The 72,089-nt window shown below is 36.9% G+C and overlaps 3 protein-coding genes and 1 long non-coding RNA gene across 4 annotated transcripts in view; 1 reads left to right on the plus strand and 3 right to left on the minus strand.

Moving 5' to 3' along the window:
• The first annotated feature begins 23,740 nt into the window (after positions 1 to 23,740).
• On the plus strand, positions 23,741 to 24,437 carry LOC131659311 (uncharacterized). Its single transcript, XM_058928520.1, has 3 exons — positions 23,741 to 23,968; positions 24,181 to 24,322; positions 24,409 to 24,437. Exons 1-3 carry the CDS (start codon positions 23,741 to 23,743, stop codon positions 24,435 to 24,437), a joined length of 399 nt encoding a protein of 132 aa, XP_058784503.1.
• Positions 24,438 to 47,405: 22,968 nt separating this feature from the next.
• Positions 47,406 to 51,642, minus strand: LOC131662563 (uncharacterized). The gene is made up of 10 exons (XM_058932378.1): positions 51,284 to 51,642; positions 50,882 to 51,048; positions 50,751 to 50,815; positions 49,199 to 49,239; positions 49,027 to 49,115; positions 48,835 to 48,948; positions 48,412 to 48,489; positions 48,113 to 48,178; positions 47,882 to 47,962; positions 47,406 to 47,745 (listed from the first exon to the last, which is right to left on the minus strand). The coding sequence occupies exons 1-10, from the start codon at positions 51,426 to 51,428 to the stop codon at positions 47,635 to 47,637; spliced, it is 957 nt and encodes a 318-aa protein (XP_058788361.1). The 5' UTR covers positions 51,429 to 51,642; the 3' UTR covers positions 47,406 to 47,634.
• Positions 51,643 to 66,824: 15,182 nt separating this feature from the next.
• Positions 66,825 to 67,545, minus strand: LOC131656867 (uncharacterized). Its single transcript, XR_009300344.1, has 2 exons — positions 67,420 to 67,545; positions 66,825 to 67,161 (listed from the first exon to the last, which is right to left on the minus strand). It is a non-coding gene; the product is annotated as an uncharacterized LOC131656867 (long non-coding RNA).
• A 3,920-nt stretch (positions 67,546 to 71,465) lies between these two features.
• Positions 71,466 to 72,089, minus strand: part of LOC131656868 (1-aminocyclopropane-1-carboxylate oxidase 1-like) — a 1,492-nt gene continuing 868 nt past the window's right edge. Inside the window, exon 3 of the mRNA XM_058926450.1 lies at positions 71,466 to 71,912. Coding sequence (XP_058782433.1) covers positions 71,643 to 71,912 — 270 coding nt within the window. The 3' untranslated portion in view covers positions 71,466 to 71,642. The remainder of the gene's footprint in view (positions 71,913 to 72,089) is intronic.

Raw genomic sequence — 72,089 nt, forward strand, 5'->3', positions numbered from 1 at the left:
GGATTCATTGGAAAGAGGGCATAGCAAGGAATACCTTAGTACCAATTTTGCACAAGACGGAGACCTATGGAAGATGGAAATTGATCTTAGATTTCACCCACCATGTGTTTGTAGGAATGCCTTGCGCATGCCGTAAGTCCTGACTTGGCCAGATGCACACTATTGGCTTTGTGAGGCAGTGACTTTGGAGGCTCATAATCTCTTAAATATTTGTCCAATTGACTTGACTCTTGTCTCATTGTGTAGAGGGTATGGCAAGGAGCATATGCATAGCAAGTTTGCATTTGTGGGGTTCCTGGATCGCCCTAGAATTGGCTTCAAAGTTGGCACGCCACGTGCTCGGTGAAATGTGTCACGTATGACCAGAAATGTGCCCAGCTGAATGACTTGAACAAGTGTATTTCTTCTAACTTCAAACCTCAATATCTCTTGATCCAAGCTTCAAATGAAAAAAACTCCCAACTAGAGAATTATAGAATGCCATGATCTGAACATTTTTTATGTTGGAAATTTTCTGAAATAAGGCCTTGTGACACGTGTAAATCAGGGCTGAAGTGGGCTGTTCATCAAACTTTTAAGAGCCAAAATATTTTCTAAGTATGAAACTTTCCATTTTTGATTTTTTCTATTTTGGCAACTTTTGTCAAACTCCCGATTTTATTCATCCTTTGACTTTTCTTGATTGATTTTCCACCAAAAGTCAATATTTGAGTGCTTGATCTGATTTCGACCCAAAAGTCAACTGTTCTGATTTTCTCTGATTATTGGTGGAATTCTTGATTAAATCTCCTCCAGTCAAATCCAGTCAAATGAATACATCCACATAGTCAATGTGAAAGCTTCTCACTCATAAAATCCATTCCTAATTAAGTGTTGACCAGAAAGTCAACTGGTTGACTTTGGTCAAGGAAACCCTGATTAAGAGGATCAGATAACTTCTAAGCTTGTACATTCTTGCCAATGCTATGAACTGGATGAAAACCCTGATTTCAAGAGGTCTTGGGCAAGATGATGACACCCCTCATTAGGCTTCAAGTCTCTCCTTCTGACCAAGGACCAATGATACAGATGCATGCAATGATATGACCTAAATGGATATATGTTTATGAGTTGCAAGCCAGATAAATAAGGGTAGGACAAATTTGGGGTATGACAGCTGCCCCTATTTAATCGTCTTATACCTGAGGGTGAGATAGGCGCTAGCCTTTCGAACATTCAAGGTAGAAGAAGATTAAATATCAAGACCTGAAATTTGTCCTGAAATGATGGTGGAAGTGTTATTCTTATTTTTGTTTTGATATCTGCTAGGGAAAGAGAATTTTTGTTTTTTCTGGTGGAAGAATTTACGGTGAGTAATGGATTTGAATGGTGGTAGTAACATAGCCGAGGTGCCAATACAGGTTTTCAAAGAGAATGGTTATATGAGACAATGACTGAAAGGAGAAGATCTCGTGCGATCTACGACTCAACATCGGGAGAAGACCTCGTACGATCTTCAAGACTGAAAGGAAAAGATCTCGTGCGATCTATGACTCAACATCGACTCGACAACAGGAGAGGATCTCGTACGATCTTCAGAACAGAAAGGAAAAGATCTCGTGCGATCTATGACTTAACATCGACTCGACAACAAGAGAGGATCTCGTACGATCTTCAGGACAGAAAGGAAAAGATCTCGTGCGATTTATGACTCAACATCGACTCGACAACAGGAGAGGATCTCGTACGATCTTCAGGACTGAAAGGGAAAAGATCTCGTGCGATCTATGACTCAACATCGACTCGACAACAGGAGAGGATCTCGTACGATCTTCAGGAGTGGAAGGGAAAAGATCTCATGCGATCTATGACTCAACATCGGGAGAAGACCTCGTACGATCTTCAGGACTGAAAGGGAAAAGATCTCGTGCGATCTATGACTCAACATCGGGAGAAGACCTCGTACGATCTTCAGGACAGAAAGGGAATAGATCTCGTGCGATCTACGACTCAACATCGGGAGAAAATCTCGTACGATCTTCAAGACTGGAAGGAAAAGATCTCGTGCGATCTATGACTCAACATCGGGAGAAGACCTCGTACGATCTTCAGGACAGAAAGGGAATAGATCTAGTGCGATCTACGACTCAACATCGGGAGAAAATCTCGTACGATCTTCAAGACTGGAAGGAAAAGATCTCGTGTGATCTATGACTCAACATCGGGAGAAGACCTCGTACGATCTTCAGGACTGAAAGGGAAAAGATCTCGTGCGATCTATGACTCAACATCGAGGTTTGGAGAAGGAAATTGGTTCTGAAAGGGTTTGCCAGGTTGGGAACTGGGCTTTGAAAGGGTTTGCCAGGTTGGGAACTGGGCTTTGAAAGGGTTCGAAGGTCGGAAGGCAAAGGATTCACAACACGGGGGTTGGACCTGAAAAGTTTTCCCATACAAGGGAAGGGACCACGGAGACTAGTGACGACTAGACTCGATCAAAAGACATAATCACGAAGATGTTGATGCTTGCGAAGCATAAGAATTAAATTAATCCCTCAGGCCAAAGGCGGGGTGTAACTCTTCAAGAGTGGCAATCGTTCGAATTACCACACACCAAGTATGGTTATTCAAACGATTGAAAAATGAGATGGGTTGAATGCCCACCCTCATTCGCACTCTAATTTGCACGCAGCACACGGGAAATAACCACGACAAGACTAGTAACAACTAGACTCGACAAGAAGATGATAGTAACCATTGGAGATCACGGAGATATCGATGCTTACGAAGCATAAGAATTACATTAATCCCTCAGGCCAAAGGCGGGGTGTAACTCTTCAAGAGCGACAATCGTTTGAATTGCCACACACCAAGTACGGTTATTCAAACGATTGAAAAATGAGATGGGTTGAATGCCCACCCTCATTCACGCTCTAATCTGCATGCAGCATACGGGAAATAACCTCGGAGACAACGATTCTGATGAAGAAAGACATTGTGTTCGATCCATACTGGAGAGAAAAAACGAGACTTCTTTTGGGGATTAAGGATACCAGGTATCGGCACCGTGGCTTGAGGAGATTTGTAATGTATTAGCAGATATCAATCGGAGTTTGTAAGGACAAAATTTTTTATGTGGGGGAGTATCGTTGTCTTGATTGAGCGTTGATTTGTCTTATCTGGCTTATGCATTGTATGCATGTTTGAATTTTTCTATGGCGTAATGATCCATTTTGATGGATATGCTACGCTTTTGAGGATGCAATGTTATATGCAATGGATACTATATGCAGAGTGCCAAATAAAGGCATTAGTGAGGTAAACACCAGGGAGAATCCCCTTAGTGTTAAGGACCATGTGAAGGTGCCAATAGATATTGGACTTTGATTTGTAAGATGCACCTTCTTTGACTTGAAGAATAATTTCTGACTTCTCACCATGTGCCACTGCTTGGAGGATTTTCAGCTTGAGGAGATTCCCTCGATTCACGATGTTGGGGATGAGAGATCCAGATAAGAAGCCCAGATGGGGGAAGTAGAGCAACTCCTAGGAGAAATAAACTCCTATGCTTGAGGGACGGAACAAACTCTCAGGAGAAATAAACTCCGTGCTTGGGGAGAGACCATGTTTCCAGGAGAAATAAACTCCTATGATTGGGGAGAGAACGAAATAACTCAAGAGATTGTGCCCCAAGCTTCACGACCCATGAAGGAATTTGCACTAAAGAATCCTTGGAGAGATTTGTCGAATCTCGACGTAACTGCCCCAGATTGGTCGAACTCAAGAGATATTCCTCGACATGACTGCCCCAGATTCTTCAAAGCTTGAAGAGATTTATCGACATGATTTCCCCAGATATGTTGAATTTGAGAGGTCAAACCTCGACTCAACTGCCCCTGATTAGGTACATCTTACTAGAATCCTCGAGCTTTCATGGTTTTGAAGTCAAACAAATATGGAAACAACTTTACCACGCCCAACGAAGTCTTCAAACTCTTCCCTTCAAGGTAATCAAGGAAAGCATTAACTGTTCATGCCCAACGGAGTTCTTTGGATAACTTGCCCCTTGATGGTCAACATTTGAGATGATTAGCTTTTCCTCCTCGGAGTTCTCAAGTCTCTTGTACTTTGACATGATCAAGTTACTCACTGACTCTCATCCTGAATTTTTTTTGATGTTTAAGCAGATGTTTTGTATGCAAAAGAATTTTAATTCTAAGAATGATAATTCAAATGCAAAGCCTATGTTAGTCTTGAAGTTGTAAAACTCTTTTTTGTGAAATGAGGTTGCGACCTCTTGTGAATGGATAACCAGTTGACACAACCTCGATTTTTGCATGTGGAAGATAAAGCAAATGTACGATAGCAACATAAATATGTATCACACTTCATTGGGAGTCAGTTAAACGCTATCTCATCGGAGTGCGCTTTTCGAAATAAACGCTACTTCAATTAGGACTTTTAAGGGTTGTAGCTTGGCCGGGTTAACGGTTTTGGAAACAAAGGATTTTTAGGCTCAAAATTATTTGTACCCACCCCCTTCATGATGTTCTCCAGTCCTATGTTCAGTTAACTCAACATGAGCGTTCATCCCTCACAAGGAATTTTGAGACGGTTGAAGAATCAATGAGCTTCTTTGGACATGACAGTCACCTTATCTTTCATTTTTGGTGTCTGATCACACGACTTTGTTCTTATAATCCTCGTTTTTCGCTTCTGCTTTGCCTTTCTTTTTTGTTTCCCTAACTTTTGCCTGGACAAATTCTTTTGAATTTTATTTTGGAGTCCAGCGGGATGCCCTAACTTTTGCCTAAGTCACTTATTTTCGTGTTGTTGACTTAGCGGGCTCTCTTTTTTCGTTTGTTTTTTTTTTGTTTTTTTTTGAACAAGTCGTGTGATGTTGCGTTGCTTTCGATTTGTTTGAAAGATTGTGGCTGCCTCATTCCTTTGATTTGATGAAGGATTACCATTGTGGTACCGTCATCTCTAGATCTCTTGATGGAATTAGGATAATCATTGCGGTTTTGACATTCCTCAACCTTTGGAAGGATAACCATTGTTGTATCCTTAGATGCATACCCTTTTGGTGAGTTTTGAACACTCGATCAAGTTAAATGAACACTACCCTGCCCCAAGGTTAAAATAAGGGTTTTTGTGATTAGAAAAGAAACTCCTACTTCAAGGCTCAAAGGGGTTAACGAGGGTCTATCTCCCTTATATCTCTGGTGTTTGGGGATTTGAAACAATGCCTGTACATCTTCAGTAGGGTTTTTTATTCAAAAACACATGATTAGAGATTTTGCATTTTTTTTTTATTTTTCATCATTCTCCCTCAGCTTTTTGCCCAAGCAAACAATTAGTAAAGTTGGTATCGTAATGCCAAAAACATTTTATGAGTGGAAACGAATGGGTTTCTTCAAGACAAACATAAACAATGTATTATGATTTTCATTCAGAAATTAACAAGTTTTTACATGCTAGCAATGCTTAAACATCCAATGAAATGTTACAAATGAGAATGCAATAACGAAACTAAATGAATGCCATTGTTGAGGAGACTTGACTCCGTCTGGACTTATTGAGCTTGAATACTTTCTGCAGTTCCTTCCAAATACTTCAGATTACTTCAAAATAAAACTCCAACGAAGTCACCCAAGAGTTGTAAACTTTTGCCTTGCTTTAGGGATTCGAGCAATGCGAGTGATGCAATGCTCAAGATAAGAGTACGTCTTGCTTATCCCTCGTGCGGGAGCCCCAAGCATATTCATTGAAGAAGTATTTGCCATCAAACATGGAGGAACCTTGCATGGTCACCAAACTTAGAGAAGCTACTTGTTGCAAGGAGAGCTCAAACACCAACTGAAACACCAACCTCCACGGATACAACTGAGCACAAGAACCTTGAGAATGAGAGATGCTTCTACAAAACATTCTTGATTACTTTTTGAAAAAGATTCTGACAAAGTTGCTCGAGAATTTGTGGTGTTTTCATTATTATCATACCAACGAGTTCAAACAAGGAAGTAGCCTTCTACAAAATAGGAAATACTGAAATGAGAATACGGAAATGAAATGATGATTGCCATAGTTGAGGAGCCTTGACTCCATTTGGGCTTATTATTATTATTATTATTATTATTTTTTTTGGTGATACTTTATGGAATACGGACATTCACTTATGCATGAACTCTTCGTTTTATGTGCAGGCCATTTAGAGTGAATGATATTGCTTTGGAGTCAATGAGATCTTGGACTTTGTGTTTCAAAATATTACAATCCTCAATTGAATGTCCAGACGTCCCAGAATGGTACTCACACCTTGCATTTAAGTCATATCCTTGAGGAATCGGTGTTGGAGGGGGCTTAAACTCCCTTAGTTGGACCAAAGAATCCTTGAGTAAATGAGAAAGTAGTCGACTATAGGTCATAGGAATTGGGTCAATTCTTCTTGGTGGTCTCTTCGGCATTTGTGGACCCTGTTGCTGGTGATGATTCAAATATCCAATTTGTTTAGGTGTCTTGCCTTTTTGATTTGGCTGGGAAACAATCAAAGACTGATAAAGTGGAAGATCCGGAATCCAAGACGGTGCATTGTGCTTCTGATTTGAAGTAGGTCCGACATAGAAGTATGAATCAACCTTTTCTTCCACCACAGATGGAACCCTATTTCCTTGAACACTCATGCCCTCGGAGGTGATCAAAATCACTTTTGAGTCAATGAGATCTTGAATTTGATGCTTCAGAGCCCTACAATTCTCAATATCATAGCCAGGTGCCCCAGAATGGAACTCGCATCGAGCATTGGCATCAAAATTGGGGGTAAGCTTTTCAGGCATGGATAAATCGCGTAGCTCAACCAACCGAAGTTCCATCAAGCGGGGAAGTAACTGAGCATAAGGCATGGGGATCGGATCAAGAACCCTCTGAGGCATCTTAGGTTTTTGCCCACACATTCAGCCCCCTTGATTCATTCTAGGGACATGAACAGATTGACGTGGCGTTAATGGCATTTGAAGTTGAGGGAGAGCTCCCCGAGGTACCCCATGGGTGGAAAGAGATCCTATTGAAGAGAAGGAGTCAACAATTTCTGTTGCAGCAGCAGGGACAACGTCACCTTCCTTCCTTAGTACCGTTTTCAGAACTTCCATGACCAGGCTCAATTGAGTCTTCAACTGACTGTTTTCCTCCTTTAGTGCATCCTGATTATGGATCAAATCTTGCATTTCCAGCATAAGATGACCCATATGTTCCTTCATCTCATCCATTTCCTCACGGAGTTGTTCCATAGTTGATCTTGGAGTCGTGGCGGTGAGAAGTCAAATCTGTTGTTGATCTTGAAATTTGAATAGAAAGGGTCCCATAAGTCTCTGAGAGAACCATGAAATGCATGATAGTATGAATGCATGTTTCATTTATGAGAGATCCTAAAGTCTTTTTACACTTTCCTTTTCTTTTTTCTTTTGGAATCCAAGCTTTGTTTTATATGGAGTATATTTTCTTTTCTTTTTTCTGCTTTTCTATTTCCTTTTTTCTTTTTGTTTTTTTTTCTTCTTGGAAATAGGCTTTAGGATCCCCCCATAAATGAAGTGGATAAAGCAATGATGTTATGCAATGCAAAAGCACGGAATCGAGGTCCATATAATCTTAGTAGCATATGTACAATCCTCTGAATGACTGATATAAAACCTCCTTGCAGGCCAAATGTCTCAGGATCAAAGGTTCGACGCCTTTTTGAATACCAGAATATCAAGCACCATGAGAACAGACCAAATAAAGGTCCGACCTCAAATATGAAGAAGCAATGGTATGTAGGAGTCAAGATTTCCTGTCCCACCCCAATCTCACGGGTATGAAGTCTAGACACGGACAAGTGGTCCCTAATGGTCACTAGGGTCTACAGTTCCCATGGGGTACAAAGTGTTTGAGGCAGCAAGCGTGCCAGACACAGTGTTCCATGAAAGAACCTCACCCAGTTGTGGTACCCCATGTCAAGCTCGGTCATAGCAAGCGCTACGGGAGTCAACATGAGCATCCACGCTAATCCTATCTGTCACTGGCCTGGGTAGTGGGCCTTTTACCTCACAAAAACCCCCCACCTGCAAAACAAAGCAGAAAAATATGTGGCCCCCACGGGGACCCATAATATAGTCCAGATGCATGCGGAAAGTAAACATGATATGCAAGCATATATACAAGATGTAAACATATAAACAGAACAAAGAAACACCCAATATAAGAAACAAACAAAGTCTAGGATCGACACGCTAAGTATGGACCCGCAATAGGTCTAACTTCCCCAACAGAGTCGCCAGCTGTCGCACGCTTGCGAAAAATGAACAGAGTCGCCACCAATATATTTATCCCATAAGGGAAAGGAATATCAGAAAACCTAACAAAGGAAGGAACAGAGTCTTTGTTGAATGCATTATAGGGCAAGCAACAAAAAAGATTGGGAAATATTGATCCGGGAATTATCGTCCACAGAGATGGAGAGATGCCATTCAATAGTTTCTATGGTTTCGAGCTCGGGATTGAATGAACGAAAGGTAAACAAAGATATGGACAAGAAAAGAATAAACACATTCTTAGAAGAGAAATAACTTATCAGGAATGTAAATATATTCACTCTTCACAAACATACACTTACCAACCCGTTGTACTCAACCTACGATACTCATCTATGTTATCACGTATCTCTCACATAAGTGTCCATCTCTGGAGCACCTACGAGATCATCTCACAACTAAGGTTATCTCTAACGCGAAGTCACGAGAACATCCGTGTTCTCGCGTCGGCAATCTCTCGCGCGCCGCTCAAACACGAAAGCATTACCTACAGATACAAACGGTGAATGCTAGCTCTAAATCTATCTCTAGAGTTCAGAACTAACAGATTATCATCCTAGATAAGGATTCAAGAAGTTTATCTCTAAAGCAACCCAAATCCCCAGCATAGAGCAAAAATCCAGGACAATATCAACACAGATTTATAAAGCAAGTTAAATATAACATTATAATCGGTAAATATACATAAGATTCGAGTAACTATACAAACAAACCCAACACAAAGAAATACACAGAGAATAGAGAAGATAAACCAAACATCTCGCGGGTTGTCAGCTCCGGTTGATGAGAAATCCACCTCCGATCTTCCAAGTGCATGACCCGGTGTTGTTTTCTAAGCTAATCTTGATCTAAGAATGAAAATGATGGAGTTGGAACCAAAAACTCTCCAAAACCATACCCTAGAAATGTCACAAATGAAGAAATATAAACACAATTTCTGCTACGGCCGCTTAGCGGCCAAACCTCGCTGAGCGGACTACACGTATTACAAAAATATCTAGAACAGTAAACAGGGCTCCGCTTAGCGGCCAGAGCTGCCGCTTAGCGGCCAGGAAAATTGGTTCGCCACTGGAAAGCGCGCTTAGACGCCGCTAAGCGGACCTCTCTGCACAAATCTTGCTTATTTGATCTAAAATCGCGTAATCGGAGCCGTGCCTTCAACACTTTATTCCTCGAGGCTCCAATAAGCATGAATACCTATAAAAACAAAGGAAAAACTATTAAACGGTATATAAAACATATGAAAACTAAATAATGTGAATATATACACAAAAGTGGGGTTTTTATTACAAAAACGGAATGAATAGAATCGATAAGTGCCACAATTATATACTCAAAATAACAACATTTTGGCACTTATCAAATTCTCCCCAACTTAAAACTTTGTTTGTCCTCAAACAATGTCAAATAAATCAAAGAATCAAAAGTAATAAACCAAAGAATTGTGAATCAACAAGTTTTGAAAACCAAAAACAAATGTATGGCTCAATACAAAAACGTATAAACAAAGTAAATATTTACCACTATCCTACAACGACAACATGTAAATGAAACTAATCCTAAGTACAAAAATCATGCAAAACATTCTAACACAATACATGCTCACTTCATGAATCACACCTAGCAAAAATTCATCAATGGATGAATAACACACAAAGTGAAGGACTTTTAACACTCATCCAACAATCTTGCAAACAAAAGATTAAATTATGCATTCATCCAAAAATCACATTGAAGATACAAAAGCAAGAATCACAAGGACTTTTCAAGGTTGTAATGTGGCTTGGTTAACAAACAAGGGATATGTCCTAAGGCTAATCGAAACAAAAACTTGCCTAAACATAAGGGAGTGATCAATCCACCAAAGATTCAAACAACAAAATCTCGATTAAACTTCTTCCTTAACCACAGGTTTCTCAAACCAATCACAATACTTATTAGCACAATTATTCACTTCTCTTTTCTTTTTGTTTTTCAAAACTTTTTCATTTTTTTTTCTTTTCTTTTCACATTTTTTTCTTTTTTTTTCTTCTCTTTTTTCAACCTCATAGCAACAACCAAATAAGTAGCAACCATTTCTCTCCCCAACTTGAATTCAACCACACCATCATATGAATACTCCCTACTTTCTAAGGCAAGGTAAAAATTCATACCAAAAATCATGGTTGAGGGTTCAAGAAAACAAAGAATCAATCATCCATGCAAAAATGAGAACTAAACACTCAAAGATAAGCATTTAGAAAAAACAACATGGACATTGACAAAAAGGCTCAAAAGGGTTAACAAATGATCACACACTCACAAGGTGAATTGACTATTTGGTTTTGGTGGTTGTGCTCAAAATGAAACAAAATGCCTTGATCCTTTTCATGCTTTCATAAAATCAACATAAACAAAATATTAAGCATAATAAAATCCAGTTAAAACAAAGATTGTGGCCTCCAGCATATATGAACAATGGAAAGCTTCCTCACAGTTATGGTTTGGGAACTAAAGTGATTCATTCAACAAGCAAGTAATGCAAAAGAATGAATGGTATGGTAATTATACAAATGAAAAGTTTCCTAAACATGCTATGCTATAGAAAGTGATAAATGAGTATATTGAATTATACACTTCAAAAACAATATCCTACCATACATCCGCAAGTTGAAACACTCAAGCTTTGGAGAATCACCTAAAAAATCTTCGAATTACCGAACAAAATTTGAGTACAAACAACCAACAAAAGAATTAGAAAAACAAAACTAGTATCTATTACTAAATAGCCTTGGTGAAAGTGGGAAAAATGAGTGAACCAAGTGGAATGGGAACCCCACTGGTATAGAGCAGAAAAACAAAATTCTACTGTCATCGCTTAGCGGATGACAGAAAAACTAGAAAAATCAGAACAGAATTAGGTGTTCCAGCCCTCTCCACTTCACCTAAACACCTCATAAACATAAAAATAACCAAAACTTTACAACCGTTGGGGTGCCTCCCAACAAGCGCTTGTTTTACGTCGTTAGCTCGATGCCTTTATTGTTTCGGTGTTTGGAAAGTAGCCTCCTCTCGTCATGCCATGGTGACGTCTCACCGCACAAGCTTAAAGAAAGTGTCCTAACCAACCACTCAACAAACGTTACGGGTACAAATATATACAATGATTAAACGAACATAAAAACGAAAGTATACAACTATATACACAAATAAACACGTATATACAAGTATGAACACATACATGTATTATTATACAAAAAGAGAAAAGTTGGTGAATGTTGGATACGCAAGTCGAAAAGTGAAGATTTGTAATTAAAGAGCTAATCCGAGATCAACATGTTTCACCAACATTCACCAACAAAAGTATACTTGTATGTAACATATACAAGTAAAACTATATGGTGAACATAAACAAGTAAACATGTACAAGTAAGTATATATACAAGTGAATTATACAATATATACGATATATACAAAGCTAAAAACCACGAAAACTATTGCGATGCAATCAAAACCATCCCCGGCAACGGCGCCATTTTGTTGAATGCAGTATAGGGCAAGCAACAAAAAAGATTGGGAAATATTGATCCGGGAATTATCGTCCACAGAGATGGAGAGATGCCATTCAATAGTTTCTATGGTTTCGAGCTCGGGATTGAATGAACGAAAGGTAAACAAAGATATGGACAAGAAAAGAATAAACACATTCTTAGAAGAGAAATAACTTATCAGGAATGTAAATATATTCACTCTTCACAAACATACACTTACCAACCCGTTATACTCAACCTACGATACTCATCTATGTTATCACGTATCTCTCACATAAGTGTCCATCTCTGGAGCACCTACGAGATCATCTCACAACTAAGGTTATCTCTAACGCGAAGTCACGAGAACATCCGTGTTCTCGCGTCGGCAATCTCTCGCGCGCCGCTCAAACACGAAAGCATTACCTACAGATACAAACGGTGAATGCTAGCTCTAAATCTATCTCTAGAGTTCAGAACTAACAGATTATCATCCTAGATAAGGATTCAAGAAGTTTATCTCTAAAGCAACCCAAATCCCCAGCATAGAGCAAAAATCCAGGACAATATCAACACAAATTTATAAAGCAAGTTAAATATAACATTATAATCGGTAAATATACATAAGATTCGAGTAACTATACAAACAAACCCAACACAAAGAAATACACAGAGAATAGAGAAGATAAACCAAACATCTCGCGGGTTGTCAGCTCCGGTTGATGAGAAATCCACCTCCGATCTTCCAAGTGCATGACCCGGTGTTGTTTTCTAAGCTAATCTTGATCTAAGAATGAAAATGATGGAGTTGGAACCAAAAACTCTCCAAAACCATACCCTAGAAATGTCACAAATGAAGAAATATAAACACAATTTCTGCTACGGCCGCTTAGCGGCCAAACCTCGCTGAGCGGACTACACGTATTACAAAAATATCTAGAACAGTAAACAGGGCTCCGCTTAGCGGCCAGAGCTGCCGCTTAGCGGCCAGGAAAATTGGTTCGCCACTGGAAAGCGCGCTTAGACGCCGCTAAGCGGACCTCTCTGCACAAATCTTGCTTATTTGATCCAAAATTGCGCAATCGGAGCCGTGCCTTCAACACTTTATTCCTCGAGGCTCCAATAAGCATGAATACCTATAAAAACAAAGGAAAAACTATTAAACGGTATATAAAACATATGAAAACTAAATAATGTGAATATATACACAAAAGTGGGGATTTTATTACAAAAACGGAATGAATAGAATCGATAAGTGCCACAATTATATACTCAAAATAACAACATTTTGGCACTTATCAGTCTTGCGACCAGAGAATCAAGGTACGGGAGTCGGTTACGCAAGGGGAAGGTATTAGCACCCCTCGCGCCCATCGTACTCGATGGTATCTACCTATGTTTGTTTATATCTAATGAGTGTTATCTATGTCTAAGCCTATATGCGAATGAATGCAAAATGTAGGGAAAAGAAAGAATTGTACTCGCACGGGCCCTACCCCACTGCCTACGTATCCTTTTCAGGAATCAGAGTTACCGTAGCTCGGCTCAAGATTTTCTGTTTGTTTTTGTGTTTTTTAGTTGGGCGGAGTTAACGCTCGCGCTCTTGCAAAAGGGGACAGCCTAGGATGCAATAGAGCGGAGATAACAATGCCCTTAAGAAAGGAGAGAAGAGAGAGAGTTTGAGTGTTTTGAGGAAATCCCTAAGGCAAGGGAAACTCGAGTTACTCTTTGGTTTGTGTCTTTTAGAATTTGGGAACTTACGCCCCGAATGGTTCCCTAAAGCAAGGGAGATTCAAGCACTCGAATGATTCCCTAAAGCAAGGGAGATTCAAGCTTCCATTCCCTTTTTAATGATTTTCACTTTTTTATTAATGTTTTTTAAGTGTTTTCTTTGTATTTTTTAAAGGGATTTTATTTGGATATTTGTTAAGATGTTTTAGTGTTGAAAAAGAGAAAGAATGAAAGGGGGGAGACTAACCTATTTTCTAGCCTAATTGTTATTCTAATCTAAGTCTAAACTATGCTAAGCAGGTCTAAATATACACAAACAATATCAATTGATTAAAATCTAAACTACACATGGAAATACTCACAAGCAATTTGCATTTTTATTCATGTCAAAGCTAGTTTAGAATTAAAACTAAAAAAACTAAGTATTTTTTATGGTTTACCAATCAAAATTCAAAGAAATCACCAATTGAAATTCTAACAAAAAAGGAAACAATATTTCAAAAATTTCTAATTGGGTAAAAAAACATTTTTATCAATTTATTTAAAAGAAAGAGACTCAATTAATTGCGAAAAAGAATTAAAAGAAAATCAATTTTTATTATTTGTTTTTTTACTAACAGCATGGGGGGTGTAAAAGCGATTAACAACTGAACTAAAAACAGTTACAAAGCGAAAACTGGGCTCAAACAGGGGGTGTTAAAAGCGTGGGCGCTCAGGCCCAGTCCAATAGCAGGTGGCGTGCGTTAGCAAGAACGGGGGTGTAATCCAGAAAAGTGATAAGGCCCAGGATTCGTGGCCCAATGCCGTCTCTTATTCCATTATTCCATTTTTGTTTCATTTCTGTTTTTATTCATTATCATGCAATTATTATTCTGTATGACTTATTATGCAGCATTAAAATGTGACATGGAAAACCATATGTGGTAATACGTATCAATGGGTCACGCTAGACTTAAGTGACTAAAGACAAAAGCCTGGCTAAGCCAATCAGAACGTAACACCTCACCAACCAATGATCTAGTCATGTGAAACAAAAATCCAAAAGGAGAAACCGTCAACCAATAGCAAGACGCCACGCAGGCCACCGGCATCTAAACAAACACAATCAACCCCTGCCGTCGGAAACCTTCCGATCATCTTCTCCGACGGTTTCGCCGGAGCTCGCAGCAGAATGTGTCCAGAAATTAACAAACCACATACAGTCCTGCTCGATTTTTCACGTGGATTATGTGTCACGTATGACCAGAAATGTGCCCAGCTGAATGACTTGAACAAGTGTATTTCTTCTAACTTCAAACCTCAATATCTCTTGATCCAAGCTTCAAATGAAAAAAACTCCCAACTAGAGAATTATAGAATGCCATGATCTGAACATTTTTTATGTTGGAAATTTTCTGAAATAAGGCCTTGTGACACGTGTAAATCAGGGCTGAAGTGGACTGTTCATCAAACTTTTAAGAGCCAAAATATTTTCTATGTATGAAACTTTCCATTTTTGATTTTTTCTATTTTGGCAACTTTTGTCAAACTCCCGATTTTATTCATCCTTTGACTTTTCTTGACTGATTTTCCACCAAAAGTCAATATTTGAGTGCTTGACCTGATTTCGACCCAAAAGTCAACTGTTCTGATTTTCTCTGATTATTGGTGGAATTCTTGATTAAATCTCCTCCAGTCAAATCCAGTCAAATGAATACATCCACATAGTCAATGTGAAAGCTTCTCACTCATAAAATCCATTCCTGATTAAGTGTTGACCAGAAAGTCAACTGGTTGACTTTTGTCATGGAAACCCTGATTAAGAGGATCAGATAACTTCTAAGCTTGTACATTCTTGCCAATGCTATGAACTGGATGAAAACCCTGATTTCAAGAGGTCTTGGGCAAGATGATGACACCCCTCATTAGGCTTCAAGTCTCTCCTTCTGACCAAGGACCAATGATACAGATGCATGCAATGATATGACCTAAATGGATGTATGTTTATGAGTTGCAAGCCAGATAAATAAGGGTAGGACAAATTTGGGGTATGACAGCAACACCTACTCTGGGGGCTACCAAGCCAGGGATAAGTCCACTAAATAGTATCAATTCATAGACCCTTAGCAAACAACTATTTTATGATTTAATCACTTAATCACTACCCGTGCTATACTTCTACCTAAGACTCACCTAGGTATGAGGCCTCCTCAAATACCTTTCAATCACAACCTATGATAAACAACACACTTAAGCAAACGTAGAAGACACTCTTCAAAAACACCCAACCATCTCTTGCTTAAAAGCTTATGGATGATTAACAAAATATAACTCAACTAAAATACTCTAAATCTAATTTAAAACCAATATTATAGTAGATTACAATTCACAACAGACTCAAAAATAAACACAATGAACACACACAATCCTTAAAGGTTGAGTTACCAGCACAATTAGGATTATGCAGACTTTATAAAGCAGCAGCAGCACCGAACTTGGACTTGGGCCAAGGGAAAATCAGGTTTTAGATTTCCCATACTCCAATATTATTGGAACAGCTTGTGTAAAACTCCTCCTAAGTTAGCGCAGAAATAACAGCAAATAAATACTTGATATAAAACAAACCCTAAAACATAAACTAACCCACAGTTAAGTTTCAGTAGACAATGATAAGACATCTGCTTTGACATCTTATACAACCTGCATTGTTTTGCTCACATGTCAAAACATTCTAAATGACATTATGTTTTACCAAAATTGCTGCCAACACAGAACCAATAAACATAAGTTGTCACAGACATTTCAAAACAACATAACATAAACACTTCAAAATAACATAACACCAACCTTGTTCTTAAAATATAAACTACATAAATCTAAATCTGTTTCTTTGTGTTGTTTCTTTTTGTTGGAGTGGTCCTCCTAGGTTTAGGTCCTACTGTATTTTGTGATGCACTTAGTCTGGTGGTTGGTCCCTTTGAAATAGAAGCCATTGTAACAGATGCTTATTTTGGTTTCTTAAAAGGTAACTTTTGTGGCCTTGCTTGTGCCGGTGTTGCCTTTGGCTGAATTGTTTGAGTTGAGGTTGCCCTTAGCTGAGTTCCTTGAGTTGGTGTTGCCCTTGTCTGACTTGCTTGAGTTGATGTTAGTGTTGCCTTTGTCTGAGTTCCTTGAGTTGGTGTTGGTGTTGTCATTGATTGAGTTCCTTGAGTTGGCGTTGGTGTTGCCCTTGGCTGATTTATGTAAGTTGGTGTGGGAGTTGCCCTTGGCTAAGTTCCTTCTGTTAGTGGTTGAGTCCTTATCCATTATAGGAAGAAGACCCAGCAAAATTAAACTAAATGATGGTGACTACATAGATTTCTACCTAAGACAGGAAAACACAATATTACATACAAGAAAACATAACATAATAGCAAATTTTAAAAAGGGAAAAAAACCCTAGATACCTAATCAAATCAAGAAAACACAACATTTACACACATTCATAGTAGACAAGGACATGTAAACTAACCTTCGTCTATATTGCGTCTTCGTCTTCTTCAACGCATTCTCCGTTCTCTCTTCGTGCTCTTCGTCGTTCTCAGTTGCTTCTTCTCACTTCTTTGTCTGTTAGGACTTGATATTTCAACATATGTATTAATCAATCAATTAAAATGACAAATCAACTAATATTATGCTACTTCAGATGACACCTCAGCAAGGCCAATACTCATCATATCACATTCATTACACCTCACTAATAACTTAACACGTCAGCCAGGTTTTTTATAATAATCTAACGTTTCTAACAGTCAGGACAAACGTGGTACTATTTTAATAACGTAAGGGATCAACTTGAAACTCTTAAAAGGAAGAGGAGCAAGATGGACCTCGAGGCATAGGTACATGACCATAAAGGATATTAAGCCTAAAAATTAATATTTACTTGAATAGACTAGAGTGATAGTTCAAAAGGTTTTTGGACGTGACTTAAAATCTGATAATGTTATCTTACTAAGGTTTTGAATTAGCTATGGTTGGAGGGGAAATAATAGAAAGAGGAGGGTAATGCGGGGAAAGGAGGGCAATGTGGAACTTAGTTCACAATTCATTTGAAAGATTTGGAAGAAGAGAATTGGAGAATATATTTTAACAACTCTAAGTTTCGATTTGAAATTAGTCAACTCAAGTGCTAAAATATTGTATAAACATTTGATATAATGTAACACATTCAAATTTACAGTTTTCATTTTTTCTGTACCTAGTGTTTAAGTTTCGTCTCTATATTGTAAAATAAAAAAATAATAATTGAAGGAAAGTAAATATGAATTTTAAATACTTGATGTTTATTGTTAGGGTGCAAAGTGCTAAACCCCAACAAAACTAGAGAAAAACTATAAAACTAAGATAAAGATAAAACTAAACTATAAAAATTAAACTTCATTTCTTTTCATTGATACCCTAAAATGTGTCAAAGACACTACATATATAATGCTCCTAATGGATAAATAACTAAAAGCCCAAAAGCTATTAGAAATATTCTAGAAAATATAATAACATCTAATACATCAAAATACTAATAAAACTAATAATAAATTATTCTAGTAAACTCTCTATCATTGCCGACGGGTTCACTTGAACCTTGTCCTCAGGGTTCTAAAATTAAAATTAGACAAACTAAAAATTAAATTTAATTCTTGTTGTAGAGTGGTTTTAGACCGGGAAAAAATATTTGCCAGCTTGCACTATTCATGTATAGTTAATGCCATAAATCCACAACTCCACCAAATATGTTGCGCCCATTCGATAACCTCATAGAGGATTACAGCTGGCACACGATAGAGACAGAGAGCAAATACTTTTTCCAATTTTTTTTTCATTTCTTTTCTCTTTCTTTTTTTCTTCTTCTTACGTTTCTTCTTCTTCTCTTTCCCTTTTCTTTCTTCTTCTTTCTCCATTTTCTTCATTATTTCTTCTTCATTTTTTTTCTCTTCTTTTTTTTAAAACAAAATAAGTAGAAACAATAAGAAATATTAAAATTATGAAAATATAAATTTGGTGGTTCCGGTGGTGGTTTCGGCGGTGGTCTGCGGTGGCTGATAAATGGTGTTTGTGGTGAGAGCGGCGGTGGCAGTTCCGGTGGCTTTGGTGGCGGCGCCGACACCGGAAGTTTAAAACGTATCTTTGTTTTGTTATCAAGCAGTGATTTCAAATGTAAAGCTCTCACCTTTATACATCTAATAGTAGATCGAAACATATTCAGTTGTTTTGATAGATCTGAACTTAACTTTGGTTGAGTAAGATGTGGATTTGGAAACAGACCTTTGATATGTATTTCTTGTGAAGTTGTTTCCTTTTTGACAGATTTTTGTAGGAAAACAATATCTTCAACCTTTGATTCTTCTTCTGTTTCTTTGAATTTTTCTGCATATTTCCTGAACACATATTTTTCTTTCAAAAATTTTTGTGACTTTTTGAATGAATCAGAAAGATTTTTGATTTGTTCTTTCAACTCTTCTCTATATTTGTTTGATAACTCATGAGTTTCAACCAAATATTGTTTGAGAGTTTCTAATTGTTGACGCGTTTCTGGTTGTGAGAAGAAACTTTGAGGTTGAGGTGGAGAAGAATCTATGGGTTGTTGTTGGTGTGGAGTGAAAGTTGAAAATGGAGGATTTGAGATTTGAGAATGAATAGTAACATGGAGGGTATGAGTTTATGGATGGTAGATAAGGGTTAGATGATATAGGTGGTGTGGTTGTAACTGTGGAATAATAAGGAGAAATGGAGGAATGATAAAATTGTGATGGAGGAATGAAAGTATGAGAATATGAATATGCCATGGAAGGATTGAGATTCATAGATGAAAGCACCAATTGTTAGGGTGCAAAGTGCTAAACCCCAACAAAACTAGAGAAAAACTATAAAACTAAGATAAAGATAAAACTAAACTATAAAAATTAAACTTCATTTCTTTTCATTGATACCCTAAAATGTGTCAACGACACTACATATATAATGCTCCTAATGGATAAATAACTAAAAGCCCAAAAGCTATTAGAAATATTCTAGAAAATATAATAACATCTAATACATCAAAATACTAATAAAACTAATAATAAATTATTCTAGTAAGCTCTCTATCATTCCAACTTCATCTTCTTCATTCTTTCTCATTCATCTTATTTTAATTTGTATAAAAATCATTAACATACCCAAATTTTTTTCAATATCAAAGATTTTTAGCAGTGTTTTAATTTCAAACAATCAAAGTTTAGGACTTTTGAGTATGTACTTAGAAGATATCAGAGGAGAGAGTGTTTTTGCTAAGAAGAATGTGTTTTTTATACTGTGACAAACATGAACAATTAGGAAAATAATTGGACTTGTTGAAATTACATAAATCACATGGATAAAGATAGTAATTTCTTCAAGTGGTTAAATGATGAAATTATTGATGAAAGAGATATGAAGATTGAAAGGCAAAAGATTTTTTTTCTTTTTCAAATTGAAGAATGAGGTTGTCTACGTTAAAAATCTCAATGGTGCATGGGGTTTTTTAGTTTAAGGCTGAATCTAGTCATATTAACAATGTATTTTAAATAGGGTTAGTTTAAGGGTGATTATGTGTTAGATTATTTTGTAAATTACGTATTTGAAGTTAATGAAATGATGTAAAAATTGTGTTGGCTTATTGTCATGAGTAAATTATGTATTTGAATTTAATGAAATTCTGTTATTAAAGTTGTGCCAGATTAAACCTATTAAAACATGTTACAGAAATTTTGCTATAATGAAGTTAATTTTGCTATAATGAAGTTGTGTTAGACCGGTCCCTTTTAAAAAATCAAAATAAAGGTTATTTTTTATGAAATCAAAGTTAAACCGCGGAAGCAAAAGAACAGCTGATGGATTCAAAAACTATGTGTTTCCTCATCATCAAAAGAATAGAGATTCAATCAATATAATAAACAACTAGAAAACTTAAAGTTGCTTTGACAAGCAATCTAAATCATACAATTTAGAGACAATCTACTCTCAATTTAGGCAATGCATGTTCAATGAATCGAATTCATGATAAACCTACACTTATATGATAAATACGATAAGCAAGATCTAATTCTAGATGACATTCTAATTATGAATATCTAACATATATGATAACATGCTGAAAAGATAAAAGGGATATGGAGAGAGAAAGTGTTCATAGGATATATAGTGGTTTAACTATTGTCCTCGCTAACTTTAATCCACTCTTCGATGATTTCATATCAAAATCGGTAACGTCTTCCATTATCTTTAATGTTAAAGCCACAAGTATTTTGGTACAACGAATTACCATGAACCCGAATACTAACAACTTAATACTTTAACTCAACTGCTAACATTCAAGATCTTCAATGATTTTGATCCGACAAAATTGATAGCCTAAATGACCAACTTCAAGCTTCAATTATGCAACACCCTTTACACGGAACTAGCGAAGACTTATATGAACGGTTTTTCTACCAACAAATGAGGACAACTCTCAACTTTGTTCTGCGACAACCTTTACTCGAATCCACCAAAGTATTTCTTGGAGTATGAAAAAAACTCACCACTTACTTGTTAAGCATTGTTCCATTTGGAAACCATAAATGGATGCTCAAGCTCCACGAAGGAACTGGAAATGAAAACAACTGGATAATAGTGATCTTGAACCGTGGCTCCGATCTCCTTTACAGTGGCACGAGATGAATTTGCATGGTTAGCACTCTAATGCCTAAATCAGTTCAAGATTCAAGATGAGTATAGTGAAATTAATGATCACAGATTGTGTACCTTCTCATAGTGTGTGAAATGCTTTTATATTTTGGGTAGAATAAAGTAGGATTTTGAAGGATTGGAACTTAGTCGATTGTACCTTTTGGAGGTCCAGAACAAACGCCAATCAACAGTGTGAACAAAAAAGTCTTTTATCGTGACACAAACAACAAGACTTCACACAAAAATATTAGATTCCCTAATATACCTTAATCTACCTCTCAAGATCAACCTTTAGAGTTGAGCACCACAACAATTGTTTCTTGGTCTAAGGTTAAAGATAATGAATAATATCTAAAGGATCTCGCACAACACAACTGTATGATTCTCTCACTCTCAACATTCTATGAAGTTTCTCACAAGGTTGAATTTTAGAAATAGAGGGTTTGTGAATGAAGAGATATTTTCATGGTTTCTCTCAAGATTCTTGACAAAGAAAGATTTGGCTCTTGCTGAATTTTTTGGATACACAAAACATAAAGATTCAATAGCTTATCAAAAAGTCTTTCTTAATTGTTATCACCACATGTGATCAACAACTTTTATTTTGAGAGTAGACAAAAGATTAAATAGGTGTTAGAGATAAGACACAAAAAGGATGGTAACAAGACACAATGATATTTTTGGTCAAAATACGAGTTTTGTGATTTGAATAAAAAAGAATGATAATGAATCAAATGTAATAAAGTGGGGAGTTAGTTATTTTTGTGATAAGAATCACGTCTGGATGTATGATTCGAATCACACCTTATTTTAAAGAAAAATGGATTTTCATGATTTAATTCAAAGAGTAATGTGTTTTGAATCACATACTTATCTGATTCGAATTACACAGACAAGAACAAAACTTTCACTTCCAAGCATGTTTTGTATTTGAATCACAGCTTGTCTGATTTGAATCAATTCATACAAAAATCTTGATTTAAGACTTCTAACTTGTGATTCAAGCTACACTCAATATTTTGAATTATATCAAATTGCAAAAGGTTAAAAAATATTTATATGGGTTCAATTCTAATTGAATAAATGGAGAGGTGTCTCAAAACACGTTTATCAAATGAATGATAAAATTATTAAAAAAATTACATACAATACCAACTACAATGAAATTTCAAGTTGTTCAAGCTACAATAAAATTATGCTATGTTACTAAACAAATTAAAATTCTGCTCTAATTTTGGTGTATAAAACATGTCAAAAAACATGTTTGTATTAAACCGTGTTAGATTAAACTAGTTTATTAAATTTGTTAAAATCTCTGTTCAAATGCCTACATAACCTGTTATTAAGGTTGACAAAATCAAAATGGAATCAAACAGTATTTCATTCATGACAAAACTATAATGTAAACCTTGTGTTAATAATAAGATACTAAACCGGTTTGAAACTTGAATGGAATCAATCAGAATTACATTCATGTTATCAAATAGAAACCTGTTACCTAGAAAATAAACATAATAAAAAAAATGTCTATATATTATTAATAAATAATTTGATATAAGTATTAACTTTTAATAATTTTTTTTAACTTTTAAGACTTATACCAATAAAATCTTTGGATTATCTAAGGGAATTACGAAACACTTCAAAACACATTGGATTTGTTTGATTTATATAGTGAGATGAAGAGAGATCGAGAAATACTTGAGTAAAAAAAAGGAGATATTCTTATAAACTTGGATGATTATTTTCTTGTAACTCATTGTAATTTCTTGTAAAAACTCTCAAAATATAGTGAATCAGAGAGTGATTCTCTTCTACATTTTAGATCATTTTGATAGAACTGGGTAAACAAATCTTGTGTGTACTCGTCACTTTATTTCTTCTTATTCGAGTGATTTACGCACACTGCTTAGCAAGTCGAGTATTTTGGTTTGAAGCCATTTATTTTGGTCGTTGGTATTTTTTGTCTCACACGTCCAAGTTCTTGGTGTAGACAAACTTTTTAATTTTACAATATGTTCACTATGGAGAAAAGAGGTAAAGCTTACAAGTAAGGGTGAGAATAGGCTGGGCCGAGTTAGGCTTTGCTAAGCCTGGACATGGCCTGCTAAAAATATAAGGTCTAAGCCTGGCCTATGGCCTATCATAGGCTTATTTTTTAGCCTGAGTCTGATCTTTTCTAATCCTTAAGCTATTGTGTCCAGAATATTCAAAGCAAGGTACTTTCCGAGAACTTCTTTCTTTGATGTAACTCTTGGTTATTACCCTAAATTTGTTTGGAGAGGTATTTGGAAGGCTCGGGAGGTTCTAACATTGGGATGCATGTGGAGTCTTGGCGACAGGAGTAATATAAAAGTCATGAATGAACCTTGGCTCCGAGGTAATCGTGAGGGTTGTTTGATTGGTCCGCAAGTGTGCGGTGCATACAATATTATAGTTAAGGATTTGTTGCTGCCTAATGTTAAATAGTGGAATATGAGGGTTATTCGTGAATTGTTTGATTTTACAGTTACAAAAGACATCTTACAAGTACCTTTGGTAGAGGATGTTATGGTTGACCGACTAGTTTGGAAGAAAGAACAACATGGATCTTATAGTGTCAGGTCGGGGTATCACATTTGGAGGAAGGCGAGGAAAAGAAATGGAGGGGTGGCCGTGAATGGTAATTGGAATAGCTTATGGAAGATATCGGCACCGGCTAGAGTAAAACATCTCCTTTGGATAATTTGTAGGGAATGTCTCCCAACGAGTGTGCGACTCCGTCAGCATCATGTTTCATGTGTTCCTAATTGTTCGTCTTGTGATAACAGTTATGAAGATGATTGACATGTTTTTTTGGGTGTTTGGAAGCAATTTCCTCTTGGCGGGCAGCTGGTTTATTTAATGTTATATCTCCCTATATCCACTCTTTTCAGGATGCTAAATCTGTTATTATTGATATATGTTGCAAGGAAGGTAGTAATATTGTTGGTAGAGTAACGGTAATGATAGAGGGCTTGTGGAGAAATAGAAATGATTGGGTTTGGAATAAAGAGAAGGAAGAAGCTACTAAACTTGGTATGCTAGCCTTGCACAAGTGGCAAGAATGATTTTCTGCTCAACAAGTTCGTCACTCTGAAGGTAATAATGGGAATTTGTTACAGTGGAGTCCTCCGCCGAGTGGTCTCTTTAAGTGTAATATGGATGCAAGTTTTAACCGCCATTTAGGTACAACAAAGCGTGGTTGGTGTCTTCACGATGATCATGGGATTTTGTTGTTGTCGGAACTGCTTGGGATGGTGGTACGTTATCCATTCTAGAAGCGGAGGCCTTAACCCTCAAAGAAGCTATGTTTTGTTTGAAAGTGATTCCCAGTTGGTAGTCCATAGACTACGGTCAAACTTAAGTGGTAACTCAGATTTTAATTTTATTATTTCTTCTATTAAGTTGTTGTTACTAGATGTTCCCCACTTTGAGGTAAAATTTGTAAAGCGTCAAGCGAACTTGGCTGCCCAAACATTAGCTAAGGCGGCCAATTCTTGGACTCGACGCATGTTGCTTAACGAGATTCCTCCTTGTATTTCCTCTTATTTGAATAATGAAAGAAGTTAAGTTTGTTTTTATCAAAAAAAAAGTAAATAAGAAATTAAACTAATGTTTAACTAGACTAGAGAATCAAAAGTACAATGAAACTGAATGTTTATTTGCATTGACTTATGCGAGCATATCTAGTAGCATAAATTTTGTGAGATGATTTGTTTGAAAGAACTTATGAAAACACCATATAACATTATCCATAGGATTTTTTAAACTTATTTTCATAAGTTCTTCAAGATAACTAAGTTTTACATTTGTATTTTAATATAAAGTATAAAGTATAACATAAAAACAATAAATTCATTCATATTTATTAAAATAGGACGACCTGATAGACTTATAAGGTTTTTTGTATGGCCTTTGGCCTAGCCTATTTAACTAAATAGGCTTATAAAAAAGCCTAGGCTTTTTCTATTTAAAAAAAGAGAATTTCTTATTAGACCCCCTAGTCTTCTTGGTCACCCGCGCTGAAATCCCCAAAATGCCCCTTTATTTCGGAAATGCATTTCCGAAGTCAACTATTTATGAAAAAAGGTGGTTTCGGAGATGCACTTCCGAAAACACATTTTTTTTTTTGTAAAAAAAAGGTGTTTTCGGAAGTGCATCTCCGAAGTCACCCCCCTTGGAAGAATTCAGATATGTACTTCCGAAATCTTCTCTGATACATAAACTATGAAACAAACAACAACGCTTCAATTTATTATAAAACATGAAAATTACAAACATCACATAACATAAAATTAAAGTTACATATTGTTAAACACGGGTAGGTGAGGATGAGTCAATATTTTGATAACGTCGGCCCCCGATCTTTGAAGTTCCGCATCCAACTTGATCAGACCCTTCGAAGAAAATTGGTCAAAAGTTGTCCACAGAACCTCTAAATCTTCATCGTTCTTGACTTCAAATGGGGTGAACTCAATGTCTCCCTTGTCGTTAAGCGAAGGCGAGTGGTACTCAAGCTTGACAACCTTCCGATTTTCCGGATATTGCAAGAGAGTGTTGAGCAACGTTATCAATTCCGCGAACAGCGTGTCGCGCGAGAAGCAAAATTGGAACGGCGTCGGGTAGCCACTACTGACGTAGACAAACGCAAGGTGGGGGTAGGTTTGTGTCATTGTTGTTTTGAAGCTTGATGTTGATGAAAAGGATTGGAGTAGTATTTATAGACTTATTGGAGCAATAATGACCCAACAAACCTTATCTTGCTTTCAGTGGATGTTTCGGAAATGTACTTCCGAAAACAGCCCAAATCTCATCAAATTTCGGAAATATACTTCCGAATTAAGCAGAAACAGACCTGAAATTTAAGTTTTGAGTTGTGCAGTCTATTTTGACAAATAACTACAAATTGAACCAAGCATAAGCATAACATAAATAATGACAACATAAAATATAGGCATATTATATATGTATTGAATCGGTTTGATTTTACATTCTAAACGATAATACATACAAAAAATGACACACACCGGTCATTACAAACAAAAACGGTCCGGTAAAAACTAAAATCCACCGAACCAATCGGTGGCGCTTAAATCTAAAACCGATATGTTCTTCGATCGCTCTCTATTTTTCTCACGCTCTTGCTTCATCATTTCTTTAAACTATGCCATTCTTTCAACAAAAGGATCCGGCCAAGTCTCCGCCTCATTTGTATGATGTGTCATCCACTGACAAGAAGTAGCCGGTATAGGACACCCCGATTTCAAAAAAAACTTGCACAAAGTGGCATGACCTTAGATACCCGATACATATGAGGCAGCTCGACGCGTCCAAAGGCGGTCGACTTTGAAGTGAAAAAAAATGTCTCACATAATCCAAATCTCGTCAAATCGACACATACCTGATCGTACGCACTTGCTATGAGATGACCCATATCGGGGAATGACATCCACTTCGAAATTGGGGAGTGGCCGCTTAGTGATGGAACAAGGGAATCATGAAGTTTATCAAAGTTTTCTTGATTTTCATAGAGTCGGCCGTAGATGTCCCTATGCGAAGTCAACTCCGAAATAAGTGCCCGTCGAATAAGAGTGTGATTTTCTTCTCCTTTTCAGAGCAAACCGACAACGGCCTGATATCCACAATTGTCGTCGGTGCTAACATAAACTATGTTATCAATATATTTGTGCATAAAAAGCGGCATCTCATCAATGTAGATCATTAGAGATTTTTTGATCGGAGGTGTGCGCGGCGGCTTCGAAATACAGGCTCTTTTGTTAGTACTATACTTGGAATTTGGTGTTGGTGAATCTGGGATCAATGCATCAACATGTTCAAAGTAGGAAGGAGATCGTTTGGTTTATGTGTCTTCTTGGGTACTTTTTCGGTTTTTTTGGCGCACCTTTGGTTTTAACTGGTTGAGATGGCGGTTTCAAATCGGTGGTTTCTGGAAATGCAATTTTTTGCAATTGTTCTTTTATGTGCATTTTCATGGTTTCATCCGCTTTAGCAAACTTATCCATTATCACTTCCAACTCGTCGGAGATGGTGATTTTGGAATCATTTTCTTTCGGCGGCTCGAAATCATCCAAACGGAACTTTTTCCAATGGTCAATTACTTCATCCATGCGTATCGGTGAATTCAACTTCATCTTTTTAAAAAGTATACAAGCACATGGAAGCCCATAGGTTTTTCTAATTGTGCACCCGCATTTAAAACTATCCGGCCCCGTTGTCTCCGCCCACCTCGCCTCATGAAAAATAAAATTCAATCCAGAACGGGATATGTTGTAAATCAATTGCGAGAATATATGGCCCTTAAACCGCTGTTCCATAACCGTCTTGCTCCGACCAAAAGATGTTTGAATTTTATTATGTTGATTTTGGAGCATTTGGTTCACGGTGTCCCATCCCCGACAGAAATCTCCCTTGCTATCACCCAACCATTTCTTTAATGCAGCATGTGCGGATTCAACTCGGTTGGTTGTAGTGCAACCAAGATGTCTTACTCGATCCGTCCAAGCAAAAACTACTTTTTCTTTTACTTTTTCAATGATGGTACTCTCGACGTAATGATAAAAAGTACTCAAAGAAACACACAAAGTCCGGAATTGTACCACTTTTTCGGTGTACAACTCTTCGGAACGTGCATCTAAAATCTCCTTCCATGCGACCATAATCTTGTCCACCATAACACTGGCTTTGATGATGTTACCATTGTCATCCTTTCTTTCTTTCGTGCCAACCGCGGATTTGAGCTTACTTCTCACATTGCAAGTTATGTGATACCGGCAAAGTAATACGGTCGATGTCGAGAAGACGGTATCGACCGCATTTATCAAAGCATTATCTCGGTCGGTAACAATGACACTTGGCATAGTCTTTTGATCGACCAACAAAGACTTACATATTCCCAAAGCCCATGTAAAGTTATCTTCTTTCTCACATTCCAAAAAAGCAAATCCAACTGAAAATGTCTTGTCTGTCGACGTCACACCGACAATCTCGAGAAGCGGAAGCCTATACTTGTTGGTCTTGTACGTCGAATCCATTACAAGAACGGTTGGAAATGTGTTGAACAACTTGATACTTTCGGGATGAGTCCAAAATATGTCACACACCGTAACTTTGTCCTCACACGTTCGGAAGCTTGAAACGTATTGGTTATCGCCCAAAAGTTTCAAAAGTTGTTGCATTTCCGACCTCGTGCCCATTTTGAAGTGTCATACCCCAAAATTTGCCCACACTATTTCTCCTATTCAAATTCAAATCAAAGTACAAAGCTCAAAGACACCCTCTCCTAAACAAGGCTCAAAGATTTAGGGTTTTGTTGTTCTGAAAGAAAATCAATGAACCAAAGGCTCCGAAGCATCCCATATGGTCTAAGATACTCCACATTATCTCCATGACAAATTTCAGGTCTCAATTCAAAAGATTGGTCACTCAATTGCTCAGAAAAGTCAATAATTGACTGGTCGACCTAAAAGTCAACTGTGGTCAAAATACAATTAAAACTTCTGATTTTTGGGTCAATATCAATATTTCAGTGTTAGACGCATCATTTGATCAAAGGTTGATCATGATCCATCAAGAAAATATCAGAAATCCACAAAAGGACAAGTCGGCTCAAATTTTGAAAAAATACACAAATGTCAATTCAAAGAATTTAGAGATTATTCACTAATGGGCCTACCATTTGAATACTAAATTGACCCATGATCTTAAAGAAGGCCCATAACCCAAATATTATTTTTCTTGATTTTATTTCATTTTTATTTGCTTTTGTTAATTTAAATGCAAATTAAATCAAATAATATCATAAATTGGTAATAAAGGTCATATATTTTATTTGATTGGTTAATATTTAAATCAATTAAAAATATATAAAAATAAATCATTGAGAAGGAGCAGCAAAACGTGGAAAAGGAGATTTGGACCAAAAGAGAAGGATTCCATTTGAAGAACTTCAATCAAATATTCACCATCAAAGCACATGATTTGATTGGATTGTTAACCTAAACTTATTCTGCATATATATAAACCTAATGTTAATCAGTGGGAAAAAAGGATTCGGACAAGGATTGCAGCCCCAAGAGCTCTCACGAAAGACTCAAAATATCAAAGAAAAAGGGAATTCGGTTTCGGAGATTTGATAAAATTCAAAGGATTTTGAAGATCGAATCGTGTTCCTGGGCCATCTCTGCAGCTTCTCCAATCATCACAAACGTTCCAGGCATTAAGAATCGTTCTCAGAAAGTCACGCGAACAATAAATGGCCCAGCGGTTGGAAGGAAGCGTTTGAGTCTTGAGCAAAAGGGGACCGGTTCGATCCTTGGCATCGACAGGTATTTTTACTACTTTATTTGGAATAACTCGCTGCAAGATCCAGCACACTTCAACTTTGCATACCCACGGTATACCCTCAACAATAACCAATGGATTAGCGCTGGGATTAGATCCAGAGGAGTACAGCGTGCATATCCATCATAGACACTCAGCAACCACCACACATGATCCAAGCTGAGTTCTTTTTTCTATTTTATTTATTTTGTCATTACATAAATGTTTTTATCTATTTTTTGTTTACCTTTTTTTAATCAATTATTTGTTTAGTTATTTTTATTTATTCAATAGTTTAGTTTTATAATAATTTCATAATTGTTTATATTTTATCGAAAGTTCAATTTTTCACAATTTTGTTAATAATGGTTGTTTTTTTCATTTAAAATTCAATTTTATTTTCAAATAATTTTTTATCAATTAAATAATTAGGATTACATCCAATAATTATTTAATTGATACATTGATTCGAACTCTCGATTTTTCTCCGTTAACTTTGGTATTATTTCGTTTAGTTTATTATTTTATTAACCATGGTTAACTTGTGCCCTAAATTAGGGTTTGCGAGGTTTGTCGTCCGATCATGCATACACTAAAAATTATTTCTTTGTGTATTTTATTTTCAAGGTTATTATCCGACGATTCCCGATTACGCGCCTCGCCTTCTACGAAGCTAAGTCCCGGCTCTAATTGTTTTTTTTATTATCAGTTGCCTTATAAAATTACTATTAGGGTTAAACCCTCAAAAGTCAATGAACTATTCTACGCTCACATGTTTGCCTCTTTTGCCATTTTTCAGGGTTAACCTCGGGGCTACCCCCTACTACAAACTATATCAGATCAAATAAAAAAGCTAAGTATTTTTCTTATTTATTTTATTTTATTTGCTTTTTGCTTTTTTTCTTTTATTTATGTAATTAGGGTTAACCCTAATTGTCAATGAATCGATAATACACTCACCCCTGTTTTCTGTTTAATTCTCCGTTTTCCAATTTTCAGGGTTTGCCAACCGCCAAAGCACGAATAGCCGGTAACCCTAGAATTTAACCTCTTTTGTTTTCTATTTAGTTATTACTTATGTCAACCCCGCTGGTTTCATTCTCCCTTTCCCCCGCTGGTTTCTTTTTCCCCTTCCCCATATTGCTTTAATTATATTGTTTATATTAATTGATGTGGATAGTAATCCTAGGGAGTGACAATCATTTAATTGAATTAGAATCACCTAATTACAAGATAATATAATCGAATCTGATCACGTGATTGTTGCACCCACGCACACTTTTTGGTAACCCCTCCTGTTGCCTGTTGCCTGTTGCCTTGTGTTTTTTGCAGAATAGCCATGTCCCTCGAATACGAGGATACCTCAGTCATGTTGCCTCGATTATGCAAAGGTCATAAGACCCTAATGATGCTGCCTTCGATACACCAATATGACCTCGACCCTCGGAAGTTTCCTGCGAAAACGGTGAGGTATCCTCTGGTTGCCTACGAAAGGCTATTCTGATCCTTCCCTTAGACTACCTGCCTCTCTATGGCATGGGACAGTCTTATGGCCAACGAACTCTCGATGACCCTTCAACCTCCAAATGAAAGGCTTCCTGCCCTCTTATGGCATGGATAGACCCTTTCACCCTGAAAGGCTGAAAGAACTGATTTTCTACATTATTAAGGTAATTGCCCCTAATTGCCTTGCTCTGGCTAAAAAACATTTTCATATTCTTTCTCATAAACCTTCAATATGACTACGCTCATTTACGAGCTAAAGTCCGTATTCACTTCTTCTACATTTCTGAACGAAAAAGAGTAAAGCAATTAAGAGCCCATGGAAAACCATGGATGCAAAGGGTGCCTTTTAAACCTTCCCTTTGCATAATTACCCCCCGAACTCAGTTTTCTTTAAAAAGGTTTTTTCCTGTTCTTTTAGCCTTTCTGAATATTTGGATAAAATAAAAGTCGGTGGCGACTCTTGCTATCCGCGACATTTCTTTAATAAAGTCAGTTCACCGTATTACAGAACTGGCGACTCTGCTGGGGATTTCGATTAAAAAGAGGGGTTACCTTAAAAGTTTAGGAATCACTTAAATGTTTTCTATTGTTTGCTTTGTTTGCTTTATTTTTGCAGGGCTGTTTTGGTTATTTTGCTGTGTGAAAGATCCTAACCCGGATCTGAGTACCTTAGGTAAATGGAATGAGATCAAGGAGACTGCACAGCGTATACTGATGTGGTTGATCTGATGGCCATCGTTAGTGTGACACATTGGTTTGTCCTGGTGTTCCTTGGGATCCGACCTAAGGAAATGCTTGGCTGCCGCGTGGTGTCGTTAAGCACTAATTTGCCCTTAGAACCTTAGTCGAACTTGAGTTTGGCCTATTAGAAAGTAGCGAGATGGTTGGCTTTAGTTCCGACCGAAGTTGGTTGATACTCGAAGCTACACTCATATGGACTGGACTTTCAGGACCTTTTCGGTTGGCGATTCGATTACCGAACTGAGATTAGCGCCTTCGAGAAAGGTTAATGATATGAGCTCCTTAGAACCCGATCTTTATATAGAACAGGTTTGAACCCACTAAACTTCAGGGGGAGGGTATGCACCTCTGTACCACATGCAAGCCTAACCTTAAGGCAAAATTGTGTGATTTGTTTGTGTTTGTTATCTACTTGACATCATGACATCATAAGCATCATAACATCATGACTAACCATTCGAGGACCAAAGAATTCATCTTTGTTCTGTTTTGTAGGTCATGGAGACTAGAAACACCATTCGAGTTAACTTTGTGAAGATACCTTCCGAGCTGAAAGAGTTGGTATTAGAGATTCCTGGAGGTTCCCGATTCACTGAAAGACATGGTCTCTTGCCCAGTTTGGTTACTTCAGGTTTTGACGAAGAGATGATGAGTGTACTATTTCAATTCTTCGACCCCGAGCATCATTGTTTTACTTTCCCATATTATCAGTTGGTACCTACTATGGAGGAGTTTTCTGACATACTTGGACTCTCTATCCGAGATCAGATCCCGTTCACTGGTTTGGAAGAAATTCCAAAATTGGAAGTTATCGCTTCCGCTTTACATCTTAAGAAGTCTGATATTGAAGGTCATTGGGAAACCAGAAGTGGAGTCAAGGGATTCCTCGCTAAGTTCTTATTCGGAAAAGCTCACATGTTTTTGAAGTCCATGGGTTATCAAGCCTTCAAAGACATATTAGCTTTACTCAATAATGGTTTAGTATTATTCCCTAATCCTGATCAGTTTATTGATGTGCATGCCATAAAGATATTTCTGACAGGCAACCCAGTTCCTACTTTGCTTGGAGACATCCTACACTCTCTTCACACTCGTACTATGAAGAAACGAGGGACTCTTATGTGTTGCATACCTTTGCTATCTAAGTGGTTTATTTCTCACTTTTCTCGCTCAGTAATAAGGAATGACCAAGGGCTGAAATGGCATAAGAGGATAATGTCACTTTCTCACTCTGATATCCGTTGGCTTTCCTTATCCAAAGAGGATGTTACTATCATCGACCATTGTGGACAATATCCTAATGTGCCTTTACTTGGCATACGAGGGGGTATTACTTATAATCCTTGCTTAGCTTTACGTCAGTTTGGTTATGCTCGAAGAGATGGTCCTCATCAAATGCTTATACAAGGGGTTGTGTTTGATTATGAAGATGATGCTCAGAATCACCGCTGGAAATTTATACGAGCATGGGATATGGTGAACAGAATTGACAGCAAGAGCTTGGGGCAAAGGAACTCCATTCCTTTAGGACCTTACCTCAGATGGGTGCGCACTCGTGATCAACGCCTCATCATGCCTTATCCATATGTCCTACCTGTGATAGTGGAGCCTGATTGCGATGAAAAAGTTCCTCAAGTTATTGCTCATCCAGACATGCCAACTGACATCGAAGAATTAAAGAGATCTTGAATTCAACTAAAGGAAGAAAGAGATACTTTTGAAGCTCAGTTTCGCGCTAAAGAAAAGAAAGTATTAGAGCTCACAAAGCTACTTCAAGCGGAGCAAGGCATCAACAACTTCATTGATTCAAAAAGGAAGCGTCCATGGGAGACTTGAAGACTTTTTATCTTTATTATTATTTTATTTTATTCCTGGTTTTATGACTTTATTTTATTTCGGGTCTTAAGCTCTATTGTAAAAGGGAATAATAAAACAATTTACAATTTTTTTAAGCATTATTAATAAAGTTTCTTTTGTTTGGTTTTAAACAAACTTGAATTCCAAAGTCCTCGAAAACATTGCATATGCATAATCATATCATTCATAAACATCGCATCACAGGTTTCATAAAAGCAAATGCCTCATTTTTCCGCTGTTTATTTCAGTGAGAAAAAAATGGATCTCGAACAAACTGTCAAGAATCTCCAAACTCAAAATGCTGAATTTCAAGCCTTGATCTTGAACTTGTCCAAGGGGCAAGATGAACTGAAAGCTCTCCTGGCTAAGAAGACAAAGACTAAGAAACCCAAACAATCTTTCGCTCCGTTGCACATGCCGTTATCTCAAGTTCTCCAACAACTGCTCAATCAGAACCTGATAACTCTATTACCTCCATATTCAATTCCTACAAACCCTGCTCTTGGGTACAAGTATCATGCGAGATGTGCCTATCATTCGAATAGTCCTGGTCACGATACAGAGGATTGTGGACCGTTGAAGCATAAGATCCAAGATTTAATTGACGACAAGATCATTGACTTCAACTCACTTAAGGAACCTCACCTGACTAATGCTGTGTACAATCGGAAAGGTCGCAATGAACACAACCAATCTGTGGGGACAATTCTGATCTCTACACCAGTTCCACAACAAAGACACAAGTCAGATGCACCTAGGCGCCAGTTCACAAAGATCAACATGTCACTGGCTCAGGCATTACAACATCTACTGAAAGCAAACTTGATTACTATGAGGGATCCTCCTGTGAAACCCAACACTTCCGCTCCTAGCTATAAGCCCAATGCGAGGTGCGCATATCACTCTAATAGCCCTGGTCATGATACAAATAGCTGCTGGGCATTGAAGAACAAGATTCAAGACTTGATCGACGCTGGTGGAATTGAATTCAACCATCCAAAAACTCCTGTAATAATCACTGCTCCTATGCCTAATCACGACAAGATCGATTAAATGTCTGAGTGGATGAACTTTTAATCATAAGCTTTACTTTCATTTGCAATTTCTATTTTGTTTGTGTAAACATTCGACTTATGATAGACATTATCTGTTTTAATAATCATCATCAGTGTATTGCATATGCTTGTCTTGAATTAATTATTTCGCTATCACTCATTTTAAATTATGTCTTTACTTTGCATGTGTTTTGTGATATTCAACTCCTGCTAAGCTGTAAGCCTTTTAGAGGAGGATGACAAAAACGATACCGCAACCTCATACAGTATGCTTTTAAACGGACTATGCTGACGATGTACAGGCATTGTTTCAATTCCTAAACAGTGGAGATATAAGGATGTTAATCCCCCGTCAACCCCTTTGCACCCACGCACACTTTTTGGTAACCCCTCCTGTTGCCTGTTGCCTGTTGCCTTGTATTTTTTGCAGAATAGCCATGTCCCTCGAATACGAGGATACCTCAGCCATGTTGCCTCGATTATGCAAAGGTCATAAGACCCTAATGATGCTGCCTTCGATACACCAATATGACCTCGACCCTCGGAAGTTGCCTGCGAAAAGGCTGAGGTATCCCCTGGTTGCCTACGAAAGGCTATTCTGATCCTTCCCTTAGACTACCTGCCTCTTTATGGCATGGGACAGTCTTATGGCCAACGAACTCTCGATGACCCTTCAACCTCCAAATGAAAGGCTTCCTGCCCTCTTATGGCATGGATAGACCCTTTCACCCTGAAAGGCTGAAAGAACTGATTTTCTACATTATTAAGGTAATTGCCCCTAATTGCCTTGCTCTGGCTAAAAAACATTTTCATATTCTTTCTCATAAACCTTCAATATGGCTACGCTCATTTACGAGCTAAAGTCCGTATTCACTTCTTCTACATTTCTGAACGAAAAATTAAAGAGCAAAGCAATTAAGAGCCCATGGAAAACCATGGATGCAAAGGGTGCCTTTTAAACCTTCCCTTTGCATAATTACCCCCCGAACTCAGTTTTCTTTAAAAAGGTTTTTTCCGGTTCTTTTAGCCTTTCTGAATATTTGGATAAAATAAAAGTCGGTGGCGACTCTTGCTATCCGCGACATTTCTTTAATAAAGTCAGTTCACCGTATTACATCAAGACTTTGAGATTGTGCCGTTCATTGTATACTTGCTTGATATTTGAAATACTATACGGTTTTTTTTTCTTCAAATCGGAAAGTGTGTTTCTTGGCGCCACTTTGATTGTCAGTAAGTCCGAAATAAAATTCTTCTCTTCGCGGGACAACCGACACGCAATTGGATGCCCGTATAGCTTGGCTTCCAAGGCATGATTATGAAGTCCACAAATGACGCTAAAACGCCACAAATCATTAATCCTTCAAGTCACGCGCAACCTAAAGGGACACCCACACTTTCTTGATCCCGTGTCTTCGTGTTTTAACACCCGATTTGTTGGTACATACTTCCCACCTCTCTCGCAATTCAACACGACAAAAGCTTTCCGTTTACTACTTTCATTGTCAGACCTTAATATGACAATGCCAGATCTAAATTTAGTAGCTTCACTTCGAACCCAATCAAGCAAATGTTCACGACTAGCGAAGCTCATATCATTTGTAAATTGTTGTCGAACATCCACCGCAACGATCATGGTTTTAATGTAACACCCCGTACATATATGTCTAGAATAATATGCGGTGATGCTAGAAATGGTACAAGAAACATACATAAGCGATAAAGACAAGAAATTAAAATCATATACAATTCAAATATGCAACTGAAAACGTATATGATCGGCTTGTCTTCAACAATGCACAGCGGAAAGATAACGTATGACGAGGTCTTCCTGCCAATTACTTGTCCACAGTGATCAAAGCAGTCCATCAAGCAATCCGTCTACTTCTAACATGTTCCTGAAAATATTAAGAGGATTGGGGTGAGATTACTAAATCTCAGTAAGTTCCCCTATCTTATGGGTTCAGTCGGTTCTACAAGGTGCATGCAATCAAACGGATTCACCGAGAATCCAGGTTTTCCTCACGGCCAGGTGCAAATACAAACAAGGGTACACCGTCAATGGAAGTCCCATAACTATCCAATGAGGTAAAAACAACAACAGGCTCAACGCCATCACAAACAAGTATGCAGACCCGTAAACCGGTACGAGGAATCCAGAAGTAGTATCCGCTTGTCTACCTAGGCTGCACTAACCACACCCTCGGTGAGTTACTCCTGTACATTGCGTCAAGAGACTCGCATAAGCCCACTGCACAATGAGTCAGATGAATCCCATGTGATTTAGGCATACTTGGCTACACAATCTCATCTGTGATGAGTTACCGCAGTGACTTCCTAAGTGGCATCACTACCCCATCAATCATGTATATACGCAGGTGGTTATACAGATGCGAAAACGCCTACGAGACAGTACAAGCCCACCGGGCGAAAGTCTAATGGTATCGCCTATGTGGCACCACTAGAGATGAGTCCGAAGTGATGTAGCCTATATGGCATCACGACCCCACCCTACCAATCACGCTGATATGTTACCCCAAGTGGGAAACGCCTTTTAAAGACCCTCACCAGCATATCGCAATGGTAACTCAGGTGCACAATACATACCGAGCACGCCGATGTGTTAACCCCTAGTGGGAAACGCCATTCAAGACCCTCACTAGCACATCGCAACGGTAATCCTTGGAACCATGTCTGTAATAACAGTGCATTACCAACCTAGTAGCTTAAGCCTACTCCGATTCAAGCATAAATAACAACCATGCTCAAAGAGCCATACAATCAATCAACTCCAAATGTTCAACCGGAACAAACGGGAAACAATGCATAACATTACATGTGATTCATAACTCATCAAACATGCGTACCAATGTCATAACCATAGAGTAATTTTGCATTCAATCATCATAGAAACATATATTTAATCAAGTTATTCCATGATAATTTTCAGTCTAGCATACGAGGCTTGCGATTCCCGATTCGGAACGAGACAACACTCAAGAGGGAAGAATATAAATTCTGTATCAAACAAGTTCGCTGAGCGAACTGCCAGCGAAGCCCCGATTCGCTACAGCGAGTAGTAGCGAGCTCCAGTGAATAATCAAATCAACTACCAGACTTATTCGCTACCAGTTCGCTACAGCGAACCATTCGCTACAGCGAACCATTCGCTACAGCGAACCAAAGTCCGCTACGCGAACTCTGTTACACACAAAAGGTTCAGAACTTCTATTTACCTCTACCATTCCTAAATATGATCAAGGGTCTAATGCTCATGTTAGGATGACATTATACAACCTAATGGTTAAGGTAACGTCTTGGTCTAAGTTCAACACAAGGATAACATCTAATTGACATAAACTCATGGCTAATTGTGCTTATTCTAATACCAAGCAACACCTAACCATGTACCATAATTTATATCTGCATCAAAAGCATGTTATCTAAGCAATATCACATAAAGCACTGAAATACCTTTCCAACGCTTCTGACGGTGCTCCGTTTCGAGTTGTAGAACTCAAGTTATGGTCACTTTAGTGAAAACACAATTATGCAGTCTGCAGGCATTCGCTGCAGCGAACACAGAGTTCGTTGTAGCGAACCTGACAGTGCAGAACACGGATTTTAGGGTTCTAACCTCCACTTTTGCATCTTAATCAATCCTAATTCAAACTCAAACATGTAATAACGATCCCATACATTTATTATCATAATGAGAACACATTTTCATCAATTGATCAAGCATGCAAAGCATCAAACTCAACCCAAAACCCAACATGCATACATTCCCAAACTACCTACCCAAGTTCTATCTAATGGAACTCACCTCAAGCTTGAAGACTCTGAGTTGTAGAGATGAAGATAATAACAATGCTGCTCTCACAATCCTTTCTTAATCAAAGTTTTGCTCCCATCATCATCAATCCCGTAACCCTCATATTCACACTTTCAGCATGCATCACTCAAATTCAAACCAGATTATCTCCATCAATACAGTGCCTATAAATGAGAACCATATATGCAAATCATAGAGAAATTCGTAAGCTTTCCAACAAGACCAGAATCAGCTCAATCAGAGTTGCGAGTGAATAGTTATTACCTTTTTGGTGGAGGCTGTCCCATAGGTGCGAAAATGGAGGAAATGAACATGAATGCTTGAACCTAGCTCTCTCTATCTCTCTGTTGCTCTTAAGCCCTTCCAATAAGTGATTATCCCTCAAGACATGAATTTATTCCACCAAACATGTCTTAAGGACCATGCAACAAGGTCTTATATCCAATATGCCCTTTAACTAAACCATATTTACCAATATGCCACATGGTTCATTTCTAACTAAATCCATTAGTTCCATTATGGTTCTTGCACTTAAGAAGGATTACCCTAATGCCACTCTTCATTACTCTACTAATATCATATAATCATGCTTAGACTAATATAGGATATTACATTCTCCCCCCCTTAAATAGAATTCGCCCTCGAATTCCTTCCAATCACCATGATAACAAGCTTCTCACATCTTCTTCCAGTGAGGGGACGAATGTTCCTTACATTCCTCCCTTGGACAAACCTAACGACTTCCATTGAAAGTCGTTACATCCAAGAAATACAACTCATATATGCACATGTGTCCGAACACTCTAGACTGGGACCACAGTCCACACAGAACATATCTCTTTTGATACTCTGCATCAACATACTTCGGAACGATCCTTCCAAGGTTCACAACCTTACTTCTTTGCACGAAATCTTCATACCTTCAACATTTTGAGAAATCCACTCTGGTTAGACAATTCTCATCTGAAATGTCTGCCAAGCTCAACCCTACTCCAAACTTTCCACTTCCTTCCCTTAGTTTCATTCATTACCTCAAATCCATAAGGTGTCATGCAGATGCTTGTTGAATTCCTTGGTCCTAAATTCTGATTCCTAGATGCTCAAATTGACTTGCTCCAAGTCTACCGTCTTCGTACAACAAAACTCTTACAATTAACGACGACCATCGTCCAAGTCTTCGTGCAAGCTCACAAGTGCACAAGACATATCCTCGATAAGTCTTCGTCAAGTTACTTCCTTTACTTGAATTCATCATTCCAATGGTCACAATATTCACAAGCTCGACTGTCGACCAAGGAAACATCCGATCACACCTCAATCATGAAGCCTCCTCTAAGTTGTTACATCGACAACACCTCTCAAGATTATGGTGGATCACTGAGAGATAGAAACAAACGAAACATCGCTCCAGTGAGTTCTCTTAGGAAGATATCTCTATTCTAACACAAAATCTTACAAGTAGTCCGTCTATACCCATTACATACTTATATGATTTTGCCTATCCGTTGCGCTACTCTGATCTTAACCAGCCACACACTTCTTGGAATCCTCTGAATCACACTTCGTTCATAGTCCACTTAGTTCCATTACTGCATCACACTTAGTCTTTTAGTAGAAACCGTTCCTTCTCGGTATTCGTTTAAATACAACACGTGCCTGAACCTTAAACATACTCATCGCCCCACTTCTCCTCGAGGTTGAGTAATGCCCACAACTCAAGTCACTAACTTTTCCATTATTCTGGATTAGGCCCACTTGAGCACAACTTGGTCCACATACTTCGGTTCAAGAACTCCCAGAGCCAAAAACTCTCTCTGATTATAAGTTTTCCTTATCTTACCGACTTCCACATCTTACAGCCGCCACGGTAATTCTTCCCAACCATACGACTTCATAACGTTGGTGTGACAATACTTCTAATAACTCATGCGACTTGATTGATGTAATAATCCTTTCTCAGACGCGCTTCAATCACACAGTCGTCTAATGCCTCTTCGTCTCTGAATCTGACACAAGTTGACTCCTTCGGTTGCGTTCTTCGATGCCACATTTCTAACTGCTAAGGTGTAGTCACAAAACAAGAAATCACATTTCGTGCCTTATACATTTCCCTTTTGAAATTTCACGACACTCCCAAAACCAATGTGCCTCTACCTTTCCAAGTCCGACATTGCCTACGTTACTGAGGATCTACCAATACTTCTCTAGGTATGCCCCACATCGAGCTAATCCAAGATACGCTTCATCCACTCCAACACTGTCCATCAGGGTTAGAGAATTGCCACGCATCGTGCCGTCCAGGATACATTGTTCACACATATCTCAAATCTCGGACACTCACACACAAAGGTTCACCAATCTGACAGATTAAGAAACATCCATGACGTAGAACACCAAAATTCTCATGCGACCACGATCACCCAAGGTATTCTCATAAGTGTAGCATTATAATCTAATCCATCTCATCGTCACCCGCTTGCATGATTCTCAATCATCGAGCGCGACATATGGATCCTTATCCAACCTACCTCATGAGAATTTCAGGTTCGTGTCTCACGAGTACCAAATCAAGATCCTACCTCGAGTTCCAGATCAACATTGCCCCATATCTGTCGGAAAATATAACTCATGCATCTCGTGCACGACGGCGATACTGTGGCGTCATACTTGTCTGGTAGTACTAACATGGTGGTCTAGCTCCGAGGCCATGCACTCAAGTAACTTACCCTGTAGAGTATAACGATCTCCACTCGTATCCTATCGCCACGACCGACAATAACTGGATAGGTCTCCCACTGGGGTCATTGCTCCTCAATTCCTTTCAGTCACACTCCTTAGGATGCTGAAACCTAAGAGTGTTACACGTTCAGGGTTAAATTCCTCTAAATGTAACAAGCTAGATCTGACTTGATAAGAACCCAGTTCGAGTTTTTATGCCAAGTGTGCACTCAGTCACACAGGACATACACGAGAGAATCCCCAAAGATAACTTCCACCATACAAGAATACCATGGCTACAACGACAATCACATAATGCGTTCAACCTTCCGATGTTGCAGATAACCACTAGTTCAATCCACCTGAGTACCCAACACCTAACGTAGTTCTACGGCTTCACTCGGGATTAGATGAATCACAACTAGTATGGAACATGGATTACTGCACTCTACATTCTCATTCATTCAGCTGCCTCCTAGCGTAGTTCTAGGACTCACGCATTTCAGAATGAGCATAGAGATGCAGTAATTCCTTTCACTAGAACAGATGTTTAGGAATTTGCCCAATGGAGGTCACCACTTCCACTTGTTCGATCAGTCCTTCACTGGATAACTACTTACTACTTGGGGTACACCAGAACGAGTCGGAGTGTAACACCTTATCCACCCAAGTATCGCCCAGGCCAGAGTAACTAAAATATCCAATATCTCTGTCCAAACTCCCTGAAGTCTTCCATTCAACCGTTTCTCCATCCATGTATGCTACTGACACCATGATCGAGCAACAAATTTCTAAGCTGGGCTTTATCACAAAATTACCTTACTCTATTCCTACTCAGTCGCTTCGTGAATTTCCTCCACTTCTGCAAGGGTGTTTTTTGGGATTTTCAACCAACTTAAGTGAGTCTGCACTATTTAGGAGGGTTTTCAAGATGAATTAGGGATCTTTTTTTTGACACACGAAGAATTGGAGGATTGAGAAAAGAAGCCTATGCAATTGGAGAAGAACAGAGAACTCTCATGAGCGGAAGCCATTGAAGATCAAAGTTCATCATCTCTATTGTAATGTCTTTATTTGATATCTTTGTAATTTCTTTGGATCATATGAGTAGCTAAACCCCCCAATGCTAGGGGGGTGTCCCTGATTAACATTTGTGATGATTTTGAATTCTGAATTTCAATAACATATTTCTCTTTCATGTTCAATTTAATGGTATAAGGTTTTTAATGCTTTCCTCGTCGGACCAACTAGATTGATTTATGACTGACAATTAGGATTGACCTCCATTGTTAGGGTTTTTATACCATTATACTATAGTAGATATCACCTAGGACTAGGAATACCCTATAGTAACCGGATTTTCTTGATTATAATAATACTTGATTTGATCACTAATTTCGAAGGACTTTGGGATTAGGATTTCAATGTTCAAAGGTTTGCCTACTAAGGACTTAGGAGCAAATACCCTTAAGAACCGGTAATTGATAAGTTGAATTTTGTTAATGAAACAAGGGTTCAGAATTGCTACATGTTAATGCACACACCTACCCTGGCATGTTACTCATATTTGGCCAAATCAACCTTTTTAAGTTTATTTGCAATTTAATTCGTAATCATAAAAACCAAAAACCCCCAAGACTTTTTGTTTAATTGAATTCCTACTAACTCTATAATATCACGCAGTCCTTGAGATCGATATTCGGGAAATTTTCCCTTTATTACTACAGAGGCAAAATAGTACACTTGCTATTTTACCGATCACATACATAAGCAGTAAAGACAAGGAATTAAAATCATATACAATTCAAATTTCCAACTAAGATGTATATGATCGGCTTGTCTTCAGCAAAGCACAGCGGAAAGATAACGTCTGACGAGGTCTTCCTGCCAATTGCTTGTCCACGGTCTTCAAAGCAATCCTTCAAGCAATCTGTCTACTTCTAACCTGCTCCTGAAAAATAATAAGAGGATTGGGGAGAGATTACTAAATCTCAGTGAGTTCCCCTATCTTACGGGTTCGCTCGGTTCTATAAGGTGCATACAAGAAAACAGATCCACCGTGGATCTGGGGTTTTCCTCACGATCTGGTACAAAATACACAACAAGGGTACACCATCGTTGGAAGTCCCATAACTATCCAATGAGGCAACAACAACAAACAACAACCAGCTCATCACCATCACACACAAGTATTCAGACCCGTACACCGGTACGAGGAATCTAGAAGTAGTATCCGCTTGTCTACCTAGGCTGCACTAACCACACCCTCGGTGAGTTACTCCTGTACATCGCGTCAAGAGACGCGCATAAGCCCACCGCACAATGAGTCAGATGAATCCCATGTGATTTAGGCATACTTGGCTACACAATCTCATCTGTGATGAGTTACCGCAGTGACTTCCTAAGTGGCGTCACTACCCCATCAATCATGTATATACGCAGGTGGTTATACAGATGCGAAAACGCCTACGAGACAGTACAAGCCCACCAGGCGAAAGTCTAATGGTATTGCCTATGTGGCACCACTAGAGGTGGGTCTGAAGTGATGTAGCCTATATGGCATCACGACCCCACCCTACCAATCACGCTGATATGTTACCCCAAGTGGGAAACGCCTTTTAAAGACCCTCACCAGCATATCGCAATGGTAGCTCAGGTGCACATTACATACCGAACACACTGATGTGTTAACCCCTAGTGGGAAACACCATTCAAGACCCTCACTAGAACATCGCAACGGTAATCCTTGGAACCATGTCCGTAATAACAGTGCATTACCAACCTAGTAGCTTAAGCCTACTCCGATTCAAGCATACATAACAACCATGCTCAAAGAGCCATACAATCAAACAACTTCGAATGTTCAACCGGAACAAACGGGAAACAATGCATAACATTACATGTGATTTATAACTCATTCAACATGCGTACCAATGTCATAACCATAGTGTAATCATGCATTCAATCATCAGAGAAACATATATTTACTCGAACAATTCCATGATAATTCTCAACCCAAAACAAGAAGCTTTCGGTTCTCAATTCAAAACGAAACTGCACTCAATAGGGAAAAGTATAAACTCTGTATCAGACAAGTTCGTTGAGCGAACTGCCAGCGAAGCTCCGATTCGCTACAGCGAGTAGTAGCGAGCTCCAGCGAATAATCAAATCAACTACCAGACTTATTTGCTACCAGTTCGCTACAGCGAACCAAAGTCCGCTACGCGAACTCTGATACACACAAAAGGTTTAGAACTTTTATTTACTTCTACCATTCCTAAATATGATCAAGAGTCTAATGCTCAGGTTAGGATGACATTATACAACCTAATGGTTAAGGTAACGTCCTGGTCTAAGTTCAACACAAGGATAACATCTTATTGACATAAACTCATGGCTAACTGTGCTTATTCTAATACCAAGCAACACCTAATCATGTACCATAATTTATATCTGCATCAAAAGCATGTTATCTAAGCAATATCACATAAAGCACTGAAAGACCTTTCCAACGCTTCTGACGACGCTCCGTTTCGAGTTGTAGAACTCAAGTTATGGTCATTTTAGTGAAAACACAATTATGCAGTCTGCAGGCATTCGCTGCAGCGAACACAGAGTTCGTTGTAGCGAACCTGACAGTGCAGAACACGGATTTTAGGGTTCTAACCTCCATTTTTGCATCTTAATCAATCTTAATTCAAGCTCAAACATGTAATAACGATCCCATACATTTATTATCATAATGAGAACATATTTTCATCAATTGATCAAGCATGCAAAGCATCAAACTCAACCCAAAACCCAACATGCATACATTCCCAAACTACCTACCCAAGTTCTATCTAATGGAACTCACCTCAAGCTTGAAGACTCTGAGTTGTAGAGATGAAGATAATAACAATGCTACTCCCACAATCCTTTCTTAATCAAAGTTTTGCTCCCATCATCATCAATCCCGTAACCCTCATATTCACACTTTCAGCATGGATCACTCAACTTCAAACCAAATTATCTCCATCAATACAGTGCCTATAAATGCGAACCATATATGTAAATCGTAGAGAAATTCGTAAGCTTTCCAACAAGACCAGAATCAGCTCAATCGGAGTTACGAGTGAAGAGTTATTGCCTTTTTGGTGGAGGTTGTCCCATAGGTGCGAAAATGGAGGAAATGAACATGAATGCTTGAACCTAGCTCTCTCTCTCTCTCTTGCTCTTAAGCCCTTCCAATAAGTGACTATCCCTCAAGACATGAATTTATTCCACCAAACATGTCTTAAGGACCATGCAACAAGGTCTTATGTCCAATATGCCCTTTAACTAAACCATATTTACCAATATGCCACATGGTTCATTTCTAACTAAATCCATTAGTTCCATTATGGTTCTTGCACTTAAGAAGGATTACCCTAATGCCACTCTTCATTACTCTACTAATATAACATAATCATGCTTAGACCAATATAGGATATTACATTTAACATTGTTAACCGACTCTTTATCAACGTTGACCCCTTCCGGAACTTCTAAGTCATCGGTGACAATGTTGTCCGGATGCACCATACCTAACATATGCAAAAATATACTAAAGCTGTTAAAACTATTTTTTTTATTTCTGCCAGGGCTTATTTCGGAAGTACATTTCCGAATTTGTTAAGTAATTTATTTCGGAAATGAACTTCCGAACCAACGCAGTTTTCAGTCTACTAAATCATCAACAATGTAGTGTAATAGGAGATGATTTGAATGATGTTTACCTCAAATTATAGCTTTCTATGCTCCCTTTAGTATGATCAACCGTTTGAAACTTGATTTTGAGACGAAAAATTGATTGGGATTGATTGAGTTTTGGAGAGGGTTTGTGATGAAAATGATGAAATAGTGAAGGAGGGAAAACTGCATATATGGACATCTTATTTCGGAAATACACTTCCGAAATAGTACCTGAAACGTTATTTTTTTAATTTGCAGTGATTTCGGAGATGCATCTCCGAAAACACAAAAAAAAAGGTGTTTTCAGAAGTGCAATTCTGAATTCTGGGAAAATTTGAAGAAAAAAATTACTTCGGAAATGCATTTCCGAAGTAAGGGTATTTTTGGGTTTTTGGTGGAGGTTCTCCCCATAGGGGGGTCTGTAAAGAAAATCTCTAAAAAAAACTGACCTGACCTTGGCCTGTGTAGGCTAGGCCGTAGGCCCCTATTCTCACCCATACTTACAAGTGAGCATCATGAGTTATAAATGAGTTAGAGACAATGATTTTAGGTTGTGAAAAGTAAAGATTCAGACAATCTGAATTCAACAAAAGTGTGAAGAAGCATTAAAATGTAAGGCATTGATGCATGTAGGCCTAACACAAGCATCAAAGACTAATATAATGGATAACGCCAGAAATACCATTATTTTGTCTCTTGAAAATAAAGTTCTAAAGGATTTTTCCGAGAGAAGACCACAACAAATTTGTGTGTAAATCTTGAGTGATTGTTTGACCAAGTCATTGGCTCACGGGTTGTGTATGAAACAACAATTTTACTCATTTCGTATGACGGAAAACAAATCTGTTGTGGAGAAATTGACAAAATTTAACAAAATTATTAATGACTTGCAAAATATTGAAATGAAGCTTGATGATGTGGAAAAGACTCTACTCTTGTTAAACTCATTCCCTAAATCTTTTGGGCATTTCAAAGACATCCTTCTAAGAAGTTCAAGTCCAAAAGTTTTAATGAGTTGAACTTATAATGCTTCATTTGTCATAAAATGCCATAAAACATGCTAAAGTATGTTTCATTTTAGCCATAAAAGTATTTCAAAACAACTGTTTCCTCAACCACTAGTTTGCAGACATCTGATTCTTCAACCACTGGGTTGGAAATATCCTACTCCCCCATAACTTAAATGCTATCAGAAAAACACCTACCAGATGGATCCTTTGATTTTCTATCGACCAGAAGGATCCTTTTCAGAGTTTTGTACTGCTATTTGTAAAAGAATTTTTCTGAAACAACTTTTCTTTGAAGAAAAATATTTCGAATGCAAAAAAAAAAAAAAAAACACTCTGGAAAAATGCAATTTTTAGAAAAGTTCACTTTGAATAGTTATTGCATTAGTATTGGAATTAGTTACTATTATCTTCTGGAGGTATTTCAGCTAATGATCCTCATCCAAATAATTAGAAGAATTGTCTATGCTAATATATGTTCCTATATAGAATGAGCTTAGTAGTGTTTTCATGCAGAATGACAATAAAAATCGCCGTTGCAATTTGATACAGTACATAAGATATCCATGTATCCAAGCTTCAATCTCTTGATGAGCAACCAAGTTTGAATTTGTGACAGTTCATTTTTCCATTTAACGCAAGGGCAAGCACGTCATATTCCTCCACGTACCACAGTTCGGACACCACTGCCTGAATGCATATGTTTGGAGGAAACTCAGCAGGCAAAATATAGGTTAGGCTCTTCCTATCTTATAATACTCAAATTTCTCGTGTTTATTGCAATTTTGATTCTGCTATCTATAAAAATAAGCAAATAACAACGAACCTTGAATCCGCGGATCTGTCTATTAAGTTGATTCACTAACTCATGAAAAAAATCGAGTTCACCTGACGTTGTAAGATGTTCCTGCATAACACAGGTAATGAACAATCGTGCCAATGTTCATGTTAGGACGAAATGCAATTCTAAAATAAGCGACAGTGCTAACTCTGATCAATTCCAAGAAATATGTGGAAAAAATATAACAGGAAATAATGTAGATGGATAGTAGTGTACCGTAGACGATGCTCTAGGTGGACCCAAAAGCCTAGCAAATGTAGTGTGAAGAATTGCAGTATCATACTGCAGATTAAATAATGGAAGATCAAAAAGCATCACCATGCAATGTAATTTTAGATTCATATCAAATCATTAATTCACTTTAGAAAAACATAGGACATATCAAATTAACGAGATTTCCCAATGTTCTAATTACATCTTGAAATTCACTAGTCCTGTCTAAAGCCATAGTATAGAAGGTTGCAACTTTGTTGCGGTGACATTACACCAAAATTGAGTATTCAAATGAAACTTACAAGTTGCTTCTCGGGTGCACGAGGAAGTACATTCTTCAATCTAGCACGAATCGTTATGGGATCTGTACCCGAGAATACCTACAAAATGAACAGAAAATCATTAGGCTAGGCTAATAATATGTAAAACACAGGGGCTTGGTAGCTCAATTAATTTGAGATAATATGTTGAAGGAGTTGGAAGAATGAATGGATAGAGGTTCAAACTCCGTTGAAAGAGAAAATACTAATATAACAACTAATATACTAACATTTGTCGATAACAAGTAAAAAATTTCTGTCGATCATACTTCACCATTCTAAATCATAGGCAATATAGAAAGAAAAGGCAAATATTCAAAGGGTTTAGCATCAAGGACATGTGCAACTCAGTCTATAATACATGTGTTAAGGATAACGAGAAGAATCATTTAGATTAAAAACAACCTGCCAGCAACCAAGGAGCACCCCAGTTGAAGTTAAAACCACTCGATCCAAAACGATATTCAAAGGGCAGAGCCTTGCAGCAACAGTTTCTACTGAAGATGCTTCAGCTTCTATCTGAAAAAACAATGATTCTCATGAACTACATGAACAAACTTCCAACATCAATTGAATAAATCAATGATTGAAGTATACCTCTTCATTAGTGGCAGGTACAGGTACAATATGGTGAGAGGCATGGAACATGCTAAAATGGTACATGCTAGAGTTCTGAAACCAGATTGCTAATTTACACACATGTAAGCATGTGAACAAAATAAAATAAAATAAAAAAGATAATGAAAAGGTAGATCCAACAATGACTTACCTTTATCAAAGTATGGATTGAAAATATTTTTGACAGCCTCCCTGGATCATGCAAACCAAGAATGTCATATTATAACTAACCAACTACATAACTACAATAACAAAAATATCATAGAGGAATACAGAGTTGAGAAATTTAAAAAAGTCGTTATTGTTATGCGATACACTATTTAGTTCAAAGTACTGTCAATAACGGCTATGGCGGTGATATCGCACTGTAGTGTAGCGAAATTTGAACAAGCTGCTAAATTGCAACAAAAAAGGGTAGATGAAGGTGGAGATATAATAATTGTCATGATATTTTGTAAAAGTGGTATGATATGTCTATTTTATAATTTTGGTTCTAAATGATATGTCCTATTTATCAGGAAACAAAAAAAAAGAAGGTATGATCAAACTTTATCCCCTAGTAAGTTTTTGTCTAAATCAATTTAAAAAGTTACCGTGTTAAGTTGAATAATTTACTCCCATCCAGTTTCAAAATGATACATTATATTCCTTCAAGTATTTGAAAACACAGCAAGTGAGTCATTTCCCCCCTAAAATCGCCTTATTCATCAAGATGCATACTATACTAGTAAAACAAATAGTTTGTTTTGTTGAGAATTTAAAGAAAGAAAAGAAGTACGGGCTCTACACGAGGATGTTAACATATGCTATATCATTTAGCTTGCATTAACCCGGAAAATCTATTCAATAATTTTGTATAAATTTATTTCAGATACTCATTTCCTTTATACTCACTGTAAGCATTGCGTAACCACCTTCTAAGATTAGGAATGGCAGGATAATCTTTTGAACTCTAACATATTCTCTAGTTAGTAGGGATGGCAGGATAACCTTTTTTTTTTTTTTTGACAAAATGGCAGGATAACCTTTTGAACTCTAACATATTCTCTAGTTAAGACAGAGTGTAGCTTTCACATTTCCCAGAATTACTAAATGGTATCCTTATCATGAGAAATAGTGCTACAGTATGAATCATGTGAGTGATTTGTCTGAGATATTCAAGTTTTTGATATATCACAACAAAAGAATCTAGCGGATACAATTAGATGATTGTTAAGATCCCACATATGGTCTGAATATGTGTTTATAAGTGAGAGGCATCCCTCGCCTTACAAGCCACTTTTGTGGGGTAGAATTAAACTCAATCCAAATTTTAATATAGTACCAAAGTCTATACGAGATCTGTTCGCCATCTGCTATCGGGCCACCCGGGTCACACTCCAAGTATTCAAGTATGGGCATGAGGGGTGTGCATTGAGATCCCACATTTGATGAGATATGATCTAAGAAGATGTTTATAAGTGACAAACATCCTTACCTTACAAAACGGCTATTTAGGGTTCAGTTACTCTCAACCCAAATTTTAATAGTGCTGCAACTTATTTCTAATAAAGGAAAAACAGTATTCTTATTAGTATACAAATATGATCATCCAATTCAAAACCAAATCCAGATTTGGAAAATATAGATCTCTAGTTAAGCATAGATACATACATCAAATGATCATTAATAAAAGTGACCAGAAAACTAATAGTAATACTTACGCAATAGGTACCGAGAATTCAGTGTTCAAATACAACACATTAGCTCGCACCGGAGGATTTGCAGGCTGCATATAGAAAATTATCATCAGCTGCTACCAAAAACAACCCCATCTTAAATTGTCATTTATTACCTTTAATACAGGTGTTACGGATCCACCATTCAAGGTGAAGATATCTGAAATAGAAAGTGACTGAGAGGTTTCACCATGTTTCAGAAAAGCAGCTCCATGTTCATCAAGATCCCTTGCCATCTTATCATATAACTTGGATCTTCTCTCTGAACTTAAATTTGAAGCATCTGAGATAAACCCTTTTAATCTTAGTACCAAATTCGCTTATATCTTCACCCAAACTCAAATTTTGAATAAAACCCACATCAAAGGAAACATTTTTACCGATAAATATCTCATACATAAGGTAAGAAAAGAACAAAAACAAAAATTACTTGTTACTAAATCTAAGAAACAAAACCTAAATCTAGAAACTAACATCAATTATTACAAAATCTAAGGAAAAAACAAAGAGTAAATTACCTGAAGAAGGTGATGAAAGGGTGTTTGAAGAGTTATGAAGGGCCATTTGGAACAAAATGAAGAAGCATAAGGCAGAGATAAACCAGATAAATGCTACCTTTTTGAAATTTCTCCACCAATTCGATGTTGCAGTTCTACCCGTCATAATAATAATGCAATAATGAACCAGTGAGTTTAGATTCAAAATCTATCTAGTTTCATCAGACCCATTTTACTATGTTCTTATTGCAGTTTTGATTACAACTCAAATCAACTGAAACATTCTTAATTTATGTTTCAAATTTTCAATCATCATCTATCTCTTTTTGTTTTTCGTCTTCTTCACTTGCTAATGTAAAAACAACCTCTTTGTTTCAACAAAGAAAAAAATTTACCTTACACCTCTACTATTTTACCTTAATACCTATTTAACATGTTACTAATTTTGTATCTTCCAAAAAAAATACTTTTTTTTACTAATTTTGTAATTATTAAATCTTATTTAACAACTAAGGTCAAAGAGGGTGGAGAGTGGTCACATATAACACCCAAGGTTGAAGAGGGCGAGGAGTGGTCGTCGAATTCACATCGGAATGAGAGGGATCCTGAGACTGTGCAGAGAATGGACTTGATGGTTAAAGAAAGGCTTATAAGGATTGATTGGTACTACCTATACAAGCAAAATGCATCTTTTTTCGGTAGCTTAACAAATAAGAACTCCATAGTTAAGAAGGCTTGACTTGGAGTTGTATTTGGATGGGTGACCTTATGGGAAGTTTCCTAGAAATTGTGTGAATGAGGAAAAATATACTGAAAAGACCCATACTGGTTTGTGGGGCCAGTCACTAAGGTTAAAGGTATCAAGTTACAACCATTGCGAAGGCAATATGAACTATTGTAGATGGGAGAAGATGAAAAGATTGCAGGCTATGTCTCTAAGATGCATAATCTTGTCCATCTCATGAAAGGCTGTGGTGATACCCTAACCAACAAGATGATAGTTGAGAAGGTAATGTGTATGTTGACCTCTCACTTTGGTCATGTTATCTTAGCTATTAAAGAATCCAACAATCTTGAAACCCTAAGACTGTAAGATTTGACTTGTTTATTGGAGGCACATGAGTTACGGATTTTTGAGAGGAAAGGGGTTCAAGATTTGATACAAGCACTGCAGGCCCAGACATGGAAGAAACATGGTAGTTTCAACAAGTTAAAAGGTAAAGGAGACAAGACTTAGAGTAAGAAATCTTGGGTGAACCTTCAAATGCATAAGGTCGATGACAGGGCCTCTGAAAACTCCAAAAGAAGAAAAGGAACCTCATAACAAAAAGACAAAGAAGAGAAAAAAGTATGCAATGTTATAACTGTGAAAAGTGGGATCACTTGGCCAAGAATTGTTGGAACAAGAAAGACTAAGGAGTGAAAAAAGGCAAGGATGAAGGAGGGAACCTGACACGTCAAGATTCATATGATTATGAAGATATGGTGGTTTTGGTTGAATTTGTAGATGAGCATGTCGACTCAAAGATCTGGTTCCTCAACAAAAGCTGCTCGAATAACATGATTGGTAGAAAAAGTGTGGTGTTAGCATATTTCAACGAGTCAAAGAAGAGCAAGGTCAAACTTGTAGATAATAATTTATTGCAGGTAGAAGGTATTGACAACATAGTTATTCATAGGAGCAACGAAGCCAAAACTATGATCAAAGATGTATTATATGTACCTAGAATGAAGTGAAATCTACTAAGTGTTGAACATCTGGTCAAAAAAGGTTTCTTATGAAGGTGGAAAAAATACACAAGAAGGGGGGTTGAATTATGTATCTGATAACTTTTTCATTTTTCAAAACAACAACTTCTAAATCTGACCAAGTTCAAATTCTAAGCTAGAGTAAGCAGCAACAGAATAAATTAAAGTGCATAAGCAATAAGTAAATCACACACAACATAATCTTGGTCCCTCTAAGAGTAGTCTAGTCCCCTTTTCACATAAGAGCTTTTCACTATAATCAGAACCTGATTACATCTTGCTTAGACACACCAGTCCAAGACTTTCTGCTTAATAACTCTAAAAGAGTCTTCCTTTCCTAAACATACCTATTCAGAACTTCCTTGCTAAATCACATTTAAAATAGAATTCCTTGATTAAACACACCGTTCAGGACTTCCTTTCTCAATCACACTTGAAAGAGATTTCCTTGCTCAAATACTCAGTCTGACACTTTCTTGCTCAAACACTCAGTTTGAAACTTTTACAAATTCTAAAAAAAATGTTTAGGATTATAACAAGATGTACATGATATAAAATTAGAGGCAAAAGTAATGCATTATAAGAAAGGATCTTGTTACTTGAGATTTCTTGGATATGCAAGTGTAAGAAACTCTCAAGTCTATGCACAATACAACAACTATGTAAGATTAAAGTGGGAAATTGTTCCTATTCTAATTTGTTGTATGTATTCTTGCTGTTGTCTTCTTTTGAATCTCCTACTACTTATATATAGGGAACAAAAGAGACGTTGGAGTGGTATGATTAGGAATTTCATCTTCTGAGTAAACTCTTTATCCATTGTCTTTTTCAAGTGAGACATCCATAGGCATGCTGGAGTAGACTGAAGAAATCGTGTCATAGAACCTTGAGCCTTGTGCTAAAACCTCTAATTGAATTTCACCATAATTTTGGCAGTTTGACAAGATGAAGATGCTTTTGCATAGAGTACGAACCAAAAGGTTCCATTTGAAAATCAGATTTTGATTAATTAGAATCTGAATTATTATGTTTCCTCTATATAATCTATTTAACTGGGTCAGAACCTAGTTAAATACCAGCTTAATGATCCTGCACACTTAAGTAAATGTTAGTATACCCTATTAATCTTTAAGTGCTTTGTTATCATCAAAACCCTATGAATATGAACAGATTTTGTTCCAACAATCTCCCCCTTTTGATGATGACAAACATAAGTATTTTAAGAACAATGGTCAATCTCCCCTTGACTTTAACATTCCATACGTTGAGGTTTATAAGCTCCCCCTAAGTTCTATCTAAGTTTTAAAACCAATTTTAGTAACTTGACAACTTCAGAGCATGCGGTTTGTAAGCTCTCTCGGAGGCTAATATTTCATAGGTTGAGTTTTGTAAGCTCCCCCTAAGTTCTATCCAAATCATTAAACTTCTATCCATGTGGTACATTCAGATGTATGTGGTTCGTTTGAGGATCATATCATTGGTGGAAACATGTATTTTGTCTCATTTGCCAATGAATATAGTCGAAATCTTTGGATCTATGTGATCAAGCGCAAAGACAAAGTATTTGCAATCTTTAAGAGATTCAAAATGAACCAGTATTCGCAAAGGTGGAAAATACACATCCAATATATTCGAGGAGTTATGAGGTAACTGCTCCTTACACGCCTCAACATAATAGAATAGCAGAAATAAGAAATAAGACCATATTGGACATTGCGAGATGCATGCTAAATTAGAAGAATATTCCAAAATCCTTATGGGGGTGAAGTAGTCACCATTGCTGTTTATATTTTGAACATGAGCCCTACTAAAAAACTGAAGAACAAGGTTCCTGAAGAAGCATATAGTGGCGAACGAACATCAATGAGTCATCTGAAGTTGCTTAGCTCTATTTGCTATAAGCAAGTTTTTGATGAAGAAGAAGGAAGCTTGATGATAAAAGTGAACCTATGATCCAGGTAGGATATCATAAGACTTACAAGCTATTCAACCCAATCAATGATTAATCGTGATGAGTTGAGGCAATATGATTGATGAGAACTTTTCCAAGGATTGGAATTCAGGTTATGCAACTAACAAGCCATTGATGAGTTATGAGCAAGAAGAAATTCCAAAAAATGAAGTTTCAGTCACATTCAAAGTTAAAGCAGACAATAGAGAAAGTGTGACTAGCACAATCTAAAGACCTTAAAGAATCAGAGTTCTCCCAGCAAGGCTTCAGGACTGTGAAGTAATTGGTAATGATAAAGTCACACTAGATGGAGAATTGGTTCATTTTTCTTAACTTATAGGTATTGAACCAATCAATTATAATGAGGCTTTAAAGGATAAACAATGACAGGAAACTATGGTCGAAGAGTTACATGTGATACAAAGAAACAGTACATCTGAGCTAGTCGAATTGTCAACATACAAAAAAGCTATGAAAGTGAAGTGGGTGTTCAAGCTGAGGCACACTTCTGGTGGGTTAATTGCAAGACATAAGGCAAGATTAGTAGCTAGAAGATTTCTTCATTGAGCAGGACTCGACTAATCTTAAGTATATGCACAATATCAAGATTCAAGACTGTCAGATTGTTGGTAGCCTTGGCATGCAAGCAAAAGTTGTCAACATTTCACTTAGATGTGAAATCAACATTTTTGAATGGTCCCCTAGATGAAGTCACGTATGTCACAAAACCTCCTGGATTTGTGATACAAGAGGAAGCATGGAAAGTGTACAAGTTTCACAAAGACCTCTATGGTCTTAAACAAGCACCTAAGGCATAAAACATGTCATGGCATAAGATACAACCATCATTTGCTTATATGTCGATGACTTTCTAGTAACTAGAAATAACATGTAAAACTTGTGGAAGTTCAAAGAGTTGATGAAGAGGAAATTTGAAATGTCAGATCTGGGAAACTTGTGATATTTCATAGGCATGGAAGTTCAAATTACCAAGCAAGGAATGATGCTGAATCAAAGGAAGTATGTCAAATAAATACTCAATAGATTCATGATAGATGATTTGAATCATGCATCCTCACCTATCGAACCAAATCTGAAATTGGAGAAACATGGAGAGGAGGACAAGGTCGACGCCACTTTGTTCAAACAAATTGTAGGATCTCTAAGGCATGTATGCAATAGCAGATCTGATATAGGTTTTTCAGTCGGATTGGTAAGCAGATACATGGTGTTAGAACAAGATTTGTTCTGATCAATATTCTTAGTTTTGATGATAACAAGGATATGAATTTTGTGTGAGATAATGTGGTACTCTAATACATTACAAATTCCCTTTCAGGAAATATATAAAGAGTATGCACAAATCAGCGCTCAGAAGCTTTGTCTCAGAAGGTTCAGCATGCAACATCAGAACATGGTCTGGCAAGACATCAGAAGATGGTCAAGGCAGAATCATAACATGGGTCTATGGAAGCATCAGAAGAACTTGAGATCAGAAGCAGAAGCACTGAAGCTCTCATGGTATCACGCTCAGAAGCACTTCAAGGTCAGAAGACAAGAAGATGCTATGCACCAAGCTGTTTGACTCTGATGATATTCAAACGTCTTATTCACAAACATCAGATCAGAAGAAAGTACAGGTGGCAGGCTACGCTGACTGACAAAAGGAACGTTGGAAGCTATTAAAGGCAACGTCAGTAGACACAGCGTGAACAAGGCTCGAGGTAGTTGACAAAAGCGTGAAACATTAAATGCAATGCTGTACGGAACACGCAAAGCATTAAATGCTCCCAACGGTCATCTTCTCAAGTGCCTATAAATATGAAGTTCTGATGAGAAGCAAGGTTGACGAATTCGCTAACAATTAACTTGCTGAAACGCTGTTCAAACTAAAAGCTCAGAAACTTCATCTTCATCAAAGCTCACTACATTGCTGTTGTAATATATTAGTGAGATTAAGCTTAAACTTTAAGAGAAATATCACTGTTGTGATTATAGCTTTTCAGAAGCATTGTAAAACTCTTATTTGATTACATTAATTTGTAAGTAACTAGAGTGATCAAGTGTTGATCAGGATACTCTAGGAAGTCTTAGCTTGTGTCTAAGCAGTTGTAATTAGAGTGATCACGTGGTGGTCAGGATACTCTAAGAAAGTCTTAGCTTGTGTCTAAGCATTTGTTCCTAGAGTGATCAGGTTGTGATCAGGATACTCTAGAAGACTTAGTCGTGGGCTAAGTGGAAAACCATTGTAATCTGTTGCGATTAGTGGATTAAATCCTCAGGTGAGGTAAATCACTCTGTGGGGGTGGACTGGAGTAGTTTAGTTAACAACGAACCAGGATAAAAATAACTGTGCAAATTGTTTTTATCTTTCAAGTTTTTAAGACTACACTTATTCAAACCCCCCCCCTTTCTAAGTGTTTTTATATCCTTCAATTGGTATCAGAGCCTGGTTCTAAGGTGCAAGCACTTAACCGTGTTTAGAAAAGATTCAGGAAGAGAAAAACACTTAAGTAATAGATGGCTGGTGAATCTCAATCAAATCCAACTGCATCTATATCTGGCTCTGCTGAGCAATACAATGGTAACAATGGTTATACTAGACCACCAATATTCGATGGTGAAAACTTTGAATATTGGAAAGATAAACTGGAAAGTTACTTTCTTGGTCTGGATGCTGATCTATGGGATCTTCTGCTGGATGGTTACAAACATCCTGTTAAAGCTACTGGTGTAAGACTCACGAGAAGCGAAATGACTGATGATCAAAAGAAAGATTTCAAGAATCATCATAAATGTAGGACTGTTTTGCTGAATGTTATCTCTCATGCTGAATATGAGAAGATATCTAACAGGGAAACTGCCCATGATATATATGAGTCATTGAAAATGACTCATGAGGGAAATGCTCAAGTCAAGGAGACTAAAGCTCTTGCTCTAATCCAGAAATATGAAGCCTTCAAGATGGAGGATGATGAAGACATTGAGAAGATGTTTTTCAAGATTTCAAACTCTGACTGCTGGATTAAGAGTTCTGGACAAAGGCTACACCAAGGCTGATCATGTAAAGAAGATCATCAGAAGCTTACCCAGAAGATGGGGTCCAATGGTGACTGCATTCAAGATTGCGAAGAATTTGAATGAAGTCTCTTTGGAAGAGCTTATCAGTGCCTTGAGAAGCCATGAAATAGAGCTGGACGCAAACGAGCCTCAGAAGAAAGGTAAGTCTATTGCATTAAAATCTAATGTTAAAAAATGCACTAACGCTTTTCAGGCTAGAGAAGAAGATCCTGAAGAATCAGAATCTGAAGAAGAAGATGAACTGTCCATGATCTCCAGAAGGGTAAACCAACTCTGGAAGAGCAAGCAAAGGAAGTTCAGAGGCTTCAGAAGTTCAAAGAGATTTGAACATGGAGAATCTTCTGGTGACAGAAGATCTGACAAGAAGAAGGCTGTCTGCTATGAGTGCAATGAGCCTGGACATTACAAAAACGAGTGTCCAAAACTTCAGAAGGAGAATCCCAAGAAGAAGTTTTATAAGAAGAAAGGTCTTATGGCAACATGGGATGATTCTGAATCAGAATCAGAATCAGACTCTGAAGGAGAGCAGGCCAACTTCGCGCTGATGGCTACAGAAGATGATGGATCAGAATCTACATCAGAATCGGATTCTAAAGAGGTATTTTCTGAACTATCTAGAGAAGAGTTAGTTTCCAGTTTAACAGAACTTCTGGAACTCAAGGCTCATCTTAGTATCAAATACAAAAAGCTGAAAAAGCAGTTTGAATTTGAAACTAAGAAGCTGGAATTGGAAAATTCTGAACTGAAGGAAAAAGTTTTAAATCTATCCAAAGATAGTGGATCTCCTTCTGAAACAGAAAAATCCATTCCTAGCATGAATCATATTCTGAAAGAATATGACTCGAGCTTCAGAAAGTTCTTATCTAGAAGTATTGGCAGAAGTCATCTTGCTTCTATGATATATGGTGTTTCTGGAAACAGAAGGTTTGGTTTTGGCTATGAGGGTGATACCTCACATAAATTTGAACCTATTGATGATCTAAAGATCACATACAAGCCATTGTATGATCAGTTCAAATATTGCCATGCACATGATATTAGGCTCACTTCACATGCACAGAAGTTTAACACTGTTCACACCAAGAAGCTTGTGACACATCCTAAGAAATATCATGCTGACAAACCTAAAGAATATCATGTTGTTCCTCCTGTTAAATATTTTGCTAAACCCAAGTTCAAACAGAACTTGAGGAGAACTAACAAGAAAGGACCCAAGAAATTGTGGGTACCTAAGGAGAAGATAATTTCTGTTGCAGATATCCTTGGCGGAAAAGAGGACAAAAAGCAAAATGTCATGGTACCTGGACTCTAGGTGCTCGCGACACATGACGGGAAGAAGGTCTACATTCCAAGACCTGGTGCTTAAACCAGGTGGAGAAGTCAAGTTTGGAGGAGATCAGAAGGGCAAAATCATTGGCTCTAGAACCATTAGTCTTGGTAACTCTCCTTCCATAACTAATGTACTTCTTGCTGAAGGATTAACGCATAACTTATTGTCCATAAGTCAATTAAGTGACAATGGTTATGATATAATCTTCAATCAAAAGTCTTGCAAGGCTGTAAGTCAGAAGGATGGCTCAATCCTATTTACAGGCAAGAAGAAGAACAAAATTTATAAGATTGATCTTTCTGATCTTGAGAAGCAGAAGGTGTCTTGTCTTATGTCTGTTTTTGAGGAGCAATGGGTCTGGCACAGAAGATTAGGTCATGCTAGTTTGAGAAAGATTTCTCAGATTAACAAACTAAATCTGGTCAGAGGACTCCCAAATCTGAAATTCAAATCAGATGCTCTTTGTGAAGCATGTCAGAAGGGCAACTTCTCCAGACCTGCATTCAAGTCTAAGAATGTTGTTTCTACCTCAAGGCCATTAGAACTCTTGCACATTGATCTGTTTGGCCCAGTCAAAACAGCATCTGTCAGAGGGAAGAAATATGGATTAGTCATCGTTGATGATTATAGCCGCTGGACATGGGTAAAGTTCTTGAAACACAAGGATGAGTCTCATTCAGTGTTCTTTGAATTCTGCACTCAGATCCAATCTGAGAAAGAGTGTAAAATCATAAAGGTCAGAAGTGATCATGGTGGTGAATTTGAGAACAAATTCTTTGAGAAGTTCTTCAAAGAAAATGGTATTGCCCATGATTTCTCTTGCCCTAGAACTCCACAGCAAAATGGAGTTGTAGAGCGAAAGAATAGGACTCTACAAGAAATGGCCAGAACCATGATCAATGAAACCAATATGGCTAAGCATTTCTGGGCAGAAGCAATAAACACTGCATGTTATATTCAGAATAGAATTTCTATAAGACCTATTCTAAATAAGACTCCTTATGAATTGTGGAAGAACAGAAAGCCCAACATTTCATATTTCCATCCTTTTGGATGTGTATGTTTTATTCTGAATACTAAAGATCATCTTGGTAAGTTTGATTCTAAAGCTCAAAAGTATTTCCTTCTTGGATATTCTGAACGCTCTAAAGGCTACAGAGTATACAATACTGAAACATTGATTGTAGAAGAATCAATATCAGGTTTGATGATAAGCTTGGTCTTGAAAAACAAAAGCAGTTTGAAAATTTTGCAGATTTTGATATTGATATATCAGAAGCAGTAGAACCAAGAAGCAATGCTGCAGAAGCTGGCAGTCTCAGAAGCAATGGATCAGAAGATCAAGTTACTGCATCTTTAGAGAATCTCAGGATTTCTGAAGAGCCAACAATCAGAAGATCACCTAGACTTGCTTCAGCTCATTCAGAAGATGTGATCCTTGGGAAGAAAGATGATCCCATCAGAACAAGAGCATTCCTTAAGAACAATGCAGAATGTCAATTAGGTCTTGTTTCTTTGATCGAGCCAACTTCTGTTGATCAAGCTCTAGAAGATCCAGACTGGATAATTGCCATGCAAGAAGAACTCAATCAGTTTACAAGGAATGATGTATGGGACTTGGTTCCTAGACCAAAAGGATTTAACATCATCGGCACTAAGTGGGTGTTCAGAAACAAGCTAAGCGAGAAGGGAGAAGTGGTAAGAAACAAAGCCAGACTGGTCGCTCAAGGTTATAGTCAGCAAGAAGGGATTGACTACACAGAAACCTTTGCACCAGTGGCCAGGTTAGAATCTATTCGTCTATTAATTTCTTTTGCCACTCAACATAACATCACTCTTTATCAGATGGATGTCAAGAGTGCCTTCTTAAATGGTTATATAGATGAAGAAGTTTATGTCCATCAACCTCCTGGTTTTGAAGACTCCATGTCTCCAAATCATGTTTTTAAATTAAAGAAATCATTATACGGATTGAGACAGGCTCCTAGAGCTTGGTATGAACGTTTGAGTTCTTTCCTTCTGGAAAATGGTTTCACTAGAGGAAAAGTGGACACTACTCTCTTTTGTAAAACATTTAAAAAGGATATTTTAATTTGTCAAATATATGTTGATGATATTATCTTTGGAACATCTAATGCTACACTTGGAAAGGAGTTTGCTGAGTCTATGCAGGCTGAATTTGAAATGAGCATGATGGGAGAACTCAAGTATTTCCTTGGGATTCAAATCAACCAAACTTCTGATGGAACCTATGTTCATCAAACGAAGTATGTGAAAGAACTGCTGAAGAAGTTTAATCTCTCTGAAAGCAAAGAAGCCAAAACTCTTATGCATCCAACATGTGTCCTAGGTAAGGATGAGGTAAGTAAGAAGGTTGATCAGAAGTTGTACAGAGGTATGATTGGATCTCTTCTATACCTAACTACTTCTAGACCTGACATTCTCTTTAGTGTTTGTTTGTGTGCTAGATTCCAATCAGATCCGAGAGAATCTCATTTAACTGCGGTTAAGAGAATTCTGAGGTATCTGAAAGGTACTACTAATGTTGGTTTGGTTTACAGAAGATCCAAAGAATACAACATAGTAGGATTCTGTGATGCTGACTATGCTGGAGATAGAATTGAAAGGAAAAGTACTTCTGGAAGTTGTCAATTTCTTGGAAGTCATCTGATCTCATGGTACAGCAAGAAGCAAGCTACAATTGCCCTCTCAACAACAGAAGCAGAATATGTTGCTGCTGCTGGATGTAGCACACAAATGCTCTGGATGAGAAGTCAGCTAGAAGATTATCAGATATATGAGAGTAACATTCCTATTTTATGTGATAATACTTCTGCTATATGTTTATCTAAGAATCCTATCTTACATTCAAAAGCTAAACATATTGAGATTAAACATCATTTCATAAGGGACTATGTTCAGAAGGGTGTTATATCTTTAAACTTTGTGGATACAGACCATCAATGGGCTGATATCTTTACAAAACCCCTTGCTGAAGATAGGTTTAAGTTCATTCTGAAGAATATCAGTATGGATTTATGCCCAGAATGAGAAGATGAGAAGATCTTATGTATGAGTATCTTCTAAAATGAGATTGGATTAGTCTTTTATAAGAAGTTCTGTGTGTAATCAATTAGAAGTAGTGATTCAGTTATTACTAACGCTTCATTGTCTAAGTTGATTCAGAATCTCTTTAAAAGTAAAACAGCTGTAACTGGCTATCCAGATGGTAAACACGTGTTCACTATTTCTGGACAAACGTGCGTGCAGTTGAGGGGACGCCTACTTAGGTAACTGTGCTAATCACTTCTTTTGTCATTATTATCTCTCCTCACGTCAAATAACATTAAATGCCATTCATCATTTCTTTTATTGTCCTTTTTCGTTTTTTCATACCCGTCAAACGTTTTCCTTCCCTAGAGCGTTTCCTTCCCCACATTCTCTCTATTTATTTCTCCATTTCCTTGCATTCTTCAGTCAATTTCTGTGCTCTCTCTCTCTCTCTCTCTCTCTCTCTCTCCCTTTCTCTCACTTTTCTATGAATATTTGTTTGCATAAATCTTAGTTCATTCATCTTCAACCTAGCATTCATCATGAATCCGCCTTCAAGTTTCTCTCAAGAGGTTTCTCCACTGAAAACTTGCTTCAGTCCTTCATCCGTAACAGAAGTTTTGTGCAAATCTCATGTGGTCACTGATGATTTGGGTGCTTATGGTTTCAACCAAGATGCAAAGGCGAAGGCTCAAGGGTGGTCGTTCTATATGATTAGAACGGTTGGAAGGGTTGTCTGGTTCCAGGTTGAGAAACAACTATCGGGGATCACTGACATTGATTTCAAGGCGGATCTCTCAGGATTCCGAGAAGTCTCAAGTCAGATCTCTTATGTGATGCTGTTATCAACATTTATCCAAAGGAAGAAGACTTTCTTGAGATATTGGATGATGTTAAGGATCATGTTCTTAACTTCTATGTTAAGGGAAAGCCCCGTTTGAGACATCAACTCTCATCCTGTGAACTGTCTCTCACTTCCTCCTTGAATTCCTGCATCTCTCCTACAGTGGAGGTTCTAGTCTGGACAGGCATGAAGAGTTTCAAGCTTTCATGGCTGAACAAACTGAGAAGACCGCAGGGATTCATGATATGTTAGCTAAGATTGTCTAAGCTAGGGTTGTAGTCCTTAAGTCTTTGTAGTTTTCCTTCCTTGTTGCATCTGTTTCTGCATACACCTTTTGTAATTCTGTTTGTTTAATCAATGAAAAGTTTATTTATGTTTCTTTCCTTTGTCGTTTTCTGCATCTGAATTTTTTACTCTTTTTGATGTTATGACAAAAAGGGGGAGAAAATATATGATAAATGATCTGATTAAATTTTATCAGTTACTGGGTAAAAAGGCCCCACATTACTAACAGAACTTGCAAAGTTCTATGTTTTTAAGTTGTGTTGTTGCAGGAATTGAAGATTCTCTTTTAAAGAGCAACATAAGAAGCAACAAGATGAATTAAGCTCTTGGATTCTTGAAACATGCTGAGTGCTATGAAGCTTCAGAATCAGAAGCAAGAAGGAAGAATGTTCAGATATTCTGATGATAGAATATGATCTGAAACATTATGTCTATTTGTTCTGATACATTCTATATGGCTTATATGGCTCTGATACATATTATATGCTCTGAAACATTTTTTTATGTTCTGATTCATTCATGCTGACTTCTGTCGTTTAGTTTTGTTCTGTAACATTTCAGGATGTAGAGATGCTCTGATGATGCTCTGGTACATTCAACAATGTTCTGATACAATCTAGCATGAAGTGATGAAAGAAGAAATTCAAGTTCTGAAGCTGTCCGATGGAAGCAGAAATCAGAAGCTGTGAATGTTCTGAGGATCTAAAGAAATTCAAGTTCTGAAGCTGTCCTATGGAAGCAGAAATCATAAGTCATGAATGTTCTGAAGATCAAGCACTGTGAACGTCTCTACCGAAATAATCAGGGAAGTCTTTTATTATTAAAATTCTTCTAGTATTAATTTCAGGGGGAGATTGTTAATCTCAGGGGGAGACATATTCACATGCTTATGCTATAGCTGTGTAATTGTCTTTAGCCGTCTGCTCTTTCTGATCGCAAATTCATATCATTTATATATGTTTTTGTCATCATCAAAAAAGGGGAGATTGTTAGAACAAGATTTGTTCTGATCAATATTCTTAGTTTTGATGATAACAAGTATATGAATTTTGTGTGAGATAATGTGGTACTCTAATACATTGCAAATTCCCTTTCAGGAAATATATAAAGAGTATGCACAAATCAGCGCTCAGAAGCTTTGTCTCAGAAGGTTCAGCATGCAACATCAGAACATGGTCTGGCAAGACATCAGAAGATGGTCAAGGCAGAATCAGAACATGGGTCTATGGAAGCATCAGAAGAACTTGAGATCAGAAGCAGAAGCACTGAAGCTCTCATGGTATCACGCTCAGAAGCACTTCAAGGTCAGAAGACAAGAAGATGCTATGCACCAAGCTGTTTAACTCTGATGATATTCAAACGTCTTATTCACAAATATCAGATCAGAAGAAAGTACAGGTGGCAGGCTACGCTGACTGACAAAAGGAACGTTGGAAGCTATTAAAGGCAACGTCAGTAGACACAGCGTGAACAAGGCTCGAGGTAGTTGACAAAAGCGTGAAACATTAAATGCAATGCTGTACGGAACACGCAAAGCATTAAATGCTCCCAACGGTCATCTTCTCAAGTGCCTATAAATATGAAGTTCTGATGAGAAGCAAGGTTGACGAATTCGCTAACAATTAACTTGCTGAAACGCTGTTCAAACTAAAAGCTCAGAAACTTCATCTTCATCAAAGCTCACTACATTGCTGTTGTAATATATTAGTGAGATTAAGCTTAAACTTTAAGAGAAATATCACTGTTGTGATTATAGCTTTTCAGAAGCATTGTAAAACTCTTATTTGATTACATTAATTTGTAAGTAACTAGAGTGATCAAGTGTTGATCAGGATACTCTAGGAAGTCTTAGCTTGTGTCTAAGCAGTTGTAATTAGAGTGATCACGTGGTGGTCAGGATACTCTAAGAAAGTCTTAGCTTGTGTCTAAGCATTTGTTCCTAGAGTGATCAGGTTGTGATCAGGATACTCTAGAAGACTTAGTCGTGGGCTAAGTGGAAAACCATTGTAATCTGTTGCGATTAGTGGATTAAATCCTCAGGTGAGGTAAATCACTCCGTGGGGGTGGACTGGAGTAGTTTAGTTAACAACGAACCAGGATAAAAATAACTGTGCAAATTGTTTTTATCTTTCAAGTTTTTAAGACTACACTTATTCAAACCCCCCCCCCCCCCTTTCTAAGTGTTTTTCTATCCTTCACATGGATGAACAAAAGATGTCACACATGAAGGTTGCAAGAAGAATCCTGAGATACCTAAAAGGATCAATAAACTATAAAATCATGTTTCTATTCATGTGCTGATTGGTGTAGGGATAAGGAAGATTGAAAAAGCACAACTGATTATTTCTTTCAAGTATTTGGCGCCCCAATCTCATGGTGCTCGAGAAAGCAACATGTGGTGGCATTATCATCGTGTGAGATTGAATATATAGCGGGATGGATGGATGGATCAGATCCTTGCTGGATGAGATGAAGGTCAAAGTACAGAAACCTCCAGTGTGCTTATCGACTTACCAATAACAAGTCAGCCATTAATCTTGCAAAAAAAAATCCAGTTCTGTATGGAAGGAGTAAGCACATTGAACCTAGGTTTCATTTTCTGAGAGAGAAGGTAAAGTAAGGTGAACTCGAGGTGAGGTTGCTCGAGTGAAGCACAATTGACCGACATTTTTATCAAAGGATTGAAGATCGATAGATTCCTGACTTTGAAAAAAAATTAGAAATAGTTCAGATTGATTATAATTAGTTTATATTTGACAACTTAAATTATAGATGAATATGTTGAGATAATGAGTAAGAGAAAAGGAAAATAAATTATCTTGAGATCCACAATTGAAAAAGAAGAAAAATAGCATAAATATCTATTGAGAAATTTTACAAATAAACAAAAGGAAAGAAAAAATGGATGCCGACTAAAAATTAGATGACCTTATTAAAGTTCACACACAACAAATGATTATTCGTAAAATTTCATGCCATATCACTTATTTATTTTTATTTATTTTAAAATAAATTAACATTTAATAATAGTTTACATTAAAGATACCAGTACCCAACTTGAATTAATGGGTACCAGTACCCATCTAAACTCAAGGGTACCAGAGTGTTCACCTTTAACTACAAAAGGATGCAGGGTGGAAAACTCCTTTATCTCAATACCACTAGGCCTGATATCAAATTTCTTACACAACAATCACTCCTTTTATCTTTATTTTAACACACTACTTGACCAAATGTGATAACAACAATGATTCATCACAAACAAAACAGGTTATAAAACATATCAAAGGATATTTATTTCATGCTAATTTATATAAGTCCAGACACAAAACAAGTGTCTAAGTATCAATTGCATAATGAGTAATGTGGATTACATCCTCAGGACAAGAAGGTGGATCTGTCTTGTTCCTCAATCTCAGCTCTTGATATTCCTTATAAAGGAACCCTTTATACTTAGGTTTTTCCCCAATATCTTTGGTGAATTGTGGCAATGGTTCAACCCATTTCTCTCCATTTAAGTTATGGAAGAACACAAAAGAGTACCGACTTTTTTCTCCTTTTCTTACAACTTTGTGAGTCGCACTCTTGAACTTTTTGTTACTCAAAACCTTCAAAAATGACAACACATGTAAGAGAACAATATGATAAAAAAAATTCAAGAATTTGAGTGTAACTAGGGCCGTCTTTGAGCGTGCAAAGCAAACTAGCCCAAAATTTAATACAGTTAAACTGTTATTAAATAAGACCTCAAGAAATATTTGCAACTCCCCTATTTATTTATTTATCACGGTTACATTGTTAGTTACTAACCTACATAGTATCCGAAATCTTAAGACGACCCTAAGTGCAACCATGTGATTACTTACCTGAATAACATCACCAACATTAACAACTATGGTTCCCTCTGCAGGAACAACAGGAACCCATTCTTCATTCCTAAGGAGTTGCAAGCCTCCTACTTCATCTTGTAGAACAAATGTAATGCAGTTACCTAAAAGCGGAAAATAGTGGAGCGTCGAGCATGGTCAGCGAACAGTCCACTAATAAAAGGAGACTGCAATCATCGACAATATCCCTGACCTCTTGTGACATTTGGACATCTGAGAACTTCTTTTGCTTCTCCACATGGGTGACCTTCAACGACAGACAGTCATGTAACAATTAGTATAAACCATCAATTATTTTCCAATAATTAGTAAGAAATAAATAATTCAAGTAAAATATTTATATCTCTCCCTACCATAATCTCAATGCCACTTGATCGGCATATTCAGTTAGCAAGGTACAACCATTGGGTAGGGAAGAACAACGCGTGGTCTACATCTTAGGTCACCTGCCTCGTAATCCTTGGGTGATGGAAGACCGGTTTACCCAGAGGGCACTTGGCCATGTGTCCTTAGAGGGGAATGTGGGTGAGAAGCTCCCCAACTGTTATGGCAGTCTGGGCCACTTCGTTGGGTCTTCCTTGCAATAACGTTTGATTGGGTCTTACCCGACAATAGGCCAACCACGAGTCTAGTCCGGAACAAATTTCATAATGAAACACTAAAAAAGGTTTAAACTTTGCAAATAAAACAAAAAACTACAAGTAAAAATTGAAACTTTGAATATTTTTCTTCCTTTTTTAAAAAAAAATTATCAAATTTTTTTCAAACTTAGAAATAGAACACATACAAAATTAACAAGATTTTAAGGGATAGGTAGCACCCAATTTAAACCTAATATGTGATTACCACTTGTTGGCAAACAAATTTTTAATTCAGTAATTTTTCTCATACTTTGATCATTCTAATACTAAAAGATGGAGTAAGTATACAAATTTTAAGTAATAATTTGAGTTGGGACAGAATTGAAGCAAATGAAAATATAGAAAGAAGTTGAGGAAAATTATAGAAATGAGTCTTCTATGAATTAGAAAGGATGATAAGCCTATGTGATGATCACTAGAAAAAACTTGGTTTCCTTATAGGATTAAATATGGTCCAATTCATAACCAAAGGAGCAAACTCTCCAAATCACACAATATGTTTACTTAATAAAAATCAATGTGATATTCTATTCATGATTAGCTCCCTATTTATGGGTAAAAGGTGGCTTACTAAATTTACAATAATAACTCAAGAAATTCTACAACTTTAGCCCACTAACCTATCAATAATTGCTTGTGGGATGAAAGGTCACACACTAAAGATGGTAGAGAAAGTGGATATTCATTGCCTTGATGGATAATAATAATTTATAGCCATTTTGATAAATGAAGTCCCATATTTCTCTCTCTCCATCCCTCAAAGCTTTGTCTTTTCTTTTCTTCAATCCATTACTTAAATGAAAATGTGAATGCACGAGTTTTAAAGTCTTGGAGGCTTTAAAATAGTTAAAAAAACACACAAAAATAAAAAAATAAATAACGTGTTTTGGGCTAAAATTGGACAAGTTGGAGGATCCTTACACATTTTATTACAATAAGATAAATTAAAATATTCAAATGGGGCAACAAGGGAACAAATCATGTCATCTTCATGATTTTGGATCAAATTGACAAGTCTTGGTCCATTTCTTCTCGATTAATCCATTTCTTCCATTGTTTTGGTAGTGAATTGAATAAGGGCACCATTAACTCTCCTAGCAAGTGAATTTGTAATAAGACTTCCTAAGCTTTTGATTACTTCATATAAGTCTTGGTGCTGATTTATTTTTCATGAGTTAAGCAAAATAAAATCGCAAATTAAAATGAATGAGATAGCACGTTTTTTGTGCATATATCATATAAATTTCCTTCCACATGCTTAATGAGCTGTAATACCACTTGATGGCTAACCAATTTAAAATTTAACCATTTTTCTCATACTTTATTAAACTTATGAAAATTGTGATTTATTGTGGTAAAGTACAAGGAAATTAATCAAATTTATTTAATTTAAGATGAGCCATAGGGATAAGTAATCAAATATCTCACAGATAAATCATTAAAATTTTATTTGATGGAAAAATATAGTGGTTATTAAATGATTAATAAATTAATTAATAACTAATAGAGTATAAAATAAATGATTAAATTTTTAGTATTTTATTAAATGACATAAAAATTTATGTTAAATTAATTTTATTTTTTTCGATCTAAAAAATAAATTAATAGAATAAATAATAAATTAATTGAACTAGATTTCAAAAAAGCATAATATAATAAAAATAGGAAAAAGCTAACATGTGCCCCAAAGGCATAAGTTAATTAGATATTTATAGAAATATTTTTTTGGAACGCGTGCATTGAATGTCTCGAAACTTTAAATATGACTTTATTGTATTTAATTACATTTAATTTTTCTAATTATAGTATCCTTAACATGTACCCTAAGGGTACATGTTAGCATGACCCATAAAAATATATTATAAATTCAATAAGACTGAGAAGAAGGAAGTTGAGAGAGTAATAAATATTTAAACAACCCTTAAGTGGAGTGTAACCTTTTATTGATATAATTAATCAAATACCCGTGCCTTCGCATGAATTAAAATAATTTTGTACGATATAATGATACTCAAATACACATATATGAATATAATAATTTATAAGTCAAAATATGTGACATGAAATTATATGTTTATTTAGAACATGTAAAGCTTGTTTATACATTAAAATGAATGTTTTCTTGATTGAATCTAATTAGTTGTGTTTATTATGATTGATAAAATATTTTTTGATACAGATGAAACAAAGTTATGATTAATAAAATATTAAATAAAATTAAAATTTAGTGAAATTTCAGCAAGACCATTAGTAATAGATTGAACAAAGTCATAAGTAATTCTACCAAAATCTATGGCAAGAAAAATGAGCTAATATGGGAATTTCTAGTTTCCAAAGTAACTAAAGTAATAAATTTAAGCAATGTTTTTATTATACACAATACCTCATAATAATTACAATTGATTTAAAAACTATTTTATCTAGACCAAAAGAATATAATTATTTTACCAATGAAGTTAGTACAATTTAGTTAAGGTCTCCAAACAAATACAAAGCTTTTCATACCCATATTTTCTATGAGATCATCAGGCATGAAACATTATTATTGAATCCATCTCATCATATATTTATAGAACTTTTGAAATGAGCAACATACAAAATTAAAGATTTGTTGAAAATAAAATTTGTTAAAAGTCAGCTCTTACTAAAACCAAACTAAAACGACCAAAAAGCCCCCCTACAATTTATTAGGTTGTTTTGAGTAATTTCACATTGTATTAATATGGAGCTAATGGATACTACAAGTTTATAAAATTTCATAGATTTTAATGTTAAATTGCAAATCATAAGAGAAAGTAAAGAATGACAAAAACCTTTTTAAAGTTGGATGGCCGAAACCCTTCCCATAATATCTTGAAATCAAATTCCAGCAAAATAAAGTCATAATCGCACCTAACAACATAACTAATGAAAGATATGAAACAAATAGGTAAAGAACTTGTAAGATTACACTATCCTGCAGGTACAGATTACAGAAGAGCAATGTTGCCTTGCCTATATATGACAAGTTAGGTTCGAGAGTAAGCATGTGAAATTTTCACAGTGGTGGTACAATGGGTACAATGGGTAATTCATTTAAATATTTGAATTTGATTTGGACATTTAAATAAAATAAAAAAATAATAAGAAAGATTGTTGGAGTGACACATCAGATGCATTAAATACCAAATGCATATAATTGAAGCAAAAGTGTAATTAGACAATCTTAACCCTGAAATCAAAAAAGTTATAACGTGAAGTCAAAAGGGTTTAAGTGGTTTTTTCAAGTACTTTAATTTTTATATATTTATAATAGATAATAGATGTGATTTTTAGTCGTCATTCTTGGAATATTCAAGACGGGTTTTCTCTCTATTCAGATGTTGCTAGCTACAAAAGGATGCAGGATGGAAAACTCCTTTATCTCAATACCACTAGGCCTGATATCAAATTTCTTACACAACAATCACTCCTTTTATCTTTATTTTAACACACTGCTTGACCAAATGTGATAGACATAATGATTCATCACAAGAAAACATGTTATAAAACATAGCAAATGAGTCCAGACAGAACAAGTGTCTAGGTATCTATTGCATAATGAGTAATGTGGATTACATCCTCAGGACAAGAAGGTGGATGTGTCTTGTTCCTCAATCTCAGCTCTTGATATTCCTTGTAAAGGAACCCTCTATACTTGGGTGCTTCCCCAATCTCTTTGGTGAATTGTGGCAATGGTTCAACCCATTTCTCTCCATTTAAGTTATGGAAGAACACAAAAGAGTACCGGTTTTTTTCTCCTTTTCTTACAACTTTATGAGTCGCACTCTTGAACTTTTTGTTACTCAAAACCTTCAAAAATGACAACACATGTAAGAGAGCGATATGATACCAAAAAAATCCAAAATTTGAGTGCAACTAGGGCCGTTTTTGAGCGTGCAAAGCAGACTAGTCCAAAATTAAACTGTTATTAAATAGGACCTCAAGAAATATTTGCAACTAAACTGTGGCAAAATATGACCCTTATTT

This window comes from Vicia villosa, linkage group LG3 (assembly GCF_029867415.1).
Source record: "Vicia villosa cultivar HV-30 ecotype Madison, WI linkage group LG3, Vvil1.0, whole genome shotgun sequence".
Classification (NCBI taxonomy): Eukaryota; Viridiplantae; Streptophyta; class Magnoliopsida; order Fabales; family Fabaceae; genus Vicia; species Vicia villosa.

Excerpts from the sequence above, each read along its gene's own strand:
- LOC131659311 (XM_058928520.1), top strand. The coding sequence starts at position 23,741 with ATGAGGGTTATTCGTGAATTGTTTGATTTTACAGTTACAAAAGACATC. Across the intron at positions 23,969-24,180 it reads AGATATCGGCACCGGCTAGA|GATGCTAAATCTGTTATTAT; the intron begins GTAAAACATCTC and ends CACTCTTTTCAG. Across the intron at positions 24,323-24,408 it reads GGAAGAAGCTACTAAACTTG|TGGAGTCCTCCGCCGAGTGG; the intron begins GTATGCTAGCCT and ends AATTTGTTACAG.
- LOC131662563 (XM_058932378.1), bottom strand. The coding sequence starts at position 51,428 with ATGACGGGTAGAACTGCAACATCGAATTGGTGGAGAAATTTCAAAAAG. Across the intron at positions 49,116-49,198 it reads CAATCCATACTTTGATAAAG|CAATCTGGTTTCAGAACTCT; the intron begins GTAAGTCATTGT and ends TGTGTAAATTAG. Across the intron at positions 47,746-47,881 it reads GACAGATCCGCGGATTCAAG|GCAGTGGTGTCCGAACTGTG; the intron begins GTTCGTTGTTAT and ends ATATGCATTCAG.